Consider the following 72,089-nt stretch of genomic DNA (forward strand, 5'->3'; position numbering starts at 1 on the left):
AAAGTGGAAGTCCCTTGTGAAAGAATCACAAACCCAGACACATGAAAAGATCCCGAATCGGCATTCCGTTATCGGAAAACTCAAGGTGCATAAACCGGTAAAGTGGTCCACCCCAAGTACATACAACTGACCAGCTAGTTGCATACGGGCAATCCAGCTATCTCGTCAGAAGGAAAAACGAAGACTAAATAAGATAGGCGTGTTTATTATCCTCTTTGCCATTGCCCCCTGATTCGGCACCGTGGAATAGGATGGCGGCCGTATTTAAGCATGTATATATATATATATATATATATATATATATATATATAGATATATTGAAACAAAGAAAGGAAAAACTGACCAGAAACAATTGATAAGTAGTGAAAACTTTGAGCAAAGAAAAAGAGGAAAGAAAACGAAACCGATGGAAGCCCGTTTTCTGTGCTCAAAGATGTCAATATATATATATATTGAAAATATGATATTCAAGATATATATATATATATATATATATATATATATATCTTAAATATCATATTTTCATTTATTTGCCATAATCATTATTGATATGTAGGGGGATGGAGCCGCTCTTGACCCTAATTGACCATTGAAGGAGTATGGAAGAGATGACACATGGGACAAAATAGGGTACCAGTGAATTGCAGTTGAATGCTCACAGACGCCCTTTCGAAAAATGCACAAAATGCCTGATTTGAGCCTTATTTGACCTTGAAAGTGACCTTGAGAGGTGATAGTGACCTTGAATTGCAGTAATGATATTTAGAATCACATTCTCTAACCCCGTAAAATCTTCCACATGGGATTCATAACATTAATCAACCTTTTCAATTTGTAACTGCAGTTGACCTTTAACCCGGATGGCGGCCATATTGGATTTCACCAATATGGCGGCCCCAAGGGTTTTTAGTCTTGGCGCCCATCAAAAATCGAAAGAGTGTGGTACAAGGGACCTATGAGCCAAATTTGATGCTTTTGGAAAAATCTGAACCAAACAACCCATTTTGAGCCCTTAGGCCCCCAACTAACAGGGTTCCAGCAGTAACAGAAAACGAAAATTGAGAATAATTGTAATTTTTACCTATTTTTTCCTATTTACCTTTGGGAGCAGTGATTTAAAAAATATTCACGATATCACTTTTTATTCATATGTGTGGGTCAGTTGCATCACAAAATATCGTGCCATATTTATATATATATATATATATATATATATATATTTATATATATTTTTTTTTTTTGCAATAAAGAATAAGATATAAGTAGACAACACTATTTTCCTCATTAAACCATAACTATAGACGGTTTAGTCTGGAAACATTTTCATTATAACTATTGTTCACATCTTGTATATCTAACAATTAACCCGTTCCTTACGGGAACCAGGTATACCAGGTTTCCGTGGGAGCAACTGATATACGGGAACCTGGTATACTATAGTCCATGGGCAAGGCAAGATACTGGTACCACCTGAGGTGGCAAAACCTTTTTTGGTGTCATTTTGTTTGTCGGGCATAGATATGCTTATCAAGCTATGATAGCATTTCCAAATGAGTAGCTTAGTCATAATAAATGATTTTTTAACCAATTTGGTCTCGTTGTTATATCACTATATTTCTGAATCGAGACTAACCGCTATACAAAGAAGAACACTGTCTTCTGTATGTCCGCAGGTGTTCTGTTGTAAACGCGGTGCGTTTGAATAGTCTTTATTCAAGGCAGCGAGGGAATATCCAAAGGTTATGATGTCCACAGCGCTAAGTCTTTATTCGAGACGGCGAAGGGAATATCCAAAGCTTATGATACAGTGTGTATCCCTTTATCTAAAAAAAAATAATAATAATGAATTTAAAAAAAAAACAATTCCTCGTGGATTTTGCCGTATTTTTCAATTATTCATCATTTTCCGGTGAAGACGCTACAGTGAAAACGCTAATGCCACGCCAATGTCGCTCTATTTCCATTCCACAATGAAAGATATAAAATGCAAAAACAATGTACCGGAACAATACAATACATTATAACAAATAATATTGTAAATGAACAGAGTGATTTTTGTTTAAAACTGATGTATTTGTTGAGAGGGTAGTATAAAAACAGTCTGGATAATCCCTTTTATTCGGAACTTTAGATATAATAACGGTACATTGTTTTGTTTTGATTTTTTTTTTATCAGTGTTTACCAGAATATTGTTGTTAAACAGGCAAAAAAAAAAACAAAAAACAAAACACACACACACACACACACACACACGGAAACAATTGTCACATAATGTAAAGACGCAGTATTGTAGCAGAACTTAAGAACACATTGACAGGACAATGAAGGTCAAAGAGACAAAAGAAGGGGGTGAGAACAAAGAAAGAGAGATCTGATGCCACGCAACTCCATCACCAACTGGAAGTACGAATGTAAGTCGTCCCGGAGATCAAGGTGAGTTGTTACATTTCACTGTGCTTCTGTTTTAATATAACCGGTGAAATTTTGATGGTGTTATTTGTTATGGCATCATATGCTGAATATATCTGCCAAATTTCAGAGGAATTGGTTTAAAAGTCTTGAAATTTGCAAAGGTCACACTCTGCCTGTCTTTGGTCAAAGAGCGTCAAAAAATGTTTGGTATTGGTCGGGTTACTGGCTGAAATCTATGACTAAGCTACTTTAACTCTGGAAATGCTATCATAGCAAAATATCCTTAGATATATGCCATTTCATTATGCACAACTAGAACTTGCCACTTCATGTGGTACCAATAACCAATTTTTCGGGTCTTGGCCCATGGACTAATTATGTGACAATTGTTTCCGTGTGTGTGTGTGTGTGTTTTTTTTTGTTTTTGTTTTGTTTTGTTTTGTTTTTTGCCTGATTAACAACAATATTCTGGTAAACACTGCTAAAAAGAAAAACAAAACAAAACAATGTACCGGTATCATATCTAAAGTTCCGAATAAAAGGGATTATGTATACTGTTTTTATACTACCCTCTCAACAAATACATCAGTTTAAACAAATATTACTCTGTTCATTTACAATATTATTTATTACAATGTATTGTAGTGTACCGGTACATTGTTTTTGAATTATCTTTCATTGTTGGATGGAAATAAAGCGACATTGGCGTGGTATTAGCGTTTTCACCGTAGCGTTTTCACCGGAAAATGATGAATAAGTGAAAAATACGGTAAAATTCAAGAGGAATTGCTTTGTTGTTGTTGTTGTTTTTAGATAAAGGGATATACACTGTATCATAAGCTTTGGATATTCCCTTCGCCGTTTTGAATAAAGACTAAGCGCACCGCGTGACAGCTGTGGACATCATGGGTGGTATTCTGTAAGCGCGATCCTTATTTCGATCCTAGGAGCGCGCGTAGGACAGAAAATAGGATACCCCTAGGACAGGCAAAATCGGTATTCTGTAAGCCTGTCCTAAGCCTATCCTAGGACAGTCATTTATGAATAATGAATATTAATGAGGAAAGACAGGACACGCCCGACGCAGTATCTATAAGCCAATCATCTGGCTAATTTTACGCAATGCGCGCCCAAGATTTACATTGCTCTAGAGTGCGCTTCACGCAGCTCTACTGTGCGAGGAGTTATTTTTAACTGACAATTGTCAGTCTAATGTTACAGTTTATATACAATTTTGATCATCAGAGCTTTAGCACGCACTTAGCCCACCATAGTAAATGTGACCTTACGAGTTCCATTAATTTGCTTATAAAGTTTTTGCAGAAATTGGCTCAAATTTTGAACTTTAATTATTGGAGGATGTTGGGGGTAAACTGGGATATCATCACTGCATGCCAAACTTCGCCCTTAATTCAAAGTTATTATAAAATGTATAAAATTTTCTTAAATAAATATGAAAAATAATAATAATAATAATAATAGATGCACACACACACACACACACACACACACACCATGCGCTCACATTAAAAAATTTTCGAATTTGTTAATTCGAAAATGAAATTCGGAATAACGAACCTTCGGAATAACGAATCTTCGGAATGAAGAGCCTTCGGAATAACAAACCTTCGGAATAACGAGCTGTGTACCGTATAAACACGTAAGTTCACTACATTTTGAAAAAAAAAAAAAATAACCCATGATGCACATGGACTGTTACAGTCAGTCCGCAGCACGTATGCTAATGAGCCGATCCAGCAAGATTTATTCAGCACTCTCGTTGACGATCTTTGCTTTCGAAAGGTGTCTCGTCGTGCGAGATTTTGCGAGACTTTGATAGGGCTATGGTTTTTACAGTGTAGCGACTTGTACATACATTTGTCATGGCTACAAGTCACGGTAAATTGTTCTCCAGTCTTAGATCTTTATTTTGATACTAAATTTGGGTATAACATCGGATCTTATCATGACTAAATAATCAGTTGAATTTGCGTAAATTTTACCTGCTTTTCACGGAAGATTTTGTCGTCTAAAGTTCTTTTTTGGTTCCTGACCGGATTAAGAAACTGTTGTTTCTGATTTTGGCTTTTTCGTAGAGAGGAAACTTAGATGCTCATCATATATTGGAGTCAAGGAGACGCAAGCATGATTTATACTAGTTTTTCCGTTTTGAAATGTCTGTAAAATTCACTCCTAAGCCGGAAGTACGCTCCACACAAAGTCAACAGTGGCGCGATAAGAGCTCTCTGATTGGACAGTGCTTGCATTCAGCGCTCGAACTACACGCGTGCCAAGAAACCGCAAGTGGCATGAAACCGTTATGTAGCAGCGTAATGACGTAATGCAAGCGCTGAATGCAAGCGCTGTCCAATGAGAAAGCTTACTCTTGAGATTACACGGTTTCAAGCTGATCAGCACTGACATCGATGTATATTTTACTGGTTCCTGACCGGATTAAGCAACAAATTGTCAAGATATTTACATGGATACAAAGATTAGGAGATGGACTACCAAATAAAGCATTTTCATTGAGACACAAGGTGAATTTGATATTTTTTTGACGTCTTGAACGTGTACTGCACGAATTACTTTTTTCATCATTTTTCAAGCTCAAATTACGCTATGATATTTTTCATTTACAATAATTTGAGTAACATGTGACGATAGATTACATATTTTCCTTGAATTTGATACCAAATTTTTTGAACATAAGGTGTATTTTTGTTGCCGAAAGCCCAAGGGCAAAATCCCCTTTCGCAGCTTATTACGTATGCAAGCCTAGAGCGGGCTTGCATACGAGTTGAATAAATACGAGCGAATTATCGGGTGCTGCGGACTGACTGGTTAGGTCACCGGGTTGCGTCACACACTACGTACGTCTTAACGTGGTATGTGAGCGTATGGATCGTTGCGTTACTAGTAATTTACATGGCCGGCGGAACCGTGGGGGCCATGGGGGCTCAGGCCCCCACACTTTTTGTGCACCATACAAAGAAATACATAAGGTGTCATCACTTTAGGCCCCCACAATTTTTTTAACCCGGAAGTACGTAAGTGGCACTAAACAGAAATAGATAGAGATCTTGAAGTGTGAGCGCGGTAGGGTTGTGTTTTTCCAATGGAAAGGGGAGAGGAGCTGAGGAACTTTTTTTTTTTGTTTTTGTTGTGTAGGCCCCCACGCTTTTAAAAACGTTCCGCCGGCTCTGCTTTATTCTTCACGCGACCTAGAAGCGCACTGCGTACGTTGCTTTTTCTTTGGTTACTAAATATTCATAGCAACGACTTCGAGGGTCACGTAATGTGGGCGGCGAAGGTAGGCTACTTGCACTGCGTCCGCATGACGTTCGGGCCGACGTTGAGCATAATGATAATGATAACAACAATAATGACAATAATAGAAATGATAATAATAATGATGATATTAATAATGATAATAATTATTATTATCATTATTACAATATTAATAATAATTATAATAATAGCTTTTGTTGTTATTGTGTACATAATGTAGGCTACTTTTGATTTATTTTGTGCCGAATGAAATGAAGTGTGAATTGAATTGAAAATGGCGAACAACAAACAAATTAACACAGGCAGCTAGATAAAGAATACAATTGTTTCGAACATTATAGACTGCAGTTTTAGAATCCTCAGTATGAGAGGAACGGGGTATAACTCTTTTATACGATTCATGTATTTATTTTCTTGTTCATGAACATACAAAATAAGAGACAGTGAGGTCGTCAGTAGGCCTATATACGCAACTGCCCGGCATAAAGCGCCAGAGAAAGATTGCCTAGAGGCTTATTTTTGCTCCTAAACTTGATCCTCCTTGTGCTTACAGAATACCACTTATCTTAAGATCTCATTAACATCTAATTACATCTAATTAACATATCAAGTTACGCCCCTATCCTAAACTGGGAGAAAAATAAGGATCGCTGACGTCACTATCCTATTTCTCCTCCTACGCGCGGTGTTACAGAATACCAATCGCGTATTTAGGAGCGAGAGCTGTCCTAGGATCCTTACAGAATACCAACCCATAATCCCTTGAATATTCCCTTCGCTGCCTTGAATAAAGACTAAGCGCACCGCGTTTACAACAGAACACACGTGGACATACCACCGTCTGTGTTTCTAGTTCGGTGGGACATACAGAAAACGTTGCTCTTCTTTGTATAGCGGTTAATTTCAATTCAGAAGTAGAGGGATATAAAAACGAGACTACATTGGTTAAAAATTCATTTATTATGACTAAGCTACTCAGTTTGGAAATGCTATTATAGCTTGATAAGCATATCTATGCCCGACAAACAAAATGACACCAAAAAGGTTTAGCTACCTCAGCTGGTACCAATAGCCCATTTTTCGGGTCTTGGCCCATGGACTATACCAGGTTCCAAAAATAAAGACAAGAGTGCCTGCTTTAGTGGCCTAAATTTATGTTTCTTGTGTTAAAATGCCCAAAACAGTGGGTTTGATAAAACAAAGATCACAGTTTACTCTATCAGCATTTGTTCTTCTGTTTGAAAAATGCGTATTTCACAGTATTATATACCTTTTACCTGATTTAGTTTTTCGTTGGGTCTGTATGAACTCGTACGAACATGTACATAGCGATCAAGGCTGAGATCAGTTAGATATCTGGGTTCGCTAACCCCAGTCACCGCATTCAGGTTCCTGCTTTTGTGTAGAATAAAAGATTCTGTGAGCTCATCAGCGCATGCTCTGTTCATACCTCGCAACCGATCGATATTTCCATTGTTCACTCGCACGTGTAGTTGACAGTGGAAAGGGGGGATACAATGTACCGCTTGACTGCCTTTACACAGGTGGATTACCAACCTGTCTGCCTCTCTGTCGACGGGCAAAAATAATCTCGTTTGGAGGCATTAAAGGCACTCAGAGAATTGCGGAAGGAACGGGTTAATATCGATTATGCTGGTTCAAATTTTTACATTGGTTGTTTGTATCTCTAATTCACATGTTAGAACTATTTTGAAGCACCACTGCTGGGATTTTGTTTCATCGGCAAATGGTAAATTATGTCATTAATCACATGAGTAAAGAAGATTAAAAGCGAAGCAAAATGGTAGAGCAATATTTACCCAGATTGAAAGTGTGAATGAGTTGGCTATGTTGAATAATTTTCCCATTTTGCAAGTATTTGGCCTTTTTGTGAAGTTACCATCTAAATACGATATTGTCTCTCCGTGGAAAGAGTCGGACAAACAAACAAATAATGAAATAAATCTCCAAGTTATGATTGACAAAGCGTCCATACTCTACTGTTTCTTTCAATATTTTCATATCTCCCTGTAACTACAGGAAGATGATGAGTTTGGCAGCAGAATGTACAACTGAAAACTTATTCGATATTTGTTAGGAAGATCAGTGATACATTTTTCTAATTGTCCCCGCCGAACGAGTTCGAGCAGGGGACTATGAAACGGGCTCCGTACGTGTGTGTGTCCGTGTGTCCGTCCGTCCGTCCGTCTGTGTGTGCGTCCGTGTGTGATCAAAATGTTCAATTTGCTACTTCTCTGTCATTTATGAGCCAATTTTGATTCTGTTTGCTTTATATGATAGCACTACATGGGAGCTTTGAAACTTCTACACAGAATTTCAGTTGTGACCTTTGACCTTGACCTTTGACCTATATTGTACATTTTGCTTCAAAATGCTACTCCTTCGCCATTTCTAACCCGATTTCAATTCCGTTTGCTTTATGTGATGGCACTATGTGAGGGCTTCAAAACTTCTACACAGAATTTTGACCTTTGACTTCTTTGACCTTTGACCTTGATTTTTGACCTATATTGTACATTGGCTACAAAATGCTACTCCTTCGCCATTTCTAACCTGATTTCGATTCCGTTTGCTTTATGTGATGGCACTAGGTGAGGGCTTCAAAACTGCTACACAGAATTTTGACCTTTGACTTCTTTGACCTTTGACCTTGATTTTTGACCTATATTGTACATTTTGCTACAAAATGCTACTCCTTCGCCATTTCTAACCCGATTTCGATTCCGTTTGCTTTATGTGATGGCACTAGGTGAGGGCTTCAAACTTCTACACAGAATTTTGACCTTTGACTTCTTTGACCTTTGACCTTGATTTTTGACCTATATTGTACATTTTGCTACTAAATGCTACTTCCGGCGGGGACATATATTACGCACCGCGTAATTTCTACTTTTCCTTGTTAAACAGGCTTCCACAGATTCTGTAGTTAACACATTGAAGATTATCATACATTGTAGAGTACCAAGTTCGAGACAAACAATCGTTCAAACGTTGGCCAATTGAACATTTGTGACCGTGCACCACAAATCAAACAAAAAGTTGCACCCCTTGATTTTACGTGAGGACTCAAAACAGGTGAAATGGGTCAACTAAGTCAATCTTGAGTTTTTCATATTTTCTGAAAGAGCTATCTTTCTTCTACATTATTTGCAAGTTTGGGATCATAACACGAATGGAAAAGTGTGTTTTTAGCAGCTTCTGTGCAACCCCTTTTTGGGGGAGAGTAGAATGATCAGGTATGTCTTAGAGGCCCTTTTTCATTTCTTGAAATCCTTTGTACACACTTCATTTTCAAGTCTAATAGCTTTTGAGAGGATACTGCTTTGAAAGTTTGTATTAATCATTGACAGAATGTGTTGATAGAAGTTGCTTAAGTTCAGCTCAATTTGATAATTCGTTCATTTGTGTTGCTCTAGTGGTTGACATCCTGTGTTTTGTCCCTTTCATCGCACAGCTAGTGCGGTTTAGTGAAAGATTAAGCGCTTGAATAGATACTGTACTTCAGAGCCTCTTTCCTCAGTTCACACTTTTCCTGAGTTTGTGCTTTCTTTCCAATATTTAGATAGGTTAGTAGAGTCCATTTGATATGAGTTATACATCATTTTAAAGCTTAAAGTCTGCTCTTCCACATGGTCTTAACTAAAAATTCATGTCTGGCGACTTTTTGTTTGTTTTGAGGTGCAGGGTCACATAACCTATAGTCCACCTAACACCATGCAATTTGCAGTTTACATATGTAATTTCAAAATTGGTCTACAAAACTTGATGGGAAATACCTGGAGATCACGTATAACTTCAAACCCCCAGATTTTGCTGCATAGGGAAGAACTGGAATGACAAGTTGGTCAAATAGGCAGATCCAATGATCGTGATTTTGTTAAACTATACATATCTCTTTTGGCTGGTTTAACTGTTTCACCAGCGCTTTTTTAAATGCGTTATTATAATTGAATGTTGCGCCTAAATATACGTAATCATCTACTACTGATAATTCGCTATTGTTGAAAGGGAAGGAAGGTAGTTTCCTTACTTTAACTTAGGATCGAAAGATAACAATCTTTGTCTTGTCTGAAATAACAAGTATACTAGGTGTAACAATAGTCAGATAATTCATTTAATACATTCTGCAAGTCACCCGGTGATTCACCTAAAATCAAGGTGTTGTCTGGATAGAGTAACGTAAAAATTCTAATGTACACTAAGTGGATATCATTTTGTCTGGCATGTGTGTTGAGCTTTTTTGGCTTAACATTCAAGCCATGACACTTGTATTTTATAGGATTATTGAAATCATTGAGAAAGAGGGCAAAGAGCAGTGATAGACAAAAAGATTTTGTCTATTAAACACCGATAATACATTGAAATAGCTATGACACTTCGTTATCTTTTATTACACATGATTTTGCCAAGCAATACATGTTTTGTATAATAAAAAAAAAAAACATTTGCATTAAAAAGTTTCACCCAAAGAGCTGATCTATCTACTTAATCAAATGTTTCGTGTTTTTTTTTTTCCTGTAGTCAATAAACGCGCAGTAAACTCTTTCACCTTCGGCTAAGTACAAATCGATTATGGAATGTAAAACAAAAATATGGTCAAGAGTTGAATGCCCATTTCTAAAGCCAGCTTGTTCTTCTCCAAGTGAATTATTATCCTGGAGAAACGACGTTAGCCTTTTATTCAATATGCTTGTAAAAAAAAAAAAGTTTCCTTAAACAAATGAGCAGAGAGATGCCTCGATAATTATTTGGGTCTTTATCATCTTCGTTCTTTTTTATACAAAGTCCAATTGTTCAATCAGAAGGAATCACCTCACTGTCAAAAGCAATATTATTGAATAGAGTGACAGTACAAGATAGCAAACGGCCACAAGAGTTTTTTTTTCAGAAATTCGTTCAGAATTTGATCAACTGCACATGCTTTACCATTATTCAAAATGTTTAACTTGCGTGATCAATAATCGTCAATATCAATAGGTCTGTTGAAATGTTTATTGGACTTACTGGGAGAGGAGTGTACAAAGGAATTTCTTTGGTGCCCTTAGTCTGAATAGGATTTCTAAAATGCTCTTCAAGTATGTTAATGCCTGTATCAATTTCATTTCTTTTGTCATCTAACGAGGTGAACATCTTCCAGGATTCACCAGGTTGATTTACCTTAGCATTCAGCAATTTTGAATGTAGGATGCTACTTTATCGAGTTTTTGTTTTTCTTAACTTTTTCTTGAAATACATTTTTACTTTATCAATTCCTCTGAGATCTGTTTCCTGTTCGAAGTTTTCTCAGATTCAAGCAAACGCTTCAGGCGAAAATGTTTTGAGCGTCACTTTTTACCCTTACCATCAAACCATTGTTTAGAATATTTACTTTTGTATACTTTCTTCTTATGACAGTAAGTTTCAACCATACTACAACTTTCCGCTACGTTTAGATGTAGTTGCTGGATATGTGGCACTAAATCGTCTTATTGTTCTTGCAAAATTTCACAAGTAGACATGCTATTGTACTGTTTACCAACGTCTTCTAAATCAACGCTGTTCTCAAATTCTTTAGATAAACTTTCAGATCATTTAACCTTAGTCACTGGTTTTGACTGACAATCTCATGTTTGTGGAAATATCACCCTAGAATCCGAGTTCGTATATAGAACGATAATGTTAGTATAATAGGACTATACTTTGTCAGACAATAGTGGATCAAATATGTCGACAGAAATGTCTTCAAATGTATGCAACAAATCAAATGAAGCCACGCAATAATCAATTGTTCTCGAATTCGCACACGTACATGTATAATGGCCATATCTATCAGACTTCGACCTTCGGTTGAGAATTACCATTCTGAAACATTTACACAGTTCAATAAGTTCTTTTTCCATGATTGTTGATTACTTTGTCCATGTTATTCCTATCCGGACATAAAACTGTATGAGAATGATCAGATGTAAAGAGCAACTCTTCATAATTTTGATCAAATTGAGGCATGAAATTGCTAAATCCATTTTCATCAGTTAATACTTCCCTATCAAGTCAAGTTTGTAAACATTTATTTTCCATCTTTTTCATGTTGTAAATCACATACATAAAGTCGTACAAGGAAGGTAGAACCTCAAAAAGCAGAGCTTGTGGTGAGCTGCCTAACAAAAACACACTACATCACAAACACTAGAAACAATAAAAGCAATATAATAATAGTTCCCATGGCAAATGAAGATGAGATATTCCTCGAAGAGAAATATTGCATTCTAACAGAGGGGCTACATTAAGTTTAAAAATATGTGACGAGTTACAGCTTAAAAAAAATTACATATATCAAAGTTAAACGTTACATATTTATAAAGTGCTAGTAATGTGAAACGTCTGCACAGATGTAAGCAAGACAAAGAATGAAATGCACTGTTTCCAACTGCAACCGAATCCTGAATAGACCCCTTTACCTTTATATTCCAATCTTATGCATGTCATTTTAACAAAAGTAGTTCCTGGCAACCTGAAAGCTCGCACGAGGCCTGTCCGACACAGCAACAACTAGAGTATGCAAAGTGGATTCTGTCACAGGGGACTTTCCTCTGAATGTGGGGAACGAAAGTCCTCCCTGCGACTGGGATCTTTTCTATAGTCAAAGGTTGACTTTCTCTAAATGCAGCAGATTGTTAGCAGACCATTCACTCATTCAACTCTTTCGACTTGTGCAATTAATGTGCCCGAAATAAGTAGCCAATCACACAGTATTCTTACAATATAACAATCAATCAGATTTATTATACTGGTCTCAAATTGTGGTCGTTTACAACAATAACATAGTACAAACTTGAATACAGATATCCAATTCCACTTGATCTTGAGCTTGGTTGCTCTGCTCGTTGGTTTATTCTAGAAGCTCCCGTGCTTGGTTGTTCTAGGTTGTCGACGATGCCCTGCCTGAAGTAGCGGGTCGTCTCCCCTTACTTCTGGTCCTCTCTGGAACCGCAAACTGTGGCTCTCTCTGGAACCCTAGACTTGGTCTTCGCTGGAACCCTAAACGGTGGCTCTCTCTCTGGAACCCTAAACACCCTGTTAATTTGATAACATGATACCTCCCTTATAATTTGTGGTCTTTGGTTATTCCTGATTCTATTCATATAACTTCAACAAAACATATACTTATATATTCCATCATATTAACATTGATTAGCCACACATAATTTCCATAATACCGTCAGACTGTTTGACCATGGATCATTCTTTCAATGTTGAATAGGGGTGATTAATCAGCCCATTAAAATCTAAGCGTTGTTCTAATTCTCTATTTGTTTCACAATGCGATTAAAATTCGGTTTGACATACAAACATCACACATACAATGCAATATCAGGAATTACATAGGAACTTACAAGGCATAAACAACTTCAATTAAATGATCGTGTACTTACAACAGTTGTTGGTGTTTACACTCGAATCCTTCTAGATTCTCTGCTGGACGGTCAGGCTGTCCAAGCCGAAATGCAACAATCCCTGAATCACAATGATTCCAAATAACACTCTGCTACTCTCTAACTTCGCAATTCTCGAAGTACCGTAGCCTGGTCCTGAGTGTTCCGCAAATTATATGGCATCTGAATTTTATGCCCAAACACTGCATATGAAGAGTTTGTTTGCAAAAACCGATAAGTCCATATTTGTCAAATGGAGATATTTGCGATTAAAGGTCAAGAAAAATAAAGGGAATAATAAGAAAAATTTTGCTTCTTTTGACCATAACGTCAAAAATATACCTTTATATGTAGTGACCAATATATCATTTAAAAGGTATTATTTTGTACTTGACAGAGACCGTGCTTCAAAATCTTAAAAAATGGACTTATCGGTTTTTGCAAACAAACTCTTCATATTTATACATTTGTTGGACCATAGGTCTCCATGTAAAATTAATTAAATGAAGTGACTTCCTAGAAAGTTTTCATAGAAGTCCTGCCCCTTTTTCTTATTGGTTGGTGTTTTCTGTCTGTCAAAACTTTCCTGAGTATCTCATTTTGCATTGGTCAAGCCCCTGCTTGACGTCATCACTTCCTGTCCACGGAAACCAAAATTCTTTGAAGTGGTCCTGTTTTGACCTAGCTAGAAACTTGTGTTTAACGTCGTGAATGACGTCCCCATACCAGTTAGTATGAGGCATACTACCAGGGATACCCTTTCCTCGTATTTTGACGTCATGTAGGATTTACTCATCCCCAAAACATTTAATTCCAAATCACTCTCTTTTACTTTGATTGTGCATCGCAACATCTCCTTATATGGTTATTTTGATGCAAGCTTTTGTCTTTAAAGCTGCACTTCTTTTGTAACCATTGCGATAACATCAATTTCTTACATGAGCTACCTAATAAACAGTAGTACAATGAGACAAATTATTACGTGAAAAATACAAAATATGTCATATCATGACAGATTCCAAGTATCAAAGTGCCATTTTTTTTGTTTTTAATTTGTTCTATTTATTTAAACACGGGTAAAAATACTTGCACTCAGCCGTTAGGCTGTTTTTCAGCAAGTCCGTATGATATACACTGTACAAAAAAAACAAAATGTGGTACAATCAACGTATAGGATAATACATAGACAATAATCGGTATAATGAAACAAATAGATGAGAGAAAAAAATACATATATACACAACACTCTTTACAAAACAGTCAGACAGTAGAACGTAGTATGAAGAAAAAACAATCTCGGAAAGGAAGTGATTAAAAGAAAAAGATGTTACTCAGAAATAGAAAAACTCATAAATCAAGTAAGAAAACAGAATCGATATCCTTCAGAAATTGTGCTAACCTTGTACATGTTCTCATGGCTTCCGGTAATTGATTGAATAATTGAGCTGCTATGTAAACAGTACTACTTTTGCAGAAATTGGTCTTTGGTTTTGGTAACAATACATTAAATGCCGAGTTCCTCAGATTGTAATTAGATACTTTTACGTTCACTTGATAAGTCAAAAAATCAGGCAAGAGGTTATTTAAAACTTTGTAAATAAAAATAACAATATCCTTTTTCACTTTGGCACTGAGGCAGTCAATAAGCAGCCTCCCATACAAATCTCGTCTATTGTGACGATAATCCACTTTCAGAACAGTTCGCAAGGCTCTGTTCTGAAGTATTTGCAGTCTTTTTATGTTTCCAGAATTTGGTTTCATCCAGATGGTGTTACAGTACTCAAAGTGAGGACGAATCATTGTATTATACAGGGTTAATGCGGTGTCTTGGTCAGTATATGGTCTTGTCCTTCTTAAAGCGTACAAATTACGTAACACTTTACTTTTTACGCTGTCAACCTGTGGTTTCCAAGAGAATTCTGTGTCAATGACAACACCCAGATATTTACAACTTTCTACCTTTTCTAACTGAGTACCATCAATTCTTATACTAACATTTTCATTTTTTTTTTACGATTACGCTTAGTACCTATAAACATACATTTGCATTTTTTAACATTCAAAATAAGCTTATTATGAAGTAACCATTCATGCACGGCACGTAAGTCGTCATTAACAATTCTTTCAAGTTCAAGAGGATCAGTGGATGCATAATAAATACAGGTATCATCCGCATAAAGCGACACTTGACAATTTCTAACTACCCGAGGCAAATCGTTCATATACATGATGAACAACAAAGGTCCCAAAATACTTCTCTGAGGGTCCCCACAGAGCACCTCACCCTCCTTTGAAACATTACCATTAATTACAGTTTGTTGTTTTCTTTGGCTGAAATAATTTACACACCAGCGTATAGTGTCCTCGCAAAATCCAAAAAATCGTAATTTTTCAATCAAATATCAAAGGATACCATATCAAAAGCTTTTAAAAGATCGAGGGTAACCACAACAACAACTTGTCCAACATCTATAACTTTATTTACATTTTCAGTGAGGTTTAATAATGCTATTTCTGAAGAAAAATTTGGGCGAAAGCCATATTGGTTTTTTACCAATAAATCATTTTCATTAAGATAAGCATACACTTGTTTAAACACCAACTTTTCTAAAATCTTTGAAGCTACAGGCAAAACAGATATTGGCCTATAATTTGAGGGATCAGTTGAATCACCACCCTTGAATAGAGGTGTTATTTTAGCACACTTCCACTCGTTCGGGATAACACCATCTTTCAATGATAAATTTACTATGTGGGTAAAGGATTTAAGGATAACTGACACAGTGTCCCGTAGGATACAAGCTGGTATGGTGTCAAGCCCAGTAGGCTTATTTCGGGGCGTTTTATCAATACACTTCTTTACCTCATCAGCTGACACTGAAGTGAATTCAAAAGTTGTACATGCTCTCGGTACATATTGTATAGGATTATTTTTGAAATGTACATTTTCTCTGTTTCGCAAAACCAAAGTAGAAAAGTGATTGTTCAGTGCATTTGCAACATCTTTGTACCCTGTATACTCGTTTCCATCATATATGATTTTATGAACTTTCGTAGAGGATTTAGGGCTCGGTATAAGCTCTCTTAAGACTTTCCACGTGAGGGTGGAGTTTCCTACATTTTCCCTAATATTATCAATAACATATTTCCTTTTAGCTTTTCTCACAGATGATGTTACCAGATTACGCAGACTTCTATATTTCTGCCACTCATAATCATTATTCATGTGTTTAGCGACCTGTTTTGCCTTATCTCTTTCTCTTATCAAAGCCATGACACCACTAGTCATCCAAGGTGACCTCATTTGTCGAAGCCTTTTCTTTTTGACTGGGGCATGCCTATCCAACAGAGATCTTAGTTTATGAACCCAGATGTGATATGCTTTCTCTGTTGATGTTTCTTGTGATATTTCATCCACTGAAGAGTCATTTAATTCATTTACAAATTTTTCAATATCAAGCTTTCTCGTGTTGCGTGATGAAGTATAACAGTGAATACCACCTGATTTGGGTTTACACTTACGCCATGAGAAAAGAACCATTTCATGGTCACTTAGGCTGAAAGGCAAGACTGCATTGTGAAACATTTTCACTCTTTGATGTATAAACATGATCAATGAGTGTTTTAGAGTGCTTTGTTACTCTCGTTGCCATGGAAACCCATTGAGTTAACAAGTATTCTTCTGCTATACTTTGCATACGAGAAGTATGATACGAGGGTTTCTTGTTCAACAGATCACAATTCACATCTCCTACCAGAACATAATCACAATAACGAGCTTCAACACTCTGGAGTATATTTTCAAGACCATGAAATATATTGATAGACGAATCTGGCGGTCTATACCACGACATTAAGATAAAAGGCTTTTGTTTATTAAGAGTTACCTGTATACACGCTAATTCTAAGCCTTGATTATGATACTCTTCAAGGGCCACGTAATCTAAAGAGCTGCGCACGTAGATAATAACGCCTCCACCATTTCGATTCCGGTCATTACGAGCTGTCTTGTACCCATCAATACATATTTCATGGTCAGATACTGACTCATCAAGACGAGTTTCACAAAAGGTTATTATATCAATATTAGCTTTACTCAGAAGTAATCGAATTTCGTCCATATTTTTCAGAAGAGAGCAGATATTCAAATGTGCAATACTTATTCCACCAATTGTTTTGAACTCATTAACAATCTGTTCATAATCACGTATTTCTATTTCTGTATGACTGTCATCTAGAACATTCTGTTCAAAATCTACATCCGAAACATTATAAGGAAGCCTGCACGTTTATATCCCTGATGTGGAGTTTGTGCAGTATCTCACCAGATCCAGATCCAGAAGTTCAAACATTAAACATTTAGTACACGTATAATCAGAATTTGACTGAAAAAAGTTGTAAGTAACAGACGAACACATCAAATGAATCCATTCGTTACATCTAACACACATAAGAACATTTTGATCATACTTTACAGATCTATTACATGAAATGCATGGAAATATCCGGCCCATTGGAAAAATCATGCATGTAATAAGATGCTATTTCTCTGTCACCAGTTCTAGAGCTTTTCTAGATCTTTGATTGATCTGATTGTTACCTTCTTGTCATCCCTGGTCAGTACTGAGATTCGTCCATCGGTAGTCCACACTCTTTTCTCCTTCTCATGCTTCCTCGCCATGTAGACCAGGTTGCTCCTCTCTTGTGTGAGATCCTCGTGGATGTACACATTGGAGCCTTTCAGTTTCTGTCTTGCCGTGTACACCTGTTGTCGCACGTAATATCTAGCAAACTTGACGATGATGGGCTTCAAAGCTGGAATTTCGTCGCTTGTGATGCCGCGTCCAGAATGCCGTTGCCTCTCTGCTCGGTCGTACGCACGAAGTGGGATACGATGAATGCGAATGATCTTGATGATGACATCGTCAGTTTGTTCCTCGCCGTTCTCTGCAACACCGTGGAATCGGAGGCAGTTTCTCCTGCTGTACTGCTCGTGTTCTTCCAAGGCACTCTGGTATGAAGAGAGCTTCTTTTCCATATCCTCTATTTTGGCTTCGAGGGCGACAATTTTGTCGGAGTCCAAATGGAAGTCCATGTTGATGGCGTTGTAGACGTCGTTGGTGACATTTTCTACGATAGCTTTTGACACGGCCTGTACAATGGCGGAGATTACCTCTTCAAACAAAAGAGCGTCATGAATTCTTCTCTGTAAGGTTGGGTTAATTCCATTGTCCTCATTCGCACCTTCCAGTTCCGTGATGAAGGAATCGCTTGGGTGGCCAGCTGACACGGTCTCAACATCTTTCGGGGAAGTGTCCGAAATTGCGCCGGCTTCACTCCCGAGGGCTTTGGCTTGCTGACCGGTGGGTTGTTTGCTGTTCTTAGTGACAAGTTTGTCAGCAGGATTCCTGCTCCTTTTTCGAGTTTCCATGGTCAGATACAGTCCCTCTTGTATACCAGGTACAAGTGAAGATACTTAATAGATAAGATATGATAGCTGTGACAAATAGACTTGAAGCTCTGGAAAGATCAATATATCACAAATGCAGAACACAATCTCAGAGCTGCTGCACAGCTTCAGCACAGCACACTAAAAGAAAAAAAAAATATGATGTACAGGTTACTAAAATAACTCGTCATCAGGCCCCGAGAGAAGAAACGGTAAATTATCGGTTGGGCTATTACCACTTGGTCTAAACACCAGGTGGGCTAACACCATTCGGGCTAAACCCAATTGGGCTACAACCACTTCGTCTATTTACCATTTCGTCTAATTTCCACTTGGTCTATTATCCAGTTCGTCTAATAACCGTTTGGGCTAAGCGTCACTTTAATAGTCTAATGCCACTTGGTCTAAATAAGAAACATAATCATAGATTTTAAAAAGGAAGTGTTAACAACCATTATATATGATACACACACATGCGTGTGTTTTTATCTTACAGCCATCTTACAGCAACCTAATACACAACTCATCTTTGCAGAGTTGAGCGGGAGGAGGGTGCGGGAGGGGGTATCCCCCTCCCACACCAGGAACTTTTTCAAAAATTTGTCTATAAAACTTGTATTTCAGAGCATCCAAAATGGTATGTAATTGCGCTTTATAAATTGTTTTCGACGGAACCACAGGCGTAAATATACAGTGCGTCCCAATAAAAAGGAAACCGGAATTGTCAGTTATTTTCCCAGTAAAATAAAACAATTCATGTCATATAATATATATCATCATAAAGATTTTATCTTCCTCTTTTAATATGGTACTTAAAGTGTATGCATTGACGAGCAAGGAGAGTTTAAAATTTGAATGTCAAAATCAAGTTGCACAGTATGGTCATCAAGATTTGAAAGGATGCTGCAACGTTTGTTAACAAAGGGAGGGCTCATTAGCAATTCTTTTACCAAATGTCTCAATGAGAACGAATACGGTTTTAAGCACAAGCTTTTACTTTCGTGCCTGACCATGCAGCTAATAACACAGCAAAGAGTTTTCCTAGTACGAGCCATGAGGGGTAGAGCACAGATGTGCGTGGACAGGCATGGTGGACATGTTGAGCAACGGTGGGGATAGAGTTACATGGTCCAAGATTTGAGTTGCTCTTGTAAAGGATGAAATAAAAAGAAATAAAACTTAGTTTTATTTCTTTTGCTAATACTATGAATACAATAAATTTATTCATATGACACAATTCTATAAGCAAAATTGTTCAATAATAACCTTAACCAAAGTGTGCTGCTACCTTAAACATGTGGGACTGTTTCAAATCGATAAAACACGCAAAAAATGCATCAAATTGCACCATTTACAGCATCAAAATGAAAAAAGTTATCGCCGTGGGAGGGGGAATACCCCCTCCCACCCCCCCCCCCTCGCTTGCTTCGCTCTCTCGTATCTAACCGCTCCCACTATTAGATCAATCCTTGCTACGCCGGTGATAGGCCCCACTGATTAGTAGGCATTCACAGTAATGTCGCACAGGCGGAGCAAGAGCTGAAATACCACGATACGGTCATTCAGTGATATATTGATATTTCATTTTCTTACTTATTTTTTTAAGGAAAAAAATCCAAAATTTCACCAAAAGTGTGCACCAGATCGCTGAATTTCAGGTCTGTAAATGCAAAATCTTCCTCGTGTGGGAGGGGGGATACCCCCTCCCACAATCTCCCCCGCTCTGTCGCTCCGCACCAAGCTTTTCTTCCCCCCTCCCCTTCCCCAAGGCTGCGGCGGTCCGGTTATGGGCTTGTAATTGTGGTGATCATCCACCCACTCCTCAGTACAGATTTACGCCGTTGCTATGGAGCCTACAACTAAATATTCAAAAAAAAAATGAATGAATAAAAGTAAATAATTCAAGCCCACTTAATAAGTACACGCATTTAAATTGTGAGCTGTCACCCGGACCCTTTCAAGAAAAAAGATAATTAACCATTCCACCTATTTACGCAATATTAAGCTTAAGATTTAAATCTGTTTTTGAGCCAACATTACCATATAAATCGACACCTAGACTCAGTAGCCTAGAGTCTGTGATAGCCCAACTGGTCATTAGACCAACATTAAGGTGTATAACATTACAGGTTGTTATTACATTTAGTGTTAAAATGTATTACATTTTGGGTTGTTATTACATTGAGGGTTTAGGTGTATTATATTTAGGGTTAAAATTATTACATTTAGGGTGTCCATTACATTTAGCCTTGACAAGTCAATGCATTACAGTTTGTGGTTGTCTCCGGTTACTACATTTAGGGTTGTTATAATATTTAGGCTTAATGTATATTACATTAAGGGTCGTTATTATATTTAGCATTTAATATATTCATTTAGGGTTGTTATTACATTTAAGGTTTGGTGGAAAGTGTATTACATTTAACAGTATTACATTAAGGGTTATTTAAAGATGTACTATATTTAGAGGGGATATTACAATATTTTAAGCTTGACATGTACATTATTTAGAGTTGTTATTACATTTAGCATTTAGGGTTGACATGTATTACATTTTGGGTTTTCCCCGGTTATTATATTTACGATTGACTCGACTATCCTCACATTTAACGTTGAAATGTAATGTATTACACTTAGGGTTGTTATTTCATTTAGGGTTAAGGTGTATTACATTAAAAATTGTTATTACATTAACGTTGTTATCATATTTAGGGGTGATACACATCAGTACACTACACGTGATGTACAACATTACATTTCAGTCATATTGCACGCCACAATCAACTCGATAGACTAACGATTTCTAAACCCTTATCTCCCACTATAGAGAGGATTCTCTAACAAACTTGGTAAACGGGCCCTCTGAAATGACATCCTTCAGTGCAACAGATTAAATCAAGAAATGACATCATGTTATTTTACCTATTGCATCATTATTATTACCACTGAAATAACAATGTCATTTGTCGTAGATTTTTTTCTACGCAGACTTCAATTGTTGGTCTGGTCCTCATGAAGAAACGGTAGAAACCACAATACCACGTGAGTTCGGCCCAGGACGGTGGCAGCTTTCTTTCAGATATATCACAGATTACAGCGGATACCTGGAGGTCAAAAGTAACTGCGACAGAAATATCCCCGTGACCCTTAACCGCACCGGATTTTTTTACATGGAATCAAAACTGGATCTGTCTTGTTCCTCCGGCTTCCAGGTTAGTCATATTAACATTTTAACCAAGCATATGTAATACACACACCTCATGTAATTTACAATATACATACACATCACGATACACAACCATGCGTAATATTTAGCTATAGATTATCTGTTTCAATAATGATTATAAAGAAAAATGTAGATTGTGAGAAGGATGTAGTAGAAGCTTAATTTGGCATTTCTGTTTGCATGCATAGGTGCCTTTACAATCTTTCCTACGTTACAACAGTTACAAATAACCTAGAATACCTCACACCTTTGATTGCAGCAGTCATTTATCATTATACATTGTGTATTCATTTGACGCATTTTGTAAAGTGCATCAGAGAAATTTACAAAAATAATACGTGTTCAAATCAGATTTGTTGTTCTTGTTTTGTTTCTTTGCTTGATTGGCTTTTTGCTTATCGAAAAAAGAAATATCCGTTCGCTGTGCATCGGGAGAGATCAGTAATCCTGTCTCTCTGTATGAGGACTTGACTAGAAATTCTCACGGAGAGATCCCCTGCTATATCGGTGCACATTTAATAGAGAGAATCCCTTTCCTTAGACAAAATCTAATACCGTAGAATTCGTTACAAAAATTTATGTCGTTAAACGACCGAGGTTCCGTTTGACATTCAGTGCTGGCTGCCGGGTGAAAGCTCAGTGGTCTAGTGGATAGGATGCTTGTCCCAGTGATCAGGAGGTCGTTTTTGGTTCGAATCCAACCCGAGCATGTATGCCCCTGATTTTTTTTTTTTTTTTTAATCATGGCTATTACTTAAACACTGGTTAATTCTGGACTACTCCAGGGCCTTTGACACAATAGACCACGAAATACTTTTGTACAAATTAAATCATTACGACTTTCGTGGAAAGGCCTTGGAGTGGTTCAGAAGTTATTTTACCGAAAGAACTCAGTTTGTTACTGTGAATAACCATGACTCAGAAATAAGTTTGATTTGCTGTGGCGTTCCACAGGACTCCCTCTTAGGTCCTCTTTCGCAACTCATCCTCTCTGCTGTCTTTTCTTCTGTTTGCAGATGACACAAGTCTTTTTTATTCCCACTCAGATCCGTATGTGTTGCTTGATTCTGTGAATAACGAACTGCAACTGGTATTTGAATGAATTCAGGCGAATAAATTATCGCTCAATATAAACAAAACTAATTATATGGTTTTTAGTAGTACAATAAAGTTTCTTCCAGGTTCAGTATTAGTGAATGGTTTGCAGTTAAATCAAATAGATTCAACAAAATTTTTAGGTATTTATGTTGATAGTAATCTTTCTTGGAAGGTTCATGTTGATTATTTATGTAAGTTGTTGTGTAAAAATGTTGGAGTTATTCACAAATTGAAGTACCTCTTCCCCAAGCCAATATTGCATTCCCTCTATTCAACTCTATTATTACCTTACTTAAATTACGGAATATTGGCCTGGGGGAATTGCTCTTAGACTAAAACCGATTCGTTATTTTTGATTCAGAAAAAGGCCTTGCGGATCATAAATCGTGCACATTTTTTTTTTTTGATCATACAAATGAACTGTTTGTTTCCAGTAAATTACTAAAAGTTTCTGTTTTGTATTTGTATCACGTTGGAATTTTCATGTATAAGTTGAGCACTGGCGATCTTCCTAGTTTATTTCCTCAATGTTTGTTAAAAACAGTGAAATTCATAATTACCCTACAAGACACAGTGGATCATATCACTTTTCCCCCGTTCGTACAGTTTTAGCCCTTAAGACAATTACTTCTACCGGTCCTTCTTTCTGGAATGAGTTAGATTCTGTTCGGCTGCAATCAAGTTCTCTAAGTTCCTTTAAGCAAAATCTAAAAGACAATTTTTTAAAATCCTATGTATAATTACTTGCCGTTACCATTTGATATATCTGTTCTTATTCGCAGTGATGCCTCGCTCGGGTGACTTCATTTGACCACATTTCTTTGACCAATAGTGCAATTTTATGGAGCATTGAATCCCTGAGTTTTACCTCGAACATCATAAACTATTTTGTAGATTCCGTATAGAGTTTATTATAATCTCGACATACCGATATTCGCTTGTGTTTCGTCATTTTTCGTAATTAGCATGTTGTACTAAACGCTTATATTATTTCTTTGGAACGTACACCCTACAAGCATTGCTTTTTAGTAGGATCCTCATATTTACACATCATTATATTACTGTTTTTATACATTTGTGAAATTATCTCTAAAATTGAATGTTGTGTTATACATATTTTACTCCGAAATCAAATGGAATATGAAACCTGAATATGGAATGTGGAATATGGAACTTGAATAAAAAAAAAAAAAAAAAATCGGTGTATATTTTACATCGATGTGTGACAGTTTGTCAGTTAGTTGCAATAAAAACAACTCGACGCAAAAATTGTTTGAACTTGAATTAATTATGGTTGTTGTTCATTTGCTTTTGTGAACACAAAGTGAAGATAAACTAAAAAAAAAAAGAAAAAACAATGAATCCATCTATTAATCCGTCTTTCGTTACAACTGTTTGTTAAAGAAATTTTTGGAATTGTACATTATTCATTCCCCACGAATTATTCTGTTATATTTTCGTGTTTACTTTCTACAGATTTCTTTCATTGCTGTGAGACTGAGAGGTTACATGTACGTACCAGTCATAGCAATAGACAACATTCGCGTGAGAAGATATTCTATTACACCATGTAAGTTTTTGTCTGTTCTCTTTGTTGATAAAATATAGGCTTATACAATGACCAAAGATATATTCAATGTCGTAAGTGTGTTTAATTGTCTGTTTTTGTCTTTCTGTACGCTGTACTTCTGAGCATCAGTGCTAACTTGCTCGCGAGTGTATCATAATGGTCTTTTGTGATTTTGTTTCCATAGCCATAGCCACCTCGCCTAATTCTCACACAAGCACAATCGATGCAGTCATCGACCCCGACCATATCCTTCATCGTCACGCTAACACTTTTCCCACCGCTCAAGCTTTCACGACTCCTGCAACAAGCAGACTCCTTGTATCTCAACACAGCAGCACTACAGACCACCAGAGATCTGCAGGCAGAGTCTCATCTTCAGTTCCCACGAAAACGTCCGCATTGCAATGTGGTACATTATATTACTTTTGTTTACATTTTCATTACGGAAAAGACGATACGAAAATCTAAGTTCATACAGAACAATGATTAAACTGTGAATACGTCATGTGATTAGAAAATACCCAAAACAAACAAACAATCAAACAAACGAGACGACAAAAACCAAGAGCTGTCAGAAGTGATAATTTCAAGTAGAATTAATGCAAAGAAACGAAAACAATACTCTCAATCAGAACTAATGTTGAGTTCCAATTGATATCATTGTCAAGAAATTAAATGATAGTTTCAAACGGTATTAGTAAGATATTAGAAAAAAAAAATAATAATGAGAACCAATGTTATATGATTTCATTTTGATTCTTCATCTTATTTGAATTTTACCATGAAAACAGAACTTATGCTGTAAGCATATTGACATTACATAACATTTAGGCTAATGCTAAAAGCAATGAGATAAAAGCAGCGTGACATTAAGGTATTGTCAAATCCTGCTTCTAGTCTTGAAGTGGTGCTAAATTGACGGAAACGCCGATTTTACATGCTTTGAGAAATCAAGCAGTAACAGATAATCATTTGTGTACATGTATTCACAATCGATATCCAGATGGTCCTAGCCCAGTCATCGTCGCTTTGGTGAGCGTCATCGGAGTGATAGTTATCGTAACCATGGTTGCACATGTTTTCCTATTTCACCGACGTCAAAAGTGGTGAGTGTCAACGAGGATGCTCCAAAATAAGGGAGGGGGTGGGGTGGAGGTAGAGGGAGATCAAGTTTAGAATATTGTGTTTGAATGTTCAGGGAGGAAATGATTTTGGAGCTTAACTTCTTTGTGAATACATAGTCTCTTTTGTCAGTTTGAGGCTGTTACTTGTTTTTGGTCCATAAGCACTTAAACTTGCCATGTGTTTATTCATTGCCATCATAATCTTGACTTTATCGGAATGCTCCAACAACAATGCTGAAAAGAGACTTCCAGAATGAGAAACCCACTTACATGTTCTTTATTTATTTTTTCCAATATCACTACAATATTATGGTGTGTAGGTCCGTTGTGTGTTGTTGCTCTGCGTTTCCGAGGTTTTAATAATGATAATGATAATAATAATAATAATAATAATAATAATAGTGGCCTCTTATAATGCGCTGAAGTACATCAAGAATGATGCTCATGGCGCTCTTACATAACCAGCATGAACAGTACATAATGCAACCATACAATACTCAAATACGATAACTTATCAGAGCAAATGAAATACAAACAAAAACAAAATGCTTCACTTACATAATGAAATAGATCTCAGAACATAAGAAGAAAAAAAAACAGCATATACATAATGTGCAGTAACATATACAAAATGACTCAAATTATAACAAGCATACTTCATTCACGATTGAGAATTAAACAGATGTGTTTTAAGGAGTAGCTTAAAGGTATTCGTTGAGGAAGCCTGACGAAGAAGAAGGGAAAGATTGTTCCAGAGAGAAGGACCGGCATGGGAAAAGCTGTGGTCTCCCCAAGAGTGAGAGGATAGAGGAACCTGGAGAAGTGAATTACCAGCTGAACGGAGTCTACGAGGGGGTCGATATAAATGTATAGAGTTCTGGAGGTAGAGTGGGAGGATCCATGGACTGTGTGGTACACCAGTAAGAGAACTTTGAAGATGATGCGCTTTACAACTTGTAACCAGTGAAGGGACTGAAGAACGGGAGTTTTGTGACAGGATTTCTTAGTGAGGGTGACAAGTCGAGCTGCAGAGTTTTGGAGGCGCTGAAGTTTTGAGAGCTGTTGTTGGGAAAGGCCGAGCAGGCGAGAGTTACAAAAGTCAAGGCGAGAAGAAAAGAGGACGGGGACAAGCTGCTCTGTTGCACTCATGGTCTAATAACTACGAATGAAGGTAAGGTTGCGGAGTTGGTATCTTATGGATCTTGATATGTGAGAAACATAGGCATTAAAAGACATATTGGCATCGAAGATAACGTCTAGTTTGCGAGTCTGGGGGATGGGTAGACGACGTTATCGCCAACGTGGATGCCAAAGTTCTCCATGTCAACATTGCCGAGCATTTGCTTTGAGCCCAGAACAATAGCCTCTGTCTTCTGGTGATTCATTTTCAGACCATTTGCACACATCCACTCGTAGATGTCTTTGATGCAAGCTTCAAGGCGTCTTACAACTAATGACATCGAGGTGAAGATTGGAGGAAATGACACATAGGTTTGTATGTCATCGGCGTAGCAGTGGTAGCTGATGCCATGACTCTTGATGGCACCAATAGGCTGCAGATACAGGAAGAATAGGAGGGGATCTCCTACCGAACCTTGGGGAGCGTCATAAATCAAATTATTTCTTAAGACAAGGCATCACCAATGATCACACTTTGCAACAATTTGTCAGATATAAGGTTAACCAACGCAGGGCTGTTCGACTGACTCCCAAAGAAAAAAGTTGGTCTAGGAGAATATCATGGTCAACAGTGTCAAATGCCGACGACATGTCGAGGAGAATTAGAGCTGTAACGTTTCCCCTATCCATCTGCTGTAGTACATCATCTGCTAAGTTGGTCAAGAGTGTTTCCACGCTGTGGTTGGGCCGATATGCAGATTGATGGCTGTCAAGTAGCATGTTGTCATACAGATATTCTGAAAGTTGAGAGAAAGCCACACGCTCCAAGACTTTAGAGAGATATGACAAGTTGGAGATTGGGCGGAAACTCTGAAGAGACTCGGTGTCCATTCCTGGTTTCTTTAGTGTCGGAAGAACAATACCTCTCTTCAGATCCGCAGGAACTGCTCCAGTGGCAAGGCTGGTGTTGATGATGTTTGTCATGGCAGGAACAATGGCAGAAAAACATTTCTTCAGAAGAGACGTTGGGATAGGATCTAATTTGCAAGATTTCGCTGGTGACCCTGACAAGATCTTTCGGACTTCATCTTCATTGGTAGCAGTCAGAGTGTCCAATGCTGCAGCAGTTTGACGAGCTCCAGAATGTCTTCTAACATCTGGCAATGATGCACGTATAGCATCAAACTTATTGATGAAGAACATGTTGAAACGTGAGGCCAGATCCAAAGCAGATGCATGTGTTGGAAGAGGTGATTTCCCCTTTCTATTCAGAAGATCACTCGCAATTTTGAACAGTCGTTTTGATTCTCCAGAGCAGTCCTTGATTCATTCTGAATTGTATGCCCTCTCCGCTGCACGAATCAAAGACTGAACACGTTGACATTGTTGGCGATACAGTTATCGATGTATTTCGAGCTTGGAAGATCGCCATTTTCTCTCATGTTGCCTACGTAACAGTTTTGCTTCTGCGATTTCTTGCGTGTACCATTCAGTGTTTGGACGAACCATTACAGAACGCTGTCGGACAGGAGCATGCTTACCTAAAGTCCCCTAAAGAATAGAGTTAGTTGTTGACAGCAATGCCTGCATTGATCACCATGCTCTATGAAGCAGCTGGCCTCTACAGACTGGATGTTTCGTGATACAACAGTTGTCGTGATGATTTCTTACTTGTTATATGAAGATGACATATGATGGCGGCGTGGTCCAAAATACCGTCGATGACATTGACATCAGAAAGCACGATTGTATCTGTTTCCTTCCGTGAAATGAGCAGATCCAAAGTACGGCCCCTTATGTGAGTTGGCTGCTGGATATTATGTTGCTGTAGTTCATATGAGTCAGGAACATCAATTAACTCTCTGGCATTAGAAGCAGAAGTGTTGACATGAATGTTGAAATCACCAGCAATGACCAGACTGGATTGTTTGAAGAGACAATCATCCAATGAGTTCGAAAACTCTTCCAGGAAACACCTGAATGGAACTGATGATCAAGGAGGTCTGTAGATAACTACCAAGTGCATCGACTTTGAGTTCTCGGTTACATCCATGTGCATCATTTCAAAGGACCTGAAACTGTCGACTCGTGGATAAACTTTGACATTAAAATGACTCCGATATAGGAAACCAACTCCACCACCACATTTCCCTATCCTGTGAATATGCTTGGAAGGTGTACCCCCTGGGGCTAAGCTCTGCAATGACAGCATCGTCGTCGATGGATAGCCAGGTCTCACAGACACTGACTACATCGAACTTGTTGTCTACAACAAAGTCAAGAAATTCACTGCTCTTATTCTTGAGAGATCGTACGTTGATCATACAGAAAGAGGTTGTTGGCTCTCTCATTATCCGTTTTGTGCTTCCTGAAATCTTTACCAGATTACCTTGGCAGCTGGTCTCTCTTGTATTTTGCGACGGGTCAAAGTTACTTCGAGCAGTGAAAGGTTTTCTCCGTTTCCCATGACCAACAAGCACTGGAACCAAACTTTGAGGGATCCTCCTTCTTCTGTTAGTTCCAGCTTTGCAACCCCTACGTGTACGTCTTCGGAGAGCACAATTCTCATCAGGATCACACCTAGGTGGATGCAGCAAGCATGGGGTCTGTCCGATGTGTAAACTTGTAATATACCTGCATTTATGTAGCTGGAAAGGACATACTTGGTCATTATTCACCTCTTCATCCTTGTTCAGCATAAAGAGCTGGGTAGATGTGTAAACAACTTTTGCTGGTAGGAGGTTGAATGACCAGAAGTCATTGTAAGCTTCAATAGACCTCCACAGAGATGAAAGGATGACAGTGAAAGACTTGGCGGTTTCCTGCTTCCCTGACAGCTGGCTAATCCATGAAGGTGATGGTGCACAATACTAGGCCACGGGTGGTGCAGAACTGACCTATTGTTAATGCTTGCCTTCTGGAATGCTATTGTTTGAAATCCATGTTGTGTGAAAGCTGCTGAAGAGATTGGTGCACCTATGTCCAAAATACACAGAAAAGTCAGAAAAATGATCCGAGATATTCTCCAACCAAAAATCCTTTCACCGAGAGTGCAGCAGCCCATGGTGATCAGTGAATTCCAAGCTTTCTCTTGATATAAAAATCATGATAGATCTCAAAGTGGAAAAGTGTAAATGCAGCCGCGAATGAGGAGCCCAATGTGGAACTGCCAGGTAGTAACACTTCACACATAATTGTTTTATCCGGTAGTCGAGAATATCTATTAAAGCAAAGTTCACAATCTGTGCTCATGTGTCTTTTTGTGTTTTTGTGGAAATAACTAAAGAGGCCTTTAAAATCACACAAATAAGCCAACAAATAAAAGAATAAAACAACAACATACGTAGAGGCAACGTGGGTGAAGGATATTCTAAAATTGGAGTAACAGCCTTTCGAAGAATGTTTGCATGCCATGACAGTCAAGGCAGTCAAGCGGGAACATAATTATGCATGTACAATGTCAACAGCACGTTCAGATGTTGGTCCTAAACCACACTCAGCATTCAGACCTTCTAAACTGAAAACTTTGAAACGAGTAGACTCTTAAAGTTCTTGTGTCCGTCGGTCATTTCGTTTCACGTTATTTCATTATTATTTTATTTCATTGTCCAAGCTTTGGGATTGGTGAGTGAATCTTCACCTGAGCTGCGTTTGCAAACAGCATCATTGAGTTTAAGACAATGATTACGGGAAGGACTATCTTGATAATCATACAACATAATCAAAGCATTGTGTTCTGATAAAATGTGCATCAATTTGGTGCTGGTGGATCAATTATTATTAAGTTACATCCCTCAAGAGGATTTAAGGAAAGAAGTAGAAGGAAAACGTTATGAAAGACAGTTGAGAATAGCCATCACTAAGGTCATTTGATAATTGTGCATTTTGTGATATCATTAAACTCTTCAAGTTCTGATTAAGTTCTCTTATGCATCTCTGATACTTGTGTGCTTTACTGTTCTAGGAGAAAGTCACCAAATCAAAATGCTACCGAAGAGTTGGATTCTAGTGGCGATATCCATTGTAATCCATCATCCTCAAGCGCTAAGCTACATAAAGATAACGGACTCAGGGAAGTGTACGTTTCCCAAGACGTCATCCTGGAAAGAAAGGCGGCTCAGGGCAATTCACTGAACAATGCACGTGCACGCTGGGCCGCAGACAACGTTCCCCTTGACATTATCGAAATTGGAGATATGACGCCATTATATAAATTGACCGAGAAAAGGATCAAGACGGCAGCTCTTTATAGCGAGAAGGAGTACGATTCTTTGATGTGTGTGTTGAACACTAGATCCAATCAGCATAGCCAAGGAAAGGCTTGTACAAACCAACAGGGCAATGGACCAGCGGACACTGGTGTGGAGTACCAAACTCTTGCACAATCCGTCACGCCTGACGTCAAGACTCACCCGAAGACGACTGGAAACAATGCGATCTGTAAGAATGCCCAACAGTTGGATTCTACTGGCTGTATCCATGGTAACCCACAATCCTCAATTGCTGAGGTAAATGAAGATAAGAGACCCGGTGGGGATGTGTACGTTTCCAAAGACGTAATCCTAGAGAGGAAGTCGGCTCAGGCCGATTCACTAAACGATGAAGGTGTATGCGGCTCCGCAGACGACGTTGCCTGTGGCACTATCGATAGAGAAAATGTGATGCTGTTACACAGAATGACTGAAGATATCAAGAGCGCGGCAGCTCTTCATAGCGAGAACGAGTATGATTCTCTGATGCGTGCGTTGAAAACCGAGTCCAATCGGCATGGACAAGGAAGGATTGGTACAAACCAGCAGGGTAATGGACCAACGGACGCTGGTGACGAGTACCAAACTCTTGCACAAACCGCCACACCTGACGTCAAGACTCATCCGAAGACGGCTGTAAACAATGCGATATGTAAGAATGCCCAACAGTTGGATTCTACTGGCTGTATCCATGGTAACCCACAATCCTCAATTGCTGAGGTAAATGAAGATAAGAGACTCGGTGGGGATGTGTACGTTTCCCAAGACGTGATCTTAGAGAGGAAGTCGGCTCAGGCCGATTCACTAAACGATGAAGGTGTATGCGGCTCCGCAGACGACGTTGCCTGTGGCACTATCGATAGAGAAAATGTGATGCTGCTACACAGAATGACTGAAGATATCAAGAGCGCGGCAGCTCTTCATAGCGAGAACGAGTATGATTCTCTGATGCGTGCGTTGAAAACCGAGTCCAATCGGCATGGACAAGGAAAGATTGGTACAAACCAGCAGGGTAATGGACCAACGGACGATGGTGACGAGTACCAAGCTCTTGCACAAACCGTCACGCCTGACTACAAGAGTCATGCGAAGACGCCTGGGATCGACAAGATATCGACGGCTGCACGAAACCATGGCAACGAGGATTTATCAGTCACAGAACAACCTCTATACCAGAATATGCAAACAGAGGAGGAAATATCAGGCAAACCTTCCGTTGATGATTTGTTTGATGACGATTATTATGATGTTCTTCATAGTGGTACTACTATCGGAAGCACAGATAATGATATGGGAGAGCCGCGTCGCTATGGCGACGGCGATTCGTCGTATGCTGACACTAGTGTCTATTATTCGGTGATGATGTCTGACAGTGATGGGTTTCAAAACACTACTCCAACCAAGCATGAACCACTGTGGAGCAGTGATGTGTACGGAGAACTAGCTTGACTTTTTCATTACCACTAAGGACTGGGCTGGGCAAAATTTGAGGAGCAATTCAGAGCAGTGGTTCTGAGGGAGTTTAACTATTCCGTTGTATGTTTCCATGGGTGACAGGACATTTCCTTCTGCAACTGTTATTCCGGCCTTATTCCCCCCCCCCCCGAGGTATTAAGGTTAGGGCTAGGGTTGTGTTAGGGGTTTAAATTTAGTTTGATGTGATAATTAAGATAAGGGATGTGGTGATGTTTTGGGGTAGAATTTATGTTTGGTTTTAATTCCGCGCAGATATTTCATGGGAGCAAATGTTGCAGAAGCAAATGTCATGGATCCGTTTCGATGCTACATTGTGTAATCTTGCTGCAAGTCCTAATTCAATGACAATTGTTAGGTCTGGCTAGAGAGTTTTTAGGAAAGCACCTTGAAAATACTGAAAAGTTTCGCTTTAATTTTCAAGTACACGGAATATGATATCCGTACACACGTGATATCGTACGAAAACGTAATAGGCTGGGATTACTGCTGTCACATTGAAAATGCATTTCCATTCTGTTTTACGTATGTTACCTATCGGTCATTCAACTAGGTAATGATGGTTATGTGTAGGGATAACGAGACAAAGAGTGCGAATGAGTGAGCGAGAGAGAAAGCGAGAGAGAGGGAGAGAAAGTGCTAAGACAGGTGTAAATGTTTTGCGAGTCGCGCCATCGATGACCGAGACGAGTTCAATTCTTTTTCTTTTTTTTTTTTTGCATGTCAATTAATACTTAGGTGTAGAAAGAAAAGACAGGAAATAGCTCCAGTCCCGGGAGTGTGATGTATAGGTATTTCGTTCAAGTCTCTTTAGTTGTACCAAATATTTAAAATGCCTCGAAAAGGAGTGCCGTAGCTGAGTAGCAATTTAACTGTAGAGTTGGATCTTTTCGTGGCAGATACCCTTTTGATTTCATCGAGGAAACACCGATTTAGCCCCGTGTCAGGAAACCTACCTGCCACACCCAGGTGCCAGTTGGCACGATAATTTTAACCGGAGCGAAATTTCGTTTGCGGCCAAGAGCCGTCCACCTTACCGTCAGCCTGTATACTGTTTAACCAGGGCTCAATTTTGTTTTCTGCCAGAAGTCGTACTTCAACAGCCTTTGCAGCTTTACAGCAGACAAGGCAAAGAGACATTTTGTTCATATTATAGTGCACCGGTCATTGGTAAGCAAATTGTGGTTTAAAATTTTGTTGTGTATAAAGATGTGAATGTACTTCAGGGCACCGCATATAGCCCCGGAGAACCCTGTAAATAAGTGATAAAGTATTTTATAATGGTGTACAGCTTTTGAAAATGATACGGTGATGTTTAACAAGGTATTCACTGTTATATTTTCAATACTTGCAACATTTCATTATGTGAATTTTATATGCCAATTGGATAATAACGCAGTTCTTAAATTTTTAAGGATTCTAAGCTGATAACCTTTTGTGTGTGTGATAAGAACACACCCCATTGGTACATGTCGCATTTAAATAATTTTGTAGATGGCGCCGAGGTCGAGTCTATCCCCAGGCCGACGCATTCCCAGCAGAGCGACGGTATCCGCCCCTCACTAGGGAGAGCCCTTGGACGCCAGTAACTACGGAGCGCGGGTCCCTCGCGATCTTTTGGAGTTGGAATAGGGATAGTGCGCTCCACCTCAACCTCGAAACCTCGCATCTACGGACGCTCTACCTACGAGGTTATGTGCTGGAAGCGAAATTTGCTGACAATTACCTTGTGACTCTGTGGATCACGCAGGTGAGCGATGAACCGGACGGGTGCATGACACCCCTATAGACATGATTTGTGTAGCTGAAACTGTGAGAAGAATATTGTGAATATATGTGAACCCAATTCAAATATTGGTAATTCCATAATAATGTGGGTTAGTACAGAACCCCGATGTTAATAGAGGCAGTGTGATAGCAGACGAATGTTGTAACCGCGGTAAATCGTCGTGCGTGCGGGCTGGTCATCTCAGGATCAGCACTACGGTGGTGTGAACCTAATAGTGTTGCGTTTGATTGGGATAGTAATAGTGATGCGGATATAATAGTGCGGTGTTTGATAGCAGATAGTGATATTGACAGTGATAGTGATTTGATAGTGAAGTTGTTATAATTATTCTGAACAAGTGTCAAGTCGAAATCACAGGTGAAACCGGACCAAGCCAGGGTCCCATTCACACGGTTGTGGAACGTAGGTGATGTTATAAGTTAATTTGTCTCACTCAGAATTTTGGCTTTGTACTTCACGTTGGTCACAACCCCTTGATTTCAGTTCTGTAAATACTTCACAAATTGTTTTAATAAAGTGTACATAAAAGTGAATGACACGAGTGTGATACATTTAAGTCCGCCCATGTGACAACTGCACATTTCAGTGATAGCACTGGCATTGACAATAACAAAATGTAAATGCATGTTTTGTGTTTTTATAACGGATGCATTGCTAGTAGTTGTTCTCATGTATCTACTCCCTGTTGTTTATTTTTAAGATTTAAGAGGCTTAATGTATCAACAAGGACATATGTAGAATTTAGCAACATGCAATTACAGTTAAAGATAACCATGAATTTGAACATGCAGTAATTTGGATTTATTTTGGATTGAAAAATCACAGATCAATATGGCATGAACAAATAGGTATTGTGTGCAATAAAATTGCTCGAAGCATTTGCATTTTAGGTAATGGTGTTAAGTATATTCTATTTCAAGATTTGAATACATAAAGAATAAAAATCATTGGAAAATTCTACATCATTCTTTCATACCTCCTTATCATAATAATTGTATACCTGCTTTAGCAAATGCTAGTAAGGCAACGAGGGGGAGGTGGATTTGAACTCTGAAAGAACGCAGTTCGTATCATTACTCATTTTTTTTTTTTTTTTTTTTGGTGTTCACAAAGTAATTTTCACATAAAAGTAGTATTATTGAAGATAGATTATTTTGCCAACCATCAAAGTTGAAAGTTTGATGTTCTTATGCCTGTTCAAACAAACAGCTTGCAGGATTCAGACTGAATAGTGGCTTCTTAGTTACAATACTATAAATGCTACATGTACAAGTTATCAATGTCGTAAAACAAGACAGTTATCAACACTGATGAAAGAGGAATTCCTTAGTCTGTCGCGTTATGTACCGATACACGTATTAAGAGAGAAAAAAAAAACGAGCAATGCTCGCAAGGCCCACTTCGGCTATACAACCTTAACCTCTTCTCTTCACATGATGTTTACTTATGTCCTCATCTATACTGATGGACTGTTTGTTTTGTTCCCTTACTCTAACGATTACAAAGTCGAGTACACCAGCACCCCCCCCCCCCAGATGATGGAGAGACAAGAATCTGGGCACCTAATGCTTCATAATTTCCTTTTAACCCCTCGTTTAATTGTGGCAGGTCTGTCATATGGTTTGTTTCTTTTCTTAATACGGAGATTTTTTTTTTTAATCGAAGATTCCTTTTTCCTCCTTTACTTTCCTTTTTGTTGTTGTTGTATAGGACTCCGAATTGTAAAGATGTCGTCATTTACTCTTGTCAAGAACTAGTGCATGTGTAATATCGAAAAATGTCATGCAAAATGTGAAAAAAAGATGTTCTTTTATGTGTGTTCCCATCATTGAAATCCAGAAACGCAAAAATAAGATAAATGAAACTAAAACAACCTTCACCCTTTTTAACCTTAAAATCTTTTTCCTTGGTAGCTGTAGCATAATTATGTCAAATTCATATCTGCCAAAAAAGAAGATTATATTACATTAAATGGCTTTTGTAATTACTCATCAGATTTATTGACGGTCCTGAGATATAGAAAATCTTGTACCATGAAATATTTTGTTTAAGTTCCTGAATAGTTTTAGACACAAATATAAACAATTGTATCATCTATGATATTGTTATCTTTACACGAATTCAGCCTATATCAAAGTGTTTACATATATGCTTATAATTTTGAATGTTGTTCTACCACATTTTGTTGTTCCTTATTTTATAATTTGTATATGGCTGAACCAACTGTGAGATTCATTTCTTCCTGCATTTATATGCATTCCTATGTTTCGTCCTAATCACCTAAGTTTATTAGTGTATCATGTATATTCACTGTTTTTTTTTAATCTCCTGTGTTTAATTAACTTAGATTTAAAGTTGATTATAAGGCAGGCTAAATTGTTCATGTTCTTGCCGGTAATTTCACTCTATCAAGAATTGTATCAAATATCTGACATCATGATTACGGGTACGTAGTTATTATTTCAGTGCATCGAATATCGGTTTCTGTTTTCGTTGAGACCCTATTTCCTTTGACGACATGACTTTTTTTTAACAGAATGATCGGTTTCAGCTTTGCAGGCGACAGTACGGGTATAGTCACTACTGACATGTGACTGACTCATATAACATACACCCCAAAATGATTGTATTTGTACTTGTAATCTTGTTTCCAATTCGTCACACAGTATTGTAAACAGCAAATTAAGGCGAGTCTGTAGTGATGTGGTGTTGTAATGCAGTAATGTAACTTTGTACGCTTGATTAATGTTAATATTCATATAAATGCGTACAACGAAACTCATAGAACAAATGCCTTGTAACTTATCAAAAATTTTCCGGAAGCCCATTTAACAGTTGCCATAGACAAAACAATGCATACGAAATAAACAAAATGTTACATGCAATATATCTTCATTTGGACTTCTTCTGTCTCTTCAAAATATCATTACCAGATAAAATTAGTTTCTTGCACGTCTGTCCAGATTCCATGAGAAGTAATAACGTAGTAGAGTTTCTAATGTAATAAATTGGCACACAATGTGTCCACCGACTTCTAGCTTATCCTCTCATGAATAATATCACTAGCATTTACATTTGTCAAAAATCATGGGAAGAGATTTTCTTCACACACAGTCAAATTCCATCATTCTTTCAGTGTAAAGGCAGCTGTGTAGGTCAAATTTCACATCCCCATTCTCATACTTCCTTGATCCATACAATATCAGTTTAGAAAGATGAGAATGGGCCGAATATTATAGGGATGAGGAAATAAGACAGAGTAACATGATGGGAGATTTGAGCCTGAAGTAATACAGGAAAGGAAAACGTTGTCGATATGGCTGGTTGCCTATGGTGTCCTTGAAGCAGCAAACAGTGAAAACACCACTCCATGTCCAATGTTTTGACTGTGTTGTATGAGAGTGAAATCACATTCACGAAAAAGTATGATGTATGTGCACAGGGAGAAGATAGCAAATGATGACCATGTGAAATTTCCAAATTGCCAAGTGATTTTAACTTTCATTGTTTTATTCATCAAGATAACATTGATACGCAGATTCATTGATGTAACTTGTTTACGTTAAATTAAGTAATGATTACAGTAGCAATATCTTAGCATGAAGAAATATATAAGTTTATAAAACCTCAGAGGAAATTGTGTTTCATACAAAGGAGGGGAGGGGATAGATAATTATGTTGCGTATCGACGAAAATATAGCTTCTAAAGATATTCTTGTGCACATATACCACTGTGAGAGTTGTGTAGCTTGAGTAACTATCATGCCATTTCATGTGCATATGTGGTTGTGTCAGAAAAGAAGGGTTTCGCGTCCTGAGCTATACGGGGATAATGAACTCGGAGCAGGGGACATACACATTTCGAGGACGCCATAATTCGAACGACGGTGGCTCAGGGCGAGTCACTGTAGGCCTTACGAATCATATGCCAACTTTTAAACTACAGACGACAATGCCCCTGACACGTTCGACAGATGGCAGATATTAAGTTATGTAAAAAGACTAACTATCCAACATGATTTTACGAGTACTATGTGCGCCTCTTTATTGCAAATTTCTCATAAATCTTACGTCTTTTTCAAAAAGCATATAAGATGCGTACTGATTTAATTATTCAAAATTTAATTGTTTTTTGTTTGGTTTTATTTCCGAAACAATAAAATCATAATTAATACAAGATAACCAGTGTTGAACATGACATAACTGAAACATGAATCAAGATTGAAGTATTAAAATACAGTGAAAACAAGTTGACATGTGACAATGATGATAACATGTAACGGTTGATAGCCCATTTCAGATCTATCAACATGATTGTACACACTAAGAAAAAATGATTCATTCTTGCACCTTTTAAGGGTGCAAAGTGATGTCACACTGGTGGCTCCCTATGGGTGTTATCTTGCACCCTCGAGAAATGGGTGCAAAAGTGGTACCTTGCGCAAGGGTATAACTTTGCAACCTGTGGGTGCACCTTTGCACCGCCAAAGAAGGTGCAACATTGCACCCTTTATTGAGGGTGCGAAGTGGTTCCCTTGGGTGCATATTTCCACCCACACTAAGTGGTGCTAAGTTGCACCCTTTTCTTGAGGGTGCATCTTTCCACCCACACTAATTGGTGCTGAGATGCACCTTTCTTGAGGGTGCGATCTTTCTCCCTTTAATTTTCGGCGCAATTTTGCACCCTCTCTTGCCTCTACTTTTGGTGCAACTTTACATCTTTCGTGAGGGTGCAAAGAAGCACCCTAAGTTCCAAGATTGTAGCCTCTTTTGAGGGTGCGATTTTGTGCCATATAGGTATAATGTTGCACCTATGTGGTGCTTATTTGATCCATGACTGCAGCAAAATTGCTTCTTTAAAGGAGCCAGTCAGTGTCACTGTCTACGCCTTTAGAGGCGCAATGTTGCCCAGTATAACCTCAAGTGAACCTTGAGATTACTGGGCAATATTGCGTCTCTAGAGGAACAGGCAGTGACACTGATTGGCTCCTTTAAAGAAGCAATTTTGCAGCAGTTATGGATGAAATAAGCACCACATATTTGCAACATTATACCTATAAGGTAAATATACTTAGCATCACATAATAAGGTACAATTTGGTAACTTAACTACTCTAAACCTTGAATAGAGCGAACTAATGCAAGCCTGTTTGCTCAGTATATCAAACTTATGCTGTTGTTGCACTCTGCAAAGTAAATAAGATTGGTGTAATTTGGATCCTGTGAATCATGAAATGTGTGCGTGGAATTTGTGAGTTTTGAAATGTTAATGTAGAAGTTAACTTAAAGTTGTGTTTGAATGACATACTAAAACCAAATATTCACCCAATTACCTTTCCAATGAGGTGAGCACTATCACTATCTATCAAACAAACCCTCTAGGCAAGAGCATACATCTGCATGAAGGAAGAGGTAAAAATATGATATACATTCGTTTCGATACGTTTTATTCAAAACGTACGTGAATACGTACTTATTCACATAATCTATAAGAATAAGATATGCTTTTTGCCAGTACACAAAGCCTCAAAAAACAAAAGCATGCTACGTACATTTCTAAAGTATGCACCATATCTAAAAAAAAAAAAAAAAATGTAAGAGGATTTAACAAGTTGTTTGTATGCATTTAAATGAATAGGCCTACATATTTCCATGCGTACAATATTAATGTAACAGTGACGTCATCATGAATCATCAAAAAGATATGTTTCCAGCATAGACATGAATTTATCTAAAATTTAAAACATGTCTTACAATTAGGAGTTTGTTTTATAATGACGATGCCAATTGTCTTAAAGTCCTTATCACGACATGTCTTGGTGTTCACACTTATTCAAATCATGAGATTCTTGGCACTTAGATTACGACTACAATTTATTATGGTTTAGATACTTAACTGACATACGCATACCATATTCAGGTATACGGGCATTTCGATGAAAACATCTGAATACAAGGTATAATTATAATATGAAAATCGAACTTGATACCAGCCCTTATGGGCTACCAATGGAGACTAGGTAGAATCGAAGTTATCATGGTTATGTATTCAGATTTTGTTTTGGGTGATCAATTCGAGTCCCTCGAGCTGAGATTCCGGAACTGCAATGAGCAAATCATCATAATGACTAACAAAGTGACTGAGAATAATACATGCACCAGTTTCTGTTTCGTTGTTCTATACATAGAAAGTTGTTACGTTTTCCAATCCTCTGTAGACACACAGGGATTTGCAGATCACCTTTGGCTATAACGCCATGGTCGCGTGCAAAATGATTGCAGCTTATCTAACTTATAGTTTCCGAATAGGGGACTACCGTGCTTATACATATTAATCGGATGATAGACCTCGTCAAAGAGTAAATTGCGGATATCGTATACCATTGCCAAATCCACTTTTTGTTCTTTGCACAGTTTCACTGGACTCTTATGAACCACTTAAGCATTACCACATCATGGAGTATAAGAATAATCTTATGTTATTTCCTTGAAACGGCTGCATTTGTATGAGCGGGAACAGTTTGGCATCATACACGACTAAATGCATGTATTATACAAGGTTTCAGGACACTTTGAACCGTGTCCCCCCCCCCCCCAAAAAAAAAAAAAAAACCAACACAAAACAAAACAAAGCAAAACAACAACAACGAGTGAAATGTTGTATACCCTAGGCCCATTAGTGTATGATCTTTGTCCTTTGAATACATTGCCCATATTTTTCAACGAATAGGCATCTGGATGCAACGTAGGTATATATAAAATGATTTTTTTAAAAGGAAAATACATTTAACCACTTCAGAAATAACTATGGAACAAATAGCATAATATTGACACGTTCCCTTATTCCTAAATGACGTGACAGAAAACTTTCCTCACCGAAATCATTCTGTCGTTATTCAAGCACAAGACATTGATGATTATATACCTAGTTCGATTAAAAGTATACATGGAGTCATTGCAAAAGTATCTAATGAATAGCATGCTTCAGAACTACATCATTGTCATTTATTCTATGACGCTAATAATAGAGTAATTGTTCCGCCATACTGCCAGGCAGGTTGTAGTCCTCCTACGACGTTTGTTCAGCAAATAAGGCACAAAATAAAATTTTGCGAATTTTACACGCTGTTGCCAAAGTTTCTAATCTTCTTTACCACTATTCTCCGACATAAGGTATGCTGATGCTGTATGAGATAGAAACGGAAGCTTCACAAATATTCACCATCTAACAAGGTAAAAGCGAAGTGATGTCTTGCCCACATATCGAATTTGTGATTACACTGATTTTCAAATGTAAGCTCATTGACTTTTTGACTGTTGACGGAGTCGGACTTCACCAATATCAACACTTGACAGCCATCTTTAGATGTTCTGGGGAGTGAATTTGGTGGTCATATAGCTCAAAAGTGTGGAAATTCATTAAAAGAACACCACAATACTATGTCGACAGTGCTTACAAGGTGAGATACAAAGAAAGAGCACGAAATGACATTGTAGAATTTGACAATGACCTACAATATTTGACCTTGAACGCTGGCACCCACAAGGTGGTAGAAGTAACTTCATCCAATCGTACATACATATGCAAAGTTTCATTTGGATACCTCAAACAGTACTTAAAGGGGAATGAAACCCAAATGTACCCGTGGATTGGAGCAATATCATAAGAACACATAAGTGAACATGGAAAATCGTATGATCCAGTGGAAGTTATGCATTTTTTAAAGTTTCAGTGTCACTTTCATGTATGGAAACGTATATGAAGAAAATATCAAGGGAATTCCATAAAATCTGATTCTAAATGAAAAGTACAAATTGCCTCCACTTATTTGTCGTTGCCATAATGCTAGAAACGTGAAACTATGCCTATTTTCTTTACATTTCTTTATATAATTTTCCATGGTTGACGTCAAAGATGTAGCTTTCTCATCTCGTAATGGCGGCACTCAAACTCTAAATATATGTGTATATATAGCTCTTCAACGGATTTTCCGATATTCCTCAATTTGTGACGATGTGTTCAACTGCTAAAGTAATCTCCCTACATTAACTTGTCCACTTGTACTTTTCGTTTCATTTCCCTTCGTGATACAACGTTGCCATAATCGATAACAGACTGATGTACGAACGGAGGGACAAGCTGAACAACATCATTTCTCTGGTGACAATTCCTTGTAAAAGTATACACCATGAAAACTTTAGGCTGGTAAACTATATCAAGACAATTATTGAACAATATTGTTAATGAAATGCCGTAGGTTTTTCTTCGTGATAGTTGCCTGTTCAGATCAAGGCTTGCAATGTACTGCTGAAGTATGCATCGGGTGTTTCTGCCTTGTCTGGGATACTGAAAGCCACAGAGCACAGCAGGCCGGAAACATTGTAGCGAAGGAAGACACGATTGTATACAGGAACTCGGGCAGATTTCACAACCATCCAGCCAAATAGTGCGCAGCATTCACAGTGAAGATTGTGGGATTTAGTCCTGCCAGGTTCTGAAAGAGATTTTGGTATGAATAAATAATGACTGAATAAAATTTCGAAGAAGATAGGTCGTTTACACTATAGGCGGTTCTGTTGCTTACATAAACTAACAGGTTGCAACTATGACCATTGACCAGAAAATGGAAAATTAAATTGATTGCATAGATCTACTTCAGGTTGCTAACGTCTTTTGCTGAAATAATGAGAAATGTTTTTGAAATAGCTGCGATATCCAAAACAGAGCAATAAAAATATAATATAGGACTCACTTTTTATCACGATCGCTGCGTTTTATTTTGTTTTTGGATGGCTCATCCATTTCAAAACCAATTTTCATCAATTAATCTTTAGAATTCCTCTTAGAATGGCATACTCTCTATTATTTCATAAGTAGGTTCTTGGTATATCACAAAAAGTTAAAAGCCCAAATCCTCACCTCCACCAATACTATACCATCCCTTTAAGCTTTGATATTGGTTTCTAAACAAATCCGGTCGGATAGATTTATTTCAGCTCTTTGTCATATAAGTAAAACATGATAATGTTGCAAAGAAATATTCCTCTTATATTTCTAGTCACAAAGCAGATGGAATTCCCGTCTCCCATAAAAAAATAAAAGTGCAGCACTTACTTTGTCACAGACATACAGCATGTCCTCTCCAGGCAGACGGGGAATTAGGAGACAGCATGCCGACATCACTAAATTAGAGCTGAAAAAAAAAGAATAAATGTGGAATAGCCTGAGTAAAGTCATGTTGAAAAGAAAAATGTGGCGAATTTGGACTGAGATGAAAATACACACCTTTTATGTAGGCCTGCATACATTTATGACATAGGGCATATTCATAATATTCCCACATTTTTCCTGACCAACTCAAAGTCTTCATAACATAAAATAACAAAGTAAGACAACATCAAATTACATGCCAATTTAACATCAGTTTGCTGTATATTTTACACAGTTAGGAAAGGAGTAAGACTTATAGACCTCAGCCATTCAGCCGTTGCTGAGCTTGCCACAGATGATGGCCCGGGTGCTGGCCATGGCAATGGGTGTAATGATGCCCATTATGGTTGACACCTCTAATCCTGCTACCACACACACACAAAAGTGAAAATATAGCCCCCTCTACTTATTCATAACATTGATTTGGTTTACTTTGATAATACTGGTTACAGAAAAGAAGATTACCCCCCCCCAAAAAAAAAAGAAAAAATAATAATAATAATAAATAAAATGAAATAAGATAAATAATATATAAATAAATAAAAAAAAAAATCAAAAAAAATGAAGATTCTTGCGGGGTAGAGATGCTGCCTGTATGAGTTACAATCCATCATGGAGTTTTCAGGAAAAAGTCCAAAAAAACTGAGAAGACGTAGAACGGAAAAGGCAAGAATGAATGATCGCAATGGTCCACTCGAGTAACATATCTCTCGATTATAGATGGTATCAAAAATTGCACTATAGTCTTATCAAATTTTCCGCAACCCACTAAACGGTGGCTACGTTATAGTAACTGATGAAACTGCGTTCATGTGTAATAATACGCTTTAATATCATATACTTAACTATATCACATGCTGAAAATCTAGATGAATCAATAACCTGAAATTACATATACAAGTGAAGAGTTTGTTTGCAAAAACCGATAAGTCCATTTTTGAAGATTTTGAAGTACGATCTCTGTCATAAAGTACAAAATAATACCTTTTAAATGATATATTGGTCACTACATAAAAAGGTACATTTTCTAAGTTAAGGTTAAAAGAAGCAAAAATTTTCTTATTATTCTCTTTATTTTTCTTGACCTTTAATCACAAATATCTCCATTTGGCAAATATGGACTTATCGGTTTTTGCAAACAAACTCTTCAAGTGTACATGTATTACGGATTAATCCATTAATGAAACTTACATATTCTGTTGAGGAATCACTCTGTCCTTCAGAATTGCATATCAGTTTACGTGATCAGGAGAATGCGCGCAAATTATTGTATCTTGCTTGAATACCTGAAAAGGAAAATCAAGTGTCATGAGTTCAAGGCCACATGCGTGTGTAATAATTTTGCAGAAGAACTAACTTATGTAAATGTGACTACATAACTCTCTCCATGGCAGCTTAATGTATAGTTCAATTCTTATGCGCTGCCTTGCTGCATACAGGGTGTACCCAAGTCCACCACTAACACTACCTGACTACAGAGAATTATCCCAGCATAAAAATGAGCGTGCAATGTTTGCCATTATAAGTTTAGTTAGTACACTAGTCTATTTATCCATAAGTTTATCAACAATTATTCATCAACTTCAGTTCCGTTCCTTTTATTCGTTATTAATCAAATGTGGTATGGCACGACGCGATGTATTATCCTTGGGGATGTGTGTTTGTGTGGGGGGGGGGGGAGGTGGCGTAAAGGTTATGTTAAGGATACACTTCCTATAGGAATATCCGATTCCACGTTTTCTTAACTATTTTGTTTTGTTGTTGATCGGTAAATATAAAGAATTACTTGAAATTTGTGATTATGTATGTGTTCACTGTATTGTGAGTATAAATTATGCTTGTATAGTTGTGTATGTAGCGAAAATTGTAACATTTATAATGTGTACATGTACATGAATATATAACATGTGAGTTTATGCATGTATGTAGATATTCCTATGTGCACGCCCATGTATCAACAAAAAGAATTTCCTAAATGAACAATAAATGAATCTGAAATCTGAAATCGGAATGCCATGACGTCTTTAGCAAGACATTTTATCGCTAAAGCTGCTCTAATTCCACGGAATGGTTACGAAACCAAAACAAAATAGAACAGAAAACAGCACGCATAAAACTAGCCAGTTTTAACAGAAATCTAAAATGAACATTTTAATATTACTGCCTGCAAACCTACATTATAAGACATGGCTATACAACCAAAAACATAACAGATACAAGAAATTTGATGAAGGGTGATATCGAGAGTAAGGCCTTGGTCGAGAACATTGTGGATATTTCAAATCATGCTTTACGATGATGTTTTAACTCACCATTTTCCACGTGGTAGGAATCTGCGGGGTCTTGATATTATGAAGTGGACAAAATAATTTTGAAGTCAGAGTTACAGTAAGCCGCTACGAAAAGCCTCAGAAGAGCTGATCTGCTATGGAAATGGAATTTGCGCTAGATGCTCAGCTCAAACACGCATGAACGAGCTGTACAATGAGCCATCTGGGAGTCAACTTATGTGCACATAAGTTCGCACGACTCAACAATTCATTGAATTCATAAATTATGTTCAAGAAAAGAATGAACATGCCCACACCAGGTGACCAAACTACTGGGTCCGTGAATTGACACTCTAGGAAACATCCATGTCATTATTTTGCATCGAATGTATTCTATGGATTAATAGGCGTTAAAAAAAAAAAATCCACTTTTGATTCTTAATAATTCAGTAACTATATATCAGATAACACTATCATTGATATGGGAGACAGTTGTATAGTGTACAATTTCGTTGGAGGTGGTTTAAAACACAAATCAGTTTCATGAAATCCATGATCAATTTCACAGTTAGGTTACAGATTTTGCTCTATTTCCAACCCTCTGTACAAAATTTTCACTTTGCACAGGGGTCAATGGGTGTGTATGGGAGTATGTGGTTAACACCCTGACAATGGTGTTGAACAATAGCCAGGGTTTTAATGCTTTATTATTTATTCATGAGAAATTCCACTATTACAGCTAGTCTTTATTCATTCTAAAATGTGGTGTTTGCAAGGACACGGAAACATGTGCTTACATTTTTAATGTGCATGCATTTTACCCTTAGGCTTTACCGTGCATGAATCCATGAAAAAAAAAGGGGAAAAAATCAACCCTTACAAATAAATCGTGTAGTTTGCACCCTTATATATCCGCGAGTTTGCTCTCTAAATGATTTTAGTTTATCATTTCCTTTACGTTCACTTAATAAAATATGCATATATAAAATGTGACAATGGTACGAATAAAATGACAATGTGACAAACAAACAAACAAAGCAAACAAACAGCAAAAGATATCAAGTGAAGGGGTGAGTGAGAAGGCAATTGGCCTTATTTAAAACTAATCCCGGAAAAGTAAATACATTGTATATACAGAGAAAAACATCGGCACACACACACACACACACACAAACACACACACACTCACACATACACACACATGCATACACAGACAAAAACATGGACCAGCGCATGTTAGCAATACACAAGATGTCATTTTCACAAACACACCCTATCTTGCTAGTCTCTTATAAATTCGTAAAATGATATTGGTAACTTCCAGAAAACCTTTCAAGTAAAATACGTTTGAAAGCTTCCTTAAAACTTTGTACCGTTTTCTTACATTTCACATCAGAGTGGATGGAATTCCAGATTTGAGGGCCTTGAAAAAATATTGATTTTTTTTTTTCTGTCCCAAGATCGAGTCGCAACGAAAATCTTTAGCGTGTAGTAGGGTTTGATTCCATCATCGCACAGTAAGCATGCAGGGAATGCTGTGACATATTCCATTTCCATTGGTCAATACCAGACGAGCAGTCAAATATTCTTCGTTAGCTTGTTCGCAGACCCTTTCATCAAAGACTCAACTTCATTTAAAAATGCTCCTATGAATGATTATGAAATTATGGGAGAACATCAAGTTTTATGATGTCTTTAAAAAAACATGTACATAGTAGCACCACGACGGTATGCAATATTGTATTCAAGTGTCGATCAACACCATATGGGTCTTTCTTTGAGACTTGTTATGGGTTCAATATTGCACCTTAGCAAGAATGAACCACAAACAGGAAGATAATGTCTTTGTAATGGTAATTACGTTTCGACATCCCAACCAATAATAGATAGGTTAGGTGAATGTTAAAGACACGGGGATACACGAATAGAAATTGCTCCAAAAAAAAAAATGAAATAAAACGAATATTATTCTAATAGGCATGCCTGGGCAATAATCTGATGTTTCTATTGATAGAGAATTCTATTTGAAGATTCATATCAGTTTGCTTTGTCAGAATCATGAGGAAAAGTGATAAAATAAACCGGCTATCCAGGGTACAGTTTAAACACTTTCACATGAAACAGCTCTGATTAACACTTTTGCACAATAATATTTCTGTTCAGAATTGACTTTTGTTTTATATGCTTTTATCTTAAAGTATAGGATTTCATTTGAAGCAAAATATAGCCAAAATTATGTAAACGTCCAAAATGAATCTTCAGATTGCTGAGTGAGACGGCGGCATCGAATCCCGATCAGCGAAGGCACAAATGCACCTGTGGAATTGTTTTGTACAGCAATAGAAATCTGACGACTATTTGAATAATTACATCCAGTTGGAACTTCATCTGTTAAACCTCCTAGGTTATGTGTACAATGTGATTGGTCAATACCAGACAAGCAATCAGGTATTCTACTTTTGTTTTTTTAGTAGACCCCTTTCATCATGGAGTCAACTTAATTTGAAAAGATACTCTCGATGAATGATTAAAGAATATGAAAGAAATTTAAGTTTCCTGATATCAAAAAATATATGTTCATAATATCAGCACAAGGATATGTAATATTGCATTTTAGTACCAAGCAACACCATAGGATGGCCTTTGTTTTGAGACTAGTTTGGGGCGTAATATTGCACCGTCAATGACCGTGGCAAGATCGAACCCAAAATGAACCATATAAGAAGCAAAGTTCCACCATTTTCTCAAATCGTGTAGTTTGCACCCATTTTCGCGACTTCGAACCCTTCTAGATCCCTTATTGAACCTTTTTTTCTTAGTGTGTATAGATCTGTTCTTCCATGGGGTCCAAGATTTATAAACCTATATAATAACTAACATGTCTTTAATTCATACCAAGCATAATATCTAAAATCATATCACAAAACAATCCCTCAAAACAACCCATCCCTCATGACATATTTAGAATATTGCATGACAACATTTGAGTATGTTATATATAGATGTATATATAATACAAATGTTTAAATATGCTTTACATAATATCATTTAAGCGAATGTAGTGTAACGACTTTGTAAATCAAGTAAAATGCATGCAATTAGAATCACAATGAAGATACGTCTTATAACTTACTTCTCCCCATGCAATAAGCTGACTCAGAGTTCCACGCGTGGATGACAGAGAGATAAATGTGTAAAGCGTGTAGAGAAGTGGGGCGCCATCTCTCTCCCTCTCTCTCCCTCTCGTTTCCCTCGTCGGGGTTCGACTACCGAATCATACACTTTCACACGGAGTTTGAATTTCTGGTTTACCTTGGTATAAAAGAAGAGGCAAGAGAGAGAGGTGTAGCGAGATAGTTTTAAAGGCAAGTCGTAATAGTTAGAGGGAGGGAGAGGGAAAGAGAAAGAGAGGAAGTCAGAGAGAGAGAGAGAGAGAATTCCCACTTTCATAGTGATTCAAATATCGACATACACACTGCAAAAAGTCCGGTGTTAAATATAAAACACCGAGCTGGTGTTAAATTTCCGGTGCTCATTTATGGTATTAGATTGATAACACCTCCGGGTAGCATTTGAAAATATAAAATTGTCTTTTGAATATAGTTTTAGTTACTATTCTTCTTGTTGATTTTGAACTTCAACAAGACGATCAAGAATTTTTCGATAAAGTAGGCCTATTTGATTTTTGAGGAAAAAAAAGATGTGAACACATTTACACCATAGTAGCACCAGTTGGCGTGGTCTCATATTAAAGCAGGACGGGTGTTATACCATTGATATTAACACCAGCAATATCAAGTCAACACCATGCGATGTCATTGTTCGATTAACACCAGCCCAGCGTCAAAAATATCACCAGCTACAGTGTCAAATTAACACCACGAAGTGCCAGGCGAACACATTTCAACACCATCACAACATACTTTCTACACCTGTGGGTGTGGTCTTCTATCGACACTTGATCGACCGATGTTCTTGCAGTGCACTAGTCTTATTACATCTCACCAAGGGTCAAGTGATTATTATCCCATAACCAGCTTTTATTCTGAAGTAAAATCCACCATCATCACACGTAAGATCTACCCAGAATTCCTCTTCCCGAAGACACTTCATAGTGACGTTATGAGAGAGTGGGTGGAGAATTTTTGAGGGGATACTGTGTTACACGTTGATATTATACATCTCACTCGTATGGTCATGTACATACTAATCGCCTACTGATAACAACAGGCTTTAAACAGTTCATATATCTCCAAAAGTAGTGTGGATTACTACCAGTCAAGCGATATGTTCTGCTGTGAATCCATTCAAAGGAGAAATAAACGTACCCCCTCCACTTATATTCAAGAACGTGAATGTGGGACATAAACGCAAGGAGCATATTGGTCTATTTGTGTGTGTTGTTGTATAAAGTGTATGTTTGGTTTTTTTTTTGTGTGTGTGTGTTCCAACGAATTATTGTTCAATGCATCGACTCTCTTTTTTTTTTCTCGTGTGGTGGCGAAACAAGAGTTATTACATTAAACAGTTATTACTTAATGGATACACACTACCAAGCTTTTAGCAACCTTTACATGCTCCCAGTCTTTTGTCCTTGTCCGCAGCACCAAGTTATTCAAGTGATTTCATGGTACCGATACATCTTTTAATAATATAGCATTTTTGTTATTCAAACACTGCGAGATTTGTATGCAGTCTGATGGTTTGTGCGATATCTATGTGGTTCATTAGTTTATTACACATCGATTTGTTGTACTGGTGTAATTCTAGTTGGTCAAGACAAACATATCCGTTCTCCGTGTAAAATTATATGCCTGTGAACTCGGGAACCTACAGTTTTACAAGCTTTAAAGCTTTTATGTAGGCCCCATCATATTTCTTATACTTACTAGTGACATTTTCATACGATGTGACCATGTACATTTGTGTCAAGTATATTTTCTTGTTCTTTTTCTTCTACAATCAAAAGACATGATTGTATATATTTTGTACTCTTGTTTTGTTGTCAATAATTTTGTAATGTCATCATTGAGAAAATGGAAATATGAAATAAATTTGAACTTGAACTTGAACTTGAATTTGAAACAATTACGGACACTCGTCATCTGTCTATCTATCTATCTATCTATCTATCTATCTATCTATCTATCCATCTATCTATCTATCTATCAATCCAACCATCTACATTTTCTATCTATCTATCTATCTATCTATCTATCTATCTATCTATCTATCCACCTATCTATATGTGTTCTCTGTCTACAGGTTTTGGAGAGAGCGGAGATTTTCCACTATATTTTTGTCATTTTTACTTCTGACATTATTACCTCTGTTGTTGTTGTTGTTGATGGTGGTGGTGGTGTTGTTGTTGTTATTGTTGTTTGTTTGTTTGTTTGTTTTGTTTTGTTTTGTTTTGTTTTGTTCTTTTTTTTTTTGGGGGGGGGGGGACTGGTACCGTCAATTGGTGAAAGTGGGAAAGAGACTTCTGTCTATCTTTTCTCACCTATAACCCGGTGAATCAGAGAAAGCGTGTTTTGAAGTGTATTGATACAAGTGCTTTGTTTGTATTTGTGAGTGTGTGTTTTTGTTCATACGTGTTCTAGAATGTTTATTCAATTAGACCTACGTTCATACCTGTTCACGGTTGTCTTTCTCTTTCTTTGAACATAGCCATCTAGTTTGCTTTATTTGTCTGTCTATCTCTATGCCCACTTATATATTTTTTGTAATAGTGTATCCCCTTATCAATCCACCTTTCGACCTGTTTAGTCTTATTTTAATGTATTGCTGCATTTTCTAAAAATTGACGTTCCAGATTTGCCCTCATCACATGATACAAAAAGTAACCCCAAGATTTATTTGTCCATCAGAAAGATTTTAATGTACTTTAATCGCAATATTCAAAGGTTTACGAGCTATTAAGTTTTTCATGGGTTGATCCTGTCAAGATTTGACATCGTACCCTATTTGATGGCATCACAATCATATTTTATTTATTTTATAAACCCTTTCCCATTAGCTTTATACAGAATTGATATACCGTTTCCCCTCCCCCACCCCCACCCCAAAGAATATATATACAATCGGACTTTCTACTTTGAGAATGGTGAATCAATAAAAATGCAATTGCCACTTATGAAACTATGACTTGTTATGTATATCTTACAAAAAAAACAACAATTCGATTTGATTCGGCAGTCACGGAGAAATTGGAATCTTCTAGAGCATTTCAATCATCATTTCCTCCAAGTTTTCTCCATTGTGCTCACACCTTACAAAATGCTGAGAGTATCCAAGTGCTAAATTTTGAAGAATGGAACCACGACATGCTTTACAACAATCCACATTTTCTGTGTGACTTCTTACTCAAATTGAATGGGTTTTTTTCCCCAAGATGTAGGTAACAAGTTATAGTTTCATACCCTGAAATAAGTCACATTGATTTATAATTTTGAAAGATTTCCATGCGGAAAACTGATTGTATTTTTTTTTTCAAATTGGGATATACTGTAAACAAAAACAAAAACACTCCAATGGAATTAAGATATGTAGTAAGATAGTCATCAAAGTCAAGACGACGTCATAAAACATAATATATATCGTTTGAAGCCTAATCTGTTCAAATATGTACGTGTATGTCTGTGTATTTGTGTGTGCGTGTTTGCATGTGTGTTTGGTATGTGTGTGCATGCGTTTTAATGCCTCCTTTAAAGGCTAAAGGCTGCTGGAAAGTTGCTTGACTCATCCGCAACTTGGACGAGAAAAAAGAGTCCTAGCTACTAAAATAATGAAAATAATGTACACCTGTATAACTGACTGATGCATCATTGTCAGACATAAACTAAAATTGGTTGATATCGGATGGATATATCACATAGAAATTGAGAATAATGATTTCGGTCATTTGGCTTTTAAATACGGAAATGATCGCAAACATTATAAATACCCCAAGTGTGGCACATTCAATGTTTGGATTTCGATTTCATTATTATTCATAATAACATTGTGGCGGAACTACACGGATATCATCCTGAACTCAAGCATGCTTGCTTTTCTACTTCGGCAAATTCAGGCCAGCAGGGCAGAGGGGAGGATGAGTTAATTCTATGAATATGTATGTACACACACACACACGCATATATACAGCTTCTACCGCTTTGAATCATGTTTTCTTTTTCTTCTTTGATGATGGAAATTAAGAAACCATTGAATTGAACTGAATTAAACATTTACATACACACACACACACACGCACACACACACACACGCACACACACACACACATATGTATGTATATATATATATATATATATATATATATATATATATATACGTGTGTGTGTGTGTGTGTGTGTGTGTGTGTGTGTGTGTGTGTGTTTGTGTGTGCGTACATACATGATGACAGATAGACAGCTACAGTTGTATTATTTCCACTTCCTTCTTTGCCAGGGTCTTGCTTGCAGCGTTATAGTTTCGACTAAATATTTGTTTACTTCTTCCGTGTACCAAGGAGGTTGGCCTAAAAATCCGGGAGTGGTTAAACACCTAGCTGCAGTGAACTGAGGCACTTGTGAGGACAACAGTTGTCTGTATCTCAATTATCTGAGAGGAAATAATTATGGATGTGTGGCATCTCATTATGTTGGCCCTCTTGCACCAAGCCACAGCCAGCGGTAAGGTTCCACTACCTCTTGCTTTACCACTTCTTTTTTAGCACTTCACTACGTGCAGTATAGCGTGTAATGTTTACCGTTCATGTTGAACTTAGATGTCACTGTATCTATGAGTAAAATCTGCTACTGTGACGACCCTTGCAGTAAGTCAGTAAATAGCACCAACAAGGAGAAAAACCCGAGATAATTGGGTCGAAAAATTTGGTATTGCGAAATAGGTGTGTCTATAGTAACTGCAATTATTTTTTCATGCATCCGTTTGATGGTTATATACTAAAACATGGCGATGATTCTTATACAGACATTGCATTCCATGCGTACAGTTTGAAAAATCTTGGACAACATTCTGTCTGAGTTTCATATTGACTAACTATGGGAATTCATGCAAAATGAATAAAAAACCCTTAAAGATAGGGTAGTGAGCGAATATTTTACAATCAATGCTTCTATTAGACAATGGTGTTAGAATTGACCATTACAATTAACGGTATGTTATCAGGTTGATATTTGTTGTTAGAATAATTGAATGTGACAGCATAATGTAAGAAATTAGGTGTACAAGAGTTATTGCCTCCAACAAGGAGGTTATGGTTTGGACGGTATTTTGTTTGATTGTCTGCAAAATTACTCAAAAAGCTTTCAACGGATGTGGATGAAACTTACAAGAAAAAGTTAATAATGACTGAAGGGACGGATGATAAAATTTGGTAGTGATCCTTTCAGCTGTCTGGATCCAGGGTGCTTAAACAATATTGAAGGACTATCATTGGCTAATAGGGCCAACTTACAAGGGAGTTCCAGCTGAGGTGCACCGTGCAGCTAGCTAGCGACTGATGAGGTAGATTCTGCGACACGACAAACCATGAGAAAAATGCTTCTTTATCATTGGGAAATGAGGACAATTTTTACAATGCCCGTATGTGTGGAACTGAGTTACTTGGTAGAGGTCCGTGTATATTATATGTATATATATATATATATATATATATATATATATATACATATATATCTATATATGTGTGTGTGTGTGTGTGTTTTTTCCATTTAGTTTTGAATATCGGGACTTATGATGAAGATTATTTATTTTACTTCGCCCACTAATTCTGTCTGCAGGGTCTATCCGAGATACTCATGTATACTCTTCTCTAGCAGCGTTAAAGTCGTTATGTGAATGAAATGTACATGTATGTGTTTTTAAAGACAATCCGGGGCAGAAGTGGATTTATACGAGCTATAGGTATCATCTTTTATAACGCAAAAGTCTTATTTCCCAGTACTAAAGTTGGTTTATCATTCAAAGAGATGAGCAAATACAAAGAATATAAGAAACAACGAAAATAACTGCCCGTATGTTGTAACTGCCTCATCGTGAATTTGAATTCATATGAACGTTCTTCAAGGTGGCGCTGATGGAAATTTCAATGCGCTGCACGTGCATTTTTAATTTGAACGCTTTTTTAACGTTTATTTGAAAAACTCATGAAATGGTATGCTGATGTTTATTTGAGAAACTCATGGAATCGCATGCTGATGGAAGTCAAATTGATAATTAGTTGCTTTTTTGAATGTTGATCTAGGTGATCATTAAAATTCACTCAAACCTAAAAAATCGTTTCGTCAAATTGAATCCAAATCTGAGGAAATTAGGTGGGGAAAACCTATAATACAACTATTCTTTTACTGCAGCAACTCGATTGTCTACATTCGAAGAAATGCTGTGAAAATAGCACGCATCTATCATGTATCATTTCTCTTTCTTCCCTGGATAGGAGATTGGACCTGCGACTTTGAATTTTCTACATGCGACATGATAGATGACGGGGGAGCTGGATGTTGGCATCTTACTGTGGTTCATAATAGCAGTATGTACCTTAATTACCTAATTACAATGTAGAGAATTCACCATGATCATAATCTCATTAGAATGGAGATTACATTGGAATTAATAGTGATCGCAGTAGGCTCTTCTGTCACAGCTGTATATGAAAGTCACTTGAGGTCAGGACACCATGATGCCAGTTGTAATAGACCCATAACAGTATTTACAAAGTGATTACCTCAGGCCCGTAGCCAGGGGGGGGGGGGGGGTGCGTCGGGTGCGTACGCACCCCCCCCCCCCAAATTGTGAAAGGTCCACTTTTTCATAATAACGGTTTTTAGCAATTCTCAACAATTTTAGCAATTCTCAACAATCCAAATAAATATAAAGACACATTATATGCTACGTAAATGTGGAAGAGTACGTTTAACAATGTTAAAAATAATTGTACGAAACCCTTTTGTTGTATGAACCATCGGATCGTTCCCATATGCACACAAACACAAATGTTATGTATCAATTTGTGCGAGCTATTATCATATTGGCACTGCATGCCATGGCCCTTGGTGCGTGTGACCGGTGTTTATTTTTCCACTGGCCGCCCGAGTACGTGCGATTCGTGGATGACATTGAGGTTGACACTTGCATTTTTTCACAGGAACAGAGGTAAGTGGATGAAAATCTAATAGCCTCAAGTTTACATATATCATAAAAATTAAAGAAATTTCCTCGAAATTACTATAATCAAAAACCTGAGACATTTTATATCTACGTCTCACAAAGATATAGTACATGTATATATATAAGTACATGTTGGCATGATAATACCTGGGGATAGATTATTATGTCAGCTATTTTCCATTATGAATGCATGCTCCAATCAAATTGTGAAAAGGTGGTCATGAATTAGCATTTCTTACGAACGATCAGGAGAGACAAAACAAAATGAAAGGCCTGTCTTACTCCAGTTCTCTATTAGTTATACATTTTCTCATGTTGTGACAGTTCGATTGGTTCTCATTTTGAAGTGAGCCAAAACCTAAGAACATTCTCACTTATAATTTCCAAAGAGTATTATGCAGGCACGCAAACTCATTTTAGTTGTATTTCATTTAAATGTAATGGGTAATAGGGTATGAGAGAGAATGAAAAGTGCTGAGCTATGAAGTAAAATGGTAAAGTAAAAAGTTTGTCAGATAGTATTACAAAAGAAACTCATTCTTTTTTGTTTGTTTATTTTATCATTATTTACTTATCTCTCTTCTAACTTAAAGGTAGTGGATCTCTTTGCAGCCCAAATTCGAAAATGCCTAGAGACAGCTATCGTAACCAAATATACTACTATAATTTAATAAATAAGAAATAACCATTCCAGTATGTATCTTAGTGTGCCCAGTAAGACAGATCAAATCAAATAGGAAAACATCTGAGCACTAAGCATGAAGTCTGAATTTGCACTCAACTTCTTCCAATGGCTAAAGGATGTTTAATTTTGGAATTTCACTGACCTCCAAATTTCACAAAGGAAACCTTCTTAGCATGATGGTTAATATGACATTTGACTGGTATTGGAGATGTTTGCGAATCGGATCTACTACCTTTAATATTATTAAATCTAAAATGATTATTTGAAAGTTCGGAAATGCTGGAAATATCCTACTACAAGGAGGCAAAATATAAATGGTTCACATTTACAATTCATTTTGTTTTTAAAATTTTCTTATTTATTTTCGTTTTTGACAAACTCGCATACCAACGGCTGATATACTGTATAGTAAAGTGAATGTTTCATCTTCCAAACAGCATCCAATGGGATGGAAAACTCCAACTGAAAGGTGGACACCGTGACCATACTCGCTAAAGAAAACGCGTAATAGGGGTCGTTTTTTCTCACGGATTAGATGCCGCCCCCCCCCCCCCAATCCATAAAGTGGGGGGGGGGGGGCAAAACGCATTTTTGCCCCCCCAAAAAGCCCCCCCCCCCCCGCAAAAAAAATGATAATAATAATGATAATAAAAATGATTGAATAAACAAAGAAAATAAAATAAATATGTATATATATATATGAATAAAAGGGAAAAAATATGGCTACAAACGGCAGCTTTTGGACTGTAAAATGTCAAAATTTTCAAGCTCGCTCTCTTCGCTCGCTCGCATCCAGCAGTTGAGCCCGGTGCGCCTCCCCCTTAATTCCTAAAGCGAAAAACATAGCTACGACGGCAGTTCTTGGACTCTAGAATGTCAAAATTTTCAAGCTCGCTCGCTTCGCTCGCTCGCATTGAATCGTTGTGCCATTCTCCTAATGTTGGTGACAGTAATTGCCAGTAATTGCGCCGATGTCCCCATCCCTTAATTTCCAAAGCGAAAGATAAATATAGCTACAAACGGGAGTTTGGGGACTGTAAAATGTCAAAATTTTCAAGCTCGCTCGCTTCGCTCGCTCGCATTGAATCGTTATGCCACTCTCCTCATGTTGCTGCCAGTAATTGCCAGCATTGCAGTTGCGTCCGATGCCCCCCCTTAATTTCCATAGCGAAGATATAGCTACAAACGGGAGTTTTTGGACTGTAAAATGTCAAAATTCTCAAGCTCGCTCGCTTTGCTCGTTCGCATTGAATCGTTATGCCATTCTCCTAATGTTGCTGCCAGTAATTGCCAGCAGTTGCGCCCGATGCGCCGCCCCATTAATTTCCAAAGTGAAAGATAAAGCTACAAACCAAAGTTTTTGGACTGTAGAATGTCAAAATTTTCAAGCTTGCTCGCTTCGCTCGCTCGCATTGAATCGTTATGCCATTCTCCTAATGTTGCTGCCAATAATTGCCAGCAGTTGCGCCCGATGCGCCCCCATTTATTTCGAAGCGAAATATATAGCTACAATTAAAACTCCAGTTTTGGAACTGTAGAATATCAAAATTTTCAAGCTCGCTCGCTTCGCTCGCTCGCATTTTATTGTTATGCCATTCACTTTATGTTGCTGACAGTATATAATTTGTCGATCGTTTCTCACCGTCATTCCATAATCCATGTAAGGAAAACTTACAATGTTCCTCAATGACTGCGTTGTTGAATGTATCACATTCCGTAATGTATTGTAGTCCCATTATTGCTCACGCACACACGCACAAGCATACAGACCGTCAAAATTACTTTATGGTTCCCCCCATGTTTTGACCCACCGTACGCCACTTTACACACACACACACACACACACACACACACACACATATATATATATATATATATATCAATATGTATATATATATATATATATCAATATGTATATATATATATATATATATATAATAGGTGCGTGTGCGTGCGCGTGTGTGTGTGTGTGTATGTGTATATTGTGTAACATAATTATGCATGGTCTAATCTAGAGACCCCTCCAATGTTTGCCCCCCCCCCAATCCAAAACTGCTTCCGGCGCGCCTGACGAGCGTGTATTATAATCAAAGGGTATCAAAAAGGCCGAAATTTGGGAAAATGGTATATTGTTCAATCCGATGAAGTACTTCTTTAGGGTGCAGGAAACATTTAAGGAATACTTGTTTTTAAGGCCCGAAAAAATCATATGATCATTACTCGTTTAGGGGCCATTTTGAAAGTCCATGTATGAGCATGGTGTCCACCTTGTAATTGTCGCTACCCCTCCCGGGACAGTATCAAAGGACCATTTTGTTAATTAACGCAATCCCTTTAAAAATCCTGGCTTCAGGCCTGCTAACGCGGGTATACAATAGAAAAAATAAAAGTTAAAACAACACCAGGAAAATCACTATTCTCAATTTTGCGGCGCGCTACGCGCGCAGAGTCTCGAACACAATTAATCTTTGCAACTTCCTGGCAAAATGAGTTTTTACTATTTCCTAGATGAAATACCGTAACGCGATTGTATGCAACAGACAAAAATACAAATTTCCTCGAGACTTTAAAACGTCATTAAAACAGTCAAAATTCACAATTTGCGGCGCGCTTCGCGCGCAAATTCTTATACAACTTTTGTAGTTCGGTCGTCCAAAGAATATATAATATATATATATATATATATATATATATATATATATATATATATAATTTTGTGTGTGTGTGTGTGTGTGTGTGTGTGTGTGTGTCATCATTGGTATTGGTACCGAAGGTCCGTTTTTTTAGTGACCGCACCCCCCCTTGAAAAATCCTGGCTACGGGCCTGATTACCTTCCTATACAGACTCGCAGCAGTCACTTTGAATTTGAATAGAAATATTCTCACAACATAATAATGATTATGATACCATGGGAAGACATAGGAAGAACTATGAACCCTTTTTTGAGCATAATTATGTATACGTACTTTATACAGACACAATTCATTGTGCATGATGGAGATTGATGCAACGAACACTAATGTTAAGGCGTAGTTTGCCACGTAAGGCAGATGACCATTCTCTATAGTTATATATTAATTATTTTACGGTAATTTTTATCGGTATAACTACAACCGTGGGGAGGGGGGAAGGGGTTAACCATCCTACAGTGATGGTTGCAATTCAACTGTGAATGGCAATAGTACATCATGATAACGATGTTAGATACAATAATGATATTTCCATTTTTATGGGCATTATACGCAAACCAGAGCCCAATTTCATAAAAAGTTAACATGATAGCAACTCTTGCTGGAATGGCAATTAGCATAGAAATAACAGGAATCCAACTTCCTGATTGGCTGTTGCTATGAAAAGTTGCCATCACAGCAAAAATTGATTTAACCCATTTGTGTGTGTGTGTGTGTGTGTGTGTGTGTGTGTGTGTGTGTGTGTGTGAAATGGGGCCCTGAACTTCCAAGAACGAAAGCGAAGATATCTTCGGCAAAATTTCCATCCTTCTAGCATAAGCTCAGGCCTAAATAAGTTCAAAAAGGTTTCCGCGAGAATTTCCTCGTTGAGACGCGCATGCTCTGATGTGATTAAGAATAATTATCCTTCGTACTCTCATACTTCTTAAGCCCTAACTTCTTTGAAAAAAGAAAGAAAGTAAAGAAAGAGAGACCGAAAAACTTGTTGGAAATGCATTAAGTTCTTCTGCTTCGACTATTTCAGAATTCTAAATTCCTATTATGTTTCATCGATACTACCGATGAGATAGGAAATATAACGCCAGGGTGAGAAGAATGATTCTATTTTAGTCATTAACTGTCAACTCTGCCACAAACAACTCCCGAAACTTACTTTTTCTAAACTGAGAACTCACGCATACGATAACAGTTTTTAAGGGAAGAATCTTTATCAACTCTAAGTATACGTTTTGAGTGAAACATCCAAAATCTACCTAACGAAATTACTTCATGTTGTTTTACCTGTCGCCATTTTCATTTATAACATTTCCATCACCAGGTCAATTATCATGTTTTTGTTACAGGTTATTTGCGCGTAAACTCAAAATGTTGGTTTGGTGAACGTGAACAAATGGTACAAACCACGATACCACGTGACTTCGGCCCTGGACGATGGCAACTCTCCTTCAGATATTATTCAAGAGGAAACGGATTTCTGAACGTCACAAGTCACTGTCACGGAAGTGTACCTGTAACTTTGAATCCAGCTAATAGTTATCATCCAAAACAAATCCAGATGGGTTTGCTTTGTTCCTCCAACTTTACGGTTAGTCATAGTTACCAAGCAAAATTTAGAATTGTTTTCTAATGTTAATTCTTTCGTTCAAAATGAATACAGAACGTGACGAAAACACGCAACCATACGTATAAGACATGCTCTTTGTTGAAAACTCATCATTTAAAACCAAGAACCGTCTTTCTGAATGCTTGTTGATCCAAAAATAAGATAAGGTTCATCATTCCGAAAGTTTGATAATCTGAATATGAAATAAAGTTTGTTATTCCGGGTCCGTTTATTGGAAACCGATATAAGGTTCTTAATATATATATATATATATATATATATATATATATATATATATATATATATATATATATCTTTTATTCGCACAATTAAAGGCAATCAAATAACATAGAAATCACATGTACAATAAAAAAACATGACAAAAAAAATGTTGACAGATTTAAAAATCACATTTCAAGTCAAACACAAAGAATCAATAATTTCACATAATTCGGTTCGATTAAAAAGATCACAATGTTTGACCCCATCCCTAATGTCTACGAAATCCCTCAATGACTGGGCTTTACACTGTAACTCACTGTCTATATTTAAACTAGTATTGTTATACCCAACGTTAAGGCGCTCAGCCTCCTTCACATTACTACAAAAAATAGAATTTGGATTTAGGCATGCAACCATAATGGTAGATTTCAGCAAATTTGAACCAAAATGAAGTGTTTTGCTATGAAATCTCATAAAAATCTGTACGAGCTTTTGCTCAAGGGGAACACTATTAGATAACTCAGCCACAAGATCACAATGAGTTCTATTACTTATCTTCCATATCTTTCTCAGAGCCTTTCTCCATGCAATACAAATATCACTAAATCCCTTGCTCAAAACAGACCAAATAGGAGAACCATAAACGCTACAGCAGTATTGCTTAAAAAGCTGACACTGTAAAGATGAGTAAATATGTCCAAAATCAGATCTGAAAATGTTAAAACTTCTCCAAAACTGAGTAATGGCTTCATGTACACAACTTTCCTGATCAACAGTACTCAAACAATGTCCCAAGTGAGTAGCCCTTTGAATATTTGAGACAGAAGTACCATTAACTATAACTTGGCAATCCATGGGTGGGCTGCCTCTTCCCTTAAAAATCAGAAACTGACTCTTCTTACCATTAAATAATATATTATGTTCTTGAGCATAATTTTCACATATATCTATCAACTTTTGTAAACCCCTTTTTGTTGGAGCTAATAGTGACCAATCATCTGCATAACCCAGACAGCCTGCATAACTGTCACCCATTGTACATCCAATTCCACTCTCCTGAAGTCTTAAAAACAAATCATCAACAGATACCAAAAACAATACAGGAGATAATACCCCACCCTGTTTTACTCCATTCTGCACAGAAAATCTATCTGAACATTTTATACCCCATCTTACATGTAACATTTGATTAATATATAGACTCACCAACACCCCAAAATTGCTGGAGATATATTCCTTTGCAACAGCTTTCTAAAAAGTACTGAATAATTCACCCTATCAAATGCCTTAGATGCATCTAATAACATAACATATACATCACTTCTGTTATAATCATAATAAGAGATAACCTCAGACATAACAAACGTACACTGAGTTGTTGATGAGTACTCTTTAAATCCAAATTGCATATCAGAGGTACTCAAATGATCTTTTTCCAAAAATAAAATCACCCAATCAAATACCTTTCCAATAATACTGCTGAGAGTAATGGCTCTATAATTATCTGAACATGCCAAAGATTTTCTTTTATCCTTCGGTATAGGAACCATGGTGCCCCATGACATGCTGGTAGGGCAGACTCCATGAACTACCATACAATTAAATAAACATGTCAACCAAACAATCAGAGAGGTTGTTCCATTTATGACATGATCAGAATACATACCCTCATCGCCCCCACTTTTACCACTTTTCAAATTTGATATACCCTCTCTAACATGATTAACAGTTATCATTTTCTCTAACCCCTCAACCATTAATTTCTTATCAATTTCCTCACAAATTTCCTTAATCTCATAAGACTCATATGGTACTGAATTATAAAGACCATTATACTTTGCACTAAAAACCTCTGCAATACTCTCCTCACCACTTAAACCATCAACTATATTAGCACATAACTTATTTTTCCCTTTAATTTCTTAACCTCTTTCCATAAATCTCTATATCTATTATCACATAATGCAGCACCCATACTTTCCATTCTTAACAATTCAGAGTCTCTAATAACCTTCCTAACAGCTCTGTGATATCTAGCCCTACTCAACCTATGCTGGTCAGCAATCTCACCAACATGGGGGCAACCAGATGCCTTCCAGTGGTGGTGCCACATAAGAGATTCCTGTCTTAAGGGGTCAACATATTCACTCCAACCAGCAATATTTTCACATTTTCTACTTGCCTGACTGTCCTTACTTGGACCAGACTTGGGGACGCATAATTCAGAAGCATCAATATATGCTGAAATGATATCCTGATATAAACTGTTTAAATTATCAAGATGCTCAATACAATGTACATTTGTGCATGTTAGCACATCCTTATTACAGACAATCCTATCCAACATTATCCAGAGTAGCTTTATATTGTAAAATATGTTCATTTGAGGCTCTTTCCCATACTAATTTCTGTACATTTGGTCTATGCGCATAATCACTATAAATTACCTCCACATCAAAGACCAGTTCAACTGGGACATGGTCTGATATTAAGTGATTGTCTATAATATGACATGATATGATAGATGATGTGCAGAAGAAATCAAAAAATGATCAATTCGTGAATTAGATCTCCCACCAATAAAAGTATAAGGAACAATTGCATTCTCAACATCAATCCCTATAGATAAACCTACATTGTCAGTGAACTGTTTCAAACGACAGAATGTGGAGAATTTCTAGAAAAGTCAGTATTTAAATCCCCTCCAAACAATATGTGTGAGGGATTAATTCTATGTATAATTTGTTTTACTTCATCCAAAATTTCCACAAATTCCTCATCTTGACAGTTATTATCACAAGGCAAGTAAGCATTGATAAGCAAAAAATCACATGAATTCCCACATTTAAGATGACCGGCACACAGCCTGTTATGTTTGCATTCTACTTCATCCGAAGGTTTAATATAGATAGATACACAACTACGTATTTTAACCCTTTGAAATCCTTTAACATAAACAAGTTTAAACGAGTCCTACGGGATCTTTTTTTCCCTGTGGTATATTGGATAATAAAATCTCATTTTTTTTTTATTTCAAAGCTTCATTTAATCAGTTGATTTTAATAATTTTATTTTATGTAGGCCTTATTGCTTTACTGTCGAACTTTCCTCCACTTTCGATTTATATCCTAATAGCATGGATGTAATGGCCTTATCTCAGAATTTCTTGTGTGTCCACATCCATTAATTCAAATGTTGGATTCCATTCCTACCTTGCCAGTGTCTTAATCATTTAAGTTGCACCAATCGGCTCAGCTGTAGACTGGGGCCTTGCTTTGTAAAACTTGTTATCAGTGACAAGTTGTCATACTTGTTATAAGCTAACAAATTCCTTGCAACTGATTCCCTAAGGAAAAATTGGTCACAGAAATATGGCAGTTTTCACTGATAAGAAGGTTTATTAAAGGGGACCCCGTTCACCCAAAGATTTGCCAGTGATATAATCGTGTGGTTGTTAAATGCTTCAGCCACTAATTCTCTCCAAATTCGAGAGGTTCATACTGGTAGTAATATAAACTCTGCTCTTGTTGCCGCTTATATTTATGTCTGAAAGTTGAGTTATACGAGATATTAGCTATTATCAGGTAAAATTCCAATTACATTAAGGTACTATGCGTTTGCATATTCATAAAGGTGAGTAACTACATAGAAAATAAGCAACAACGAAAAGCGCTACCATATGTTTGCCTTGTGTTTTTGAAATCCTTACCGCTATTTACGACCAACTGACCCAGCTGATGCTCTTTTTAAGTGAGTTACATTCCCATTTTCAATTTGAACGCCCCGTTTCCATGTTTATTTCAGAAACTAGTGAAATCGCATGCCAATTAAATTAATTTGAGTGAACTAGTTAACCTTATTAATTTTGATCTCGGTGATTATTCAAATTCACTCGAACTTGAATGATTGCTTTGTGAAATCGAATGCAAATCTGATGAAATTGGGAGGGAAATTGTTTTATATCAATTTTTTTTTTTTTTTTTTACTTTCGGATCAACGCAACATATTTATTTTCCTATTAACGAAACTCCGGAATAACGAAGATTCCTAGCATCTCAAGATTAACTAACCTACGTGATAACGAGCTTTATTTATTATTATTTTTTTTTTTTGGTATTACGAAAATTAGGCGTAACGAACTTCCAGAGTGACGCCACAATGGATCGTAATAACGAACTCTGTTTCATTTTAGAATTAACGAACATTTTGGTGGACATACAGAATTTGAGTGCTTCTGAACATACGAACCACATTTCATTTCTGATTAACATATTATAAATCAATTTAGTTTTCCTAACAAACGGTGATTGGTAGAGGCAGTGACAGGAATAGAGCGATTTATATTTAGATTCATTAAAATGTGAAGTGCTCGCCTTTGCAGAGACGCTCTGTAAGTATGATTGCTCTGTTCAGATGAAATTGTCTGATGAGATTTACGATTTAGATTATTGTGCACCACATGTGGAGGATATCATGAATAGACACAAGACAATCCTACTGAAAAAAAAAAATGCTTGATGTAGCTACTCAACTTTGGATTGTGCCAGGCCGATTGATAGTGATTTGTACTATAAAACACTGGGATTTAATTGCGGTATTGAATGGGGTACAATGATGGATTAGATGAGGTCCCATGTAATACGTATTTACACTGCATGGTTCCTGAATACACTGTATATATATTTTTTTTTTCGCTGTCTTGGTACAGATCAGAGGTCTTGACTCTCCTAATGACTTTGCTAGAAAGTCTGAGTGATCATCTGGTTTTGCACTTCCAATAACTATATAGGCCTAAATGTGGGCCCTCGGTGAGAGTTCTTTTAAAGAAATATATAGTAGTATCAGCCTTTTATTGCAAGTGCTTGTTACAGTTTAAGGTATTGTCATTGTTAATTATTTCCTTCCAAGATAACCTTGAATTTTCTGATCAATTTTGTTCACTCAATCCAGATTTCGTTTATCGCTGTGAGAGAGCAAAGGACGCCGTTTATAGCAATTGCCGACATCAGCGTGAGCAGAAATCTTGTTTCACCAAGTAAGTCGTGGTCAAACCTTTTTGTTAACATACCATGCAATGACGGAGATACGTTCCCTACAGTTGGTACTTTTGATTGTTTATTTAATGTCTTACTGTATGAATTGTACGTCTGTTAGTTCTTGCTAACTCGAGAGTATACCATATTTTTTTTTGTCTTTGATTACGTATAGCAACAGATGTCTCGACTGTCTCACACACAAGCACGACTACTACGGCCCTCAGCCCAGACCACAGCATCCTTTCCCATCACCCCTACACTTTTCCCCTATCTGAGGCTATCACTAGTCCTTCAAGATCAAGCAGGCTCCTTATTGCCCTAGTGGAAAGCAATACAGACCACCACGGATCTTCAAGCGGAGACGTATCTTCCGTTCACGTGACTTCGGTTTCTGTAACATCTTGTAAGTCTTGGTCGGTACTCTTTTTGACATACCATAATACAATGACGAAAAGATGCATTCCCTACAGTTCAGTCAGTGCGTTTGCATTTTTTAACATCTTGATCTGTTGTAATTCTGCAAATGCTTACTCGAGAGAGTACAGTATATTTTGTGTCTTTGTTTCCATACCTACAAATATTTCGCCTGCCTCTCTCACGAGCACGAATAAAATTTTCCCCAACTCGGACCTTAATCTTTTCCATCAAACCGACACCTTCCCCACCTCTCACCGTATAACGACTCCTTTGACATCACACAAACTCCCCGTTTCTCCGGCCGAGAGCAATGGTACATGCCACCAAGGATCTTCAGACGGAGTCCCACCTTCCGTTTCTGTAACACTTTGTAAGTCTTGGTCGGCACGTTTCGATGACATACAATACAATAACGAAAAAACTTATTCCATACAGTAATTGCTTTCGATTGTTTATTTTCTACCTCCCTCTGTTGTCCGTCTGTAAATGCTTACTAGAGAGTGTACTATGACTTTTGTTTCTTTGTTTTCATAGCAACAGATATATCGCCTGCCTCTCACACAAGCACGACTAATACCGCCTTTCATCCCGACGACACCGATTCTCATCTTACCAAAACTTTCCTCACATCTGAGACCATCACCACTCCCACATCAGGCAGGCTTTTTGTTACTCCAGCCGAGAGCAATACAGACCATCAGAGTTCTTCAAGCGGAGTCGCATCATCCGTTAACGCAACTACCGTTTCTATTGCACCATGTAAGTCTTGGTCGGCACTCTGTGTTGACATATAATACAATGACGAAAAGGTACATTCCCTACAATGAGTACGTTTTCTTGTTTACTTTCTGCCTCATTGCATGTTATATACGTCTGTTCACTCAAGAGTGAACCATATCTTTCGTGCTTTTGTTTTCAAAGCCACAGATATTTCGACTGCCTCTCACACAAGCACGGCTAATACCGCCTTTCACTCCGACCACACCGATTCCCATCACACCAAATCATTCCCTACATCTGAGACCATGACGACTCCTACATCACACAGGCTACCAGTAACTCCCGCCGAGAGCAATACTGAACACCATAGTTCGTCAAGCGGAGTCGCATCTTCCGTCTACGCTACTTCCGTTTCTATTACATCATGTAAGTCTTGGCCAGCAACCTTTGTTGACATATCATATAATTACGAAAAGATATAAACGTTCAATAAATAAGTGCGTTTGCTTGTTTCTTTTTATTCTACTGCAGGTTGTACGTCTGTAAATGCTCACTCGGTAGTGCACCTTGTATTTTTTGTCTTTGTTTATAAAGCTACAGATATTTCGTCTGCCTCTCACACAAGCACAACTAATCCCGCCGTCAGCCCAGACCACAACTTTTTCCATCAAACCGACACATTCCCCACCTCTCAACCTATCACGACTCCTTCTACATCACGCAATTTCCGTGTTCCTCCAGGGGAGGGCAATACAGAAAGCCAGAGATCTTTTAGCGAAGTCTCAACTTCCATTCCCGTGATAGCGTCCGAATTGCAATGTGGTACGTTCCCTTCATCTAAACTAAACAAAGAAAAAAAAGACAGAAAAAAGCTGTAATCGGTTGACAGACACAATGGTTGTTTATGTTGGGATTAATGTCATGAAATGAAATAATATTTTCCATTATAATTAGCAATAGAATATGAAAGGTTTAGATTGGAACGATACTTTTTCAAAATTTGCGTTATTAGCAAATATTTTTGAAAAGTCATTAAGTTGTACATATATATGTTTTGTTTAGTGAAATAGTTTCTTGTTTGCCGTAGTTAAGTAAGTCGATAGATTGTTAACGTTGAAATGTCGATTTTACATGCGTTGTACAATCAAGAAACTTGATAGTCATACACATAATCGTAATTGATATCCAGGTGATCCTAATGAGGTCATCATCGCTATCATGGTGAGCTTCGTCGTAGTAATAGCTGTTGTCGCCATATTTGCAACTGTTGTCCTGTTTCGCCGACGTCGCACAAGGTGAGTTTCCTCCATCGCTGTCCCTGAAGCGCCTACACGCTTTGTAATTCAACGGGCAAATGAAAGACAAGTTGCTATATCAAAGTTACATACAGGGCACTGCGTATGGCGAAAGCAACAAAAAGACTCTTACTTACGTTTATCATCTTGTATGGAAATGTTTATGGAGCAGATAATGATAAAACCAAACATTTTTTATGGCAAGGGGAAATATTATCGTGATTATACACGAAGCATTCTGAATTCTGATACAGTTGTAGTGGCATACCGAAAACTACAGCAATTTTTAAAAATATGTTGTGTGGACACTTATTCCAAGAACACGTCCGGCTGAAATGAGTTTTGAATGTCAGCTTTGTAAGTTTAAATCTCGACTTATATAGTCAGTCACAATTCGACAATCTAGACATTTCTAGGCAAACTGTTGTCAAACTGTTGTTATAATCAGGGAGATGATTGGTGCCGAAAGTCATTAGGAGTGAAATCTTTTGTCAAAGGTTCTTCGTCTGGAGTGATAGCGAGAGAAGCTAGCATGTGCTTGTCACTCGAGCTAGAGCCATGTCACTACCGAGAGGCTCGGTGGTGGCATGTTACTTCAAGTTACTTCATATCCTCCTCAACTAGACGTAAACGAGCAGTAAACTTCTCAACCTAGCTCTCTCTCTCTCCCTCTCTCTCTCTCTTACACACACACACACACACACACACACATAAAGCTTTCGGTCCGTTGAATTGCCTTTTATAAGAGCTGCATTGAAGTGGTTCCGTACGGTAAATCAGCTTAAAACGACAATTATTGGAAGATCGATTGTAATAATTGTAATTATGCACATAATTTTCATCATTTTCTGAGAAAATCTGTGTAAATGCTACGCTGATTAATCAATTCAAGCATTGTTCAAATGTTGATTTTTAATTTCACGAGCAAAGAACGAAATGAAATTGAAGCAGTAGACAAATAAGAGAGTCATCTATTTTGAAGCTTAGATCACTTGATCCCTTTACAGTTTGTGAAAATGATATATCTCTCCGTACAAGTTCTAATAAAGTTCTTATATTTTCTTTTCTCTCATCCACATGTGCTTCACTTTTTCAGGAGAAAGTCACATGACTCAAATCCGGTCCAACAGTTGTATTCCCTTGGCGGTATCCATGGTAACCCAACATTCTCAATCTCTCAGCTATACGAAGAACACGGACTCGATGGAGATATTATGTACGTTTCCCAGGATGTCATCCTAGAGAGGAAGGCAGCTCAGGCCGATTCACCAAACGACGCAGGTGCATGCTGCGACTCAGACGACGTTGCCTGGGGTATTAACCTTAGCCGAAACGGGATGCCGGGGTATAAAATGACTGAGGATATGAAGACCGGCGCAGTTCTTCATAGCGAGAAGGAGTATGATTCTCTGGTACATGCTTTAAGCACTAGATCCAATCAGCATGGCCAAGAAAAGGCAATTACAAACCTGCAGGGCAATGGACCAGCGGACACTGGTGTGGAGTACCAAACTCTTGCACAATCCGTCACGCCTGGCGTCAACACTCGTACGAAGAGGCATTGGAACCATGCGATAACGAAGATTACCCAACAGTTGAAATCTACTGGTTGTATCTATGGTAACGTATCGTCAATTGCTGAGCTACATAGAGATAACGGACCCCGTGGGGACGTGTACGTTTCCCAAGACGTCATCCTACAGAGGAAGTTGGCTCAAACCGATTTACTGAACGATGCAGGTGCACCTTGGGCCGCAGATGACGTTGCCTGGGGCACTGTGGATAAAGGAAATATGATACCGTTACGCAAAATGACTGAGGATATCAAAACCGCACCAGCTCTTTATACCGAGAAGTGCGATCCTGTGGCGAGTGTGTGGAAAACTAGATCCAAAAAGCAATGTCAAGGAAAAGTTGGTACAAACCAACGGGGCAATGGACAAACGGACTCTGGAGACGAGTGCCAAACTTTTGCACAAACCGTCACGCCTGACGTCGAGACTTGTGCGAGGACGCGTAGGAAAGATGCGATCCCGAAGTTTGCCCGACAGTTGAAATTTACTGGTGGTATCTATGGTAACCAATCATCGTCAAGTGCTGAGCTACATGGAGATAACAGACCCTGTGGTGATATGTACGTTTCCCAAGACGTCATCCTAGAGAGGAAGGCGACTCAGAGCAATTCACTAGACGATGCAGGTTCATCCGGAGACGCAGACAACGTTGGCTGTAGCATTATCCATAGAGGAAATGTGATACCGTTACACAAAATGCCAAAGGATATGAAGATCGCGTCAGCTCTTTATAGCGACAAAGAGTACGATAATCCGGTGCGTGTGTTGAAAACTAGATCCAAAAAGCAATGTCAAGGAAGGGTTGGTACCAACCAGCGGGGCAATGGACCAACGGACTCTGGAGACGAGTACCAACAAACTCTTGCCCAAACCGTCACGCCTGGAGTCGAGACTCGTGCGAGGACGCGTAGGAAAGATACGATACCGAAGTTTGCCCAACAATTAGAATTTACTGGTGGTATCTATGGTAACGTATCATCCTCAATTGCTGAGCTACATAGAGATAACGGACACCGTGGGGATGTGTACGTTTCCCAAGACGTCATCCTAGAGAGAAAGGCAGCTCAAGCCGATTCACTAAACGATGAAACGTTGAGCACTAGATCCCGTCAGCATGGCAAAGCAAATGTTGGTACAAATCAGCAGGTTAATAGGCCAACGGACACTGGTGATGAGTACCAGATTTTAGCACATTCTCGCACGCCCAGCGTCAAGACTCACACGAATACACCTAGGAACTATGCGATATCGCAGATTGGCCAACAGTTGGATTCTACTGGCGGTATCCATAGAAATCCATCATCCTCAATTGCCGAGTTACATGAATGTAACGGTCACCTTGCGGATGTGTACGTTTCCCAAGACGTCATCCTAGAAAGGAAAGTGGCTCAAGCCAATTCAGAGAAAGATGCAGGTGTATCCGGCGAGGCAGACGACGTTGCCTGTGGCACTATCGATATAGGAAATGCGATTCCGCTACACAATATGAATGAAGATATCAAGACCGCTGCAGCTCTTCATAGCGAGAAGGAGTACGATTGTCTGGTGCGTGTGTTGAACGCCAGATCCAGTCGACATGGTCAAGTAAAGGTAGGTACATTTCAGCAGGGCAGTGGACCAAAGGACACTTGTGACGAGTACCAAACCTCAGCACAAGCCGACAAGCCTGAATTCAAGACTCATGCGAAGACGCCTCGGAAATATGCGATATCAAAGAATACACAACAACTGAATTCTACTGGTGTTATCTACGGTAATGCATCATCTTTAATCTCTGAGCTTCATAAAGATAGCGGACCCCGTGGAGATGTTTACGTTTCCCAAGACGTCATCATACAGAGGAAGGCAGATCAAACCGGTCTACTAAACGGTGGATGTGCATCCGGTGGCGCAGACGTTATTGCCTGGGGCACTATCGATATGGGAAATATGATGCCGTTACACAAAATGACTGAGGA

This window comes from Diadema setosum, chromosome 10, assembly GCF_964275005.1.
Source record: "Diadema setosum chromosome 10, eeDiaSeto1, whole genome shotgun sequence".
In the NCBI taxonomy this organism is placed as follows: Eukaryota; Metazoa; Echinodermata; class Echinoidea; order Diadematoida; family Diadematidae; genus Diadema; species Diadema setosum.